General features: G+C 48.2%; 4 protein-coding genes across 7 annotated transcripts; 3 read left to right on the top strand and 1 right to left on the bottom strand.

Annotated features, from left to right (window-relative positions):
• Positions 1–6,270: 6,270 nt before the first annotated feature.
• Positions 6,271–7,546, bottom strand: LOC122376123. Its single transcript, XM_043355819.1, has one exon. It carries the CDS (start codon positions 7,504–7,506, stop codon positions 6,271–6,273), a length of 1,236 nt encoding a protein of 411 aa, XP_043211754.1. The 5' UTR covers positions 7,507–7,546.
• A 24,902-nt stretch (positions 7,547–32,448) lies between these two features.
• On the top strand, positions 32,449–50,459 carry LOC122376122 (zinc finger protein Gfi-1b-like). 2 transcript variants are annotated; one of them, XM_043355817.1, is made up of 9 exons: positions 32,449–32,682; positions 34,913–35,013; positions 37,898–38,117; positions 38,488–38,744; positions 39,352–39,462; positions 40,403–40,451; positions 41,377–41,579; positions 42,119–42,416; positions 46,878–50,459. In XM_043355817.1, exons 2-9 carry the CDS (start codon positions 34,939–34,941, stop codon positions 46,970–46,972), a joined length of 1,308 nt encoding a protein of 435 aa, XP_043211752.1. In that variant the 5' UTR covers positions 32,449–32,682; positions 34,913–34,938; the 3' UTR covers positions 46,973–50,459. The 2 variants fall into 2 exon arrangements, with proteins under 2 accessions (XP_043211752.1, XP_043211753.1); XM_043355818.1 differs by lacking the exon at positions 32,449–32,682 and adding an exon at positions 32,799–32,848.
• Positions 50,460–51,049: 590 nt separating this feature from the next.
• On the top strand, positions 51,050–57,151 carry LOC122376124 (DNA ligase 1-like). 3 transcript variants are annotated; one of them, XM_043355821.1, is made up of 7 exons: positions 51,050–51,185; positions 53,914–54,135; positions 54,166–54,285; positions 54,645–54,781; positions 55,330–55,485; positions 55,920–56,101; positions 56,575–57,151. In XM_043355821.1, the coding sequence occupies exons 1-7, from the start codon at positions 51,177–51,179 to the stop codon at positions 56,919–56,921; spliced, it is 1,173 nt and encodes a 390-aa protein (XP_043211756.1). In that variant the 5' UTR covers positions 51,050–51,176; the 3' UTR covers positions 56,922–57,151. The 3 variants fall into 3 exon arrangements, with proteins under 3 accessions (XP_043211756.1, XP_043211755.1, XP_043211757.1); XM_043355820.1 differs by having other exon boundaries at positions 53,914–54,285; XM_043355822.1 differs by lacking the exon at positions 51,050–51,185 and adding an exon at positions 53,329–53,635 and having other exon boundaries at positions 53,914–54,285.
• Positions 57,152–57,627: 476 nt separating this feature from the next.
• Positions 57,628–67,726, top strand: LOC122376125 (sphingomyelin synthase-related protein 1-like). Its single transcript, XM_043355823.1, has 9 exons — positions 57,628–58,342; positions 58,517–58,685; positions 58,805–58,959; positions 59,306–59,478; positions 61,166–61,265; positions 62,077–62,194; positions 62,768–62,918; positions 63,348–63,517; positions 64,906–67,726. The coding sequence occupies exons 2-9, from the start codon at positions 58,518–58,520 to the stop codon at positions 65,170–65,172; spliced, it is 1,302 nt and encodes a 433-aa protein (XP_043211758.1). The 5' UTR covers positions 57,628–58,342; position 58,517; the 3' UTR covers positions 65,173–67,726.
• Positions 67,727–70,551: the final 2,825 nt, after the last annotated feature.

Here is a 70,551-nt window from a genome sequence, read left to right as displayed (position 1 = left end):
TATGTATCTAGGAAAAGATCTTCCAACTATTTAATAATGTTTTCACGAAAATTTAAACCATTAGCGGTTGCACCTTGGATGTTAGCCTTGTGAAGCAAATGTCAACTTGGCTTGGTTTACCTGCTACAACCAAAATATTTTCGTTTCAGCTGTAGCGTCCAGTTCCGTATTTGCTCAATGAGTCAAATGATCGCAGAGACAGCTCGTTATGCTTCTGAATCGTTTGCTGAGTGACAGTTGAATTAATCTTAGCTGTTGAAATGCGTAAGCATAAGTTTAACATTTACCCCGTTTAAGCGAGTGTGATAAAGTTTACGAACCTGAATAGTGTTATGAGCGGTTAATTTGCGCTTTCGTATACATTTTTCCCCCAGACCGCGGATATCATTTGAGATAGAAATAGGTGTTGCGATGAAAGCTACAGTTAGTGCCGCTGTCATAGCAGGATAGTTCATGAGTGTGATCATATCATTAGACACTAGTTGTTTTGTTGCCAAGTTTGCATGCTGATTAATGCATTCATGACTCTCTAAGCAAACAGCTCCGACATGGTGCCAGGAAAACATTTAATACCTCTGCCGAACTCAAAATGATTAATGCATTGAAAGGGGTCTTTCAATGGTAAATGATGAACTTGGATACGGTCAATGTCAAATAAAAACCGTTCGGTAAGGGTATTTGCCTGAACAAAGCAAGCACACTGAGGGGAACTTTAGTTTTGAATCGCATGCCTACATGATATTATTAACTACCTGTTGCACAAATATCGTTTGTATTTTAGTGACATCTTATTAATACGAGATGTCTTATAAGATGTCTTATTAATGACATCTTATCAACATCCCGTATTGCCTCTAGACCGTTTTTGAACAGCGATTGAGTTTTCAACTTCATCGCTATGTGCATTCCACATTGACGTTATGTTTTAAGAGAAAACTTGAAATGCATTTTTTTCTATTTGGATTTATACATCTGCAGATGATCATGTATATCTCAAGTAGATATTAGGTTGAATCAACAAAGTTTCAGCTATTTATTGTACCGGTAGTGTATATCAAGATATGAGCAAGATGCAGTGAGACAGCCATCCCATCAACATTCCAGTTTTTATCGCCAGTAAAAACACACTTCACCTTCAAATAGTTTCCTCTCTACCGCCTTTCTACACTACACTGGCCACATCGTCTCAATCCTAGCCACTTTCCACACAATGACATTATTTGTCACGAATACCACGACATTTGTCACATTGTCAAACGAGTAGCACTAACCTTGTCTTTTCTTCTGAACCCTTCTCTAAATTCTCAACCAAGTCGCCCTTTCAATGCACTGCAACTGCCCCGATGCGCTCCGAAAGTAGATTTGAGTGGGCGGGCCGGGAGAGGGCCGCCTTTATACCAGGCCCCGCCCCCTGCCGGAGGCTCCGCCCACAGAAGGGTTGGCCACCAGTCACCAACATCCAGGGAGGGCCGTTCGGGGGGGGGGGGGTGATTGGGGGGTTTATTGTTGGCCACCTCATGGCGTGTGGCGCACAATGACGGGGTAAACGATGCAAATATTTTGGCGCTGTTTGAAGGTCAGCCGCGCGGCTGCTGAGTCGATTGGGCAATGCTATTTGTTTATTAGTTTTGTAGTTGCAATGACTATATCTATTGCAAGTCTTTTGCATTAATAGCTTTGCAGCAACTGAAAATGTATACTACCCGATTCAATGAAGAATTTTATGCCGTGGATTCTGGAAAAATGGCACTCTAGTAATATTGACATACATGTATTCCCAAATACGGCACAGCTTTACGGTAACTTTCCGACGAAAGTGATATGGTATAAAAAGTAACAGCATAAACGTTTTTGTAATCCGTATTGCGACTTTTGCATCCGTAGTGGGCCTGCTTGGCACAACTCGGCAATATGATGGTAAGTGGTCGCCATCGCTTAACGCTCGAAAGGACTTTGATGTATGATACCGTGCTGCTGTATCATACTGAATATGTGCACATATTTGTATAGGTATGAAATTATTTTCTTCTTATTTTCTGGTTTAAATTCTACTATAAATATCGCCGTATCCCCAACCCGCGCGTCGCTCGTTCGCGCTGGCTGTAAAATGCCTGTGTAGGTATGCTGTACCGCAATGCTCCGGAGTGCAGCGGCACAGTCTACCTCACAGGCATTATTCGGCCGGCGTCAGCGATCTGGGAGAGCGGCGCGGCGGTGGCATTATTAGAAGGGCAGTAAGGGAGCAAACTATTTGACAACACGGTTTTGTTTAGAAAAAGCAGTGAGGAGATGTCTAGACTACTTTCTTGACTTGGGATCGCAAATATCGTCTTAAATTGAGCCGCTTTTCGGTGCATCGCTATGTTTACGGTGCTCAGATAACCTAATAAATTAAAACCCTCAATATTTATTATATTTATTGAAATTATGTAAGACAGTTACGTAAGACGAAAAGTTACGTAGGACAGCTTAGAACCCCACCACACAAACCTTCACAATAAGTCCGCTTTACTCATGTATTTGATGAGTAAATTTTAGGACGATTGAAAACATTATTGAACAGTGCTTACGATCCAATGTATGCACAAACACTATATTTCCAGCGTAGGTAATTGGGACGCTTCCATAAATCTAATACCCAGCCAGCTTATTTAAAATGGCATAGGCCTGGTACCCACCCATGCACCCAGCACCTGCCCCCCCCCCCTCATATCACCCGCTCTCCCACACCGTGCACGTGTGTAAGTGTCTGGAGCAGACACACCGCACTTCCGAATTCCGTAGGGTCGTAGGTAAACAACAGGAGGGATGAGAGGTGAGGAGCGGGAGACAGAGTGGCAGGAAGAGGGGAGGAGAGAGGGAAGAGGAGCTGTCAGATGCCATGGGAGGAAGAGGCGGCCGGAAGGGCGGGGGAGGAGGGGAGGAGGGTCAGTGTGGCCGGTGAGAACTGGATAGATCCGGAATATTAGTCAGGGATGATGTAGAGAGAGAGAGAGAAGGATAGAGAGAGAGAGAAAAGAGAGAAAGAGAGAGAAAGAAAGAAAGATAGAGAGAGGGGGAGCGAGAGGGAGAGAGAGCGAGAGGGAGAGAGAGAGCTGGAGAGAGAGAGAGAGAGAAAGAGAAAGAGAGAGAGAGAGAAAGAGAAAGAGAGAGGAGAGAGAGGAAGAGGGAGAGAGAAAAAAGAGGGAAAGGAGAGCAAGTTGCGAACAAACAGAAAAGCTTCACCTACACATTTCTTTTATAAAAAAAAACAAATCCTTGCAGAAAAATGCAAAAATGACCATTTCTTCCTCTTCTTTCTTGACTTTCGGTACTGCATTCCATAACTTTCAAATGAAATCTACCCCCTGTCATGATACCCCCAAAACCCCCTCTCCACTTTTAAACGCGGAACCGCCTCCCCCTCCCCCTCCCCCAATGTCAAGGACGAATCTCGTGCAACTCCCGGGGCCGATCTGCGCAGTAGCTCGTCGGCCCTCGGCGGTTCCCGCCCGCTCCGGACCGGTCCCGTATAGCCACCAGCTGGGACGCTGGCCCGCGTTCAAGACGGTGTTGCATCAGCTCTCTTCTGGGCGCTGTCCGGTGCCAAGCCTCCTCTCTAGTGCGAGTCGTCTGGCGCGTCAGCCGCTGCCCGCTAGATGTGCGCAGGAAAGCGATACTACGACGCAGAAGCGGGTGTCGGACTTCTATGCAGAGCGGCGCGGTCCATTCAAGAATATGATTAATGAGGTTGAAATCTTCAAGAAGGCGTACGAGAAAGTCGATTGATGATTGTCAGGTCACTGGAACGATATGACCTCCTAAAACCACTTTTTTGTGCAGAGCAAGATCTTTAATTAGCAGTTGGTTTGCCGATTGCTATCAAGAATAATGTATTTAGTCAGTAGTTTAAAAGATCAATACAACCAGCCAGGAAACCACTGCAAATCAGTCATGGATGGTTCCCAATCGTACGGATAAAACCAACCAGGGTATAGAGATGTCAGTCGGATACCAACTTTTTGGTATACCGATACCAAACCGATACCAACTTGGTATTTGGTATTTCAATCCTAATGTGTTTGGTACTTTGTTGGTATCATGAACCCTCACTAATGTATAAGAGGCTAAAGGTCAAGCTACACGGGACACTTTTTCGGTTTTTGATTTTTCGGTTTTTCGCTTTTTCGGTTCGATTTATCGTTTTTTCGCGTCGATTTTTCGCTTTTTCGATTTATCGCTTCGTGACTTGAGTTTTTCGAGTTTCGCTGATTTTTGTTTAGTTGGAACGCGCTGTGCAACCGCCAGCTCTTTTTATTTTGTTTGCAACCAGCGCAATGCTTTGGTCGCAGTTTTGCCTAGGGGCTTTAGGGGTCTGTTTTGTTGTCTGTTTTAACAGATGGAAATTACTTAAACAAGATCTCGTCTGTTTTGTAGTAGGAAACTGGCTTGACTAAACTTCCAGCAGCTCAGCTACTAACCGGCGCCCCGCTGGGACTCCTGGATTTCCACGCCCTGCTGGAAGGGGGAACACCCCTTCTAACTTGGCTTCTGAGCCACGTAGCGACACACCGTAGGCGACACTTGAAAGAGCTAAAAAATAAGGAACAAACTGCTTCGGCCATTTTTAGGTCAGATGTAGGCCAAAGGGCAGGTCACCAAAGGTCATCGAAGGTAAAATGTCGCCAATATCTATAGGTCAAACTTCGACAACTTTCGACAAATCGGTCCATAGCTCAGGAATGGATAGAGCTATAGCGCCGCGGCATAGGCGCGGGAGCCGGGGGGGCAGTGGGGGCAGCTTGCCCCCCCCCCAACTCTGGGGCCGTGGGGTCGATGCCCCCACAGCTTTGAGACGGAATACCACACTTTTTTGCATTTTTTTTTTGTTGAAAAAGCCAAGGGATGAAAAATAAGTGGCCTAAAACCGGTGAGAAAACTAGATTTGGGGGCAGGGCTGCGGAGTCGGAGTCGGAGTCGGAGTCGGAGTCGGAGTCGGTCGGAGTCGACAGTTGTGACCGGAGTCGGAGTCGGAGTGGGAGTCGATTTTAGAAACCCGAGCCGGAGTCGGAGTCGGAGTCACCGAAAATCTGTCGACTCCGCAGCCCTGCTAGGTCTGCGGAGTCGGAGTCGGGAGTTGGAGTCGGCCGGAGTCGACAATTCTGCCCGGAGTCGGAGTCGGAGTCGGAGCTGGTTTTTGAAAGCCGGAGTCGGAGTCGGAGTCGGAGTCGCCGAAAATCCATCGACTCCGCAGCCCTGTTTGGGGGTACCCTGGGTTGATCTCTATTATGGTGTGCCCCCCCAGTCTGAACGTAGTTCCCGCGCCCCTGCGCCGCGGAGAGGCGCAATCAAACGTTCTTTTAACGTTCTTTCGCTAGCATGACCTCAGATTTGACGTAAGGTCCACCGTTTATCCAGCAGGGGCATAAGCGTCCAAAATATACGATTCTGCAAAAACAGTTTTTTCCGCAATAACTTTTGACTCTAAACTTGCACGAGCTTTCCTTCACCAGAAACGTGTTTCTCTGATCGAGACGCATCGAATGAACCTTAAACTAACTGGACTGGTCTAGGTCATGACCTGGCCGGAAAGTTCGTGATGCATATCAGTCGATTTGTATCGTCCAGTGGAACACATCGAATGTGTTTTCATCGCTCTATAGTAGCATGCATTTATCGAAATTTATTACCGAAAATTGTGCATACCTTTCGCGACCTGATATGACCTCAGGGCATAACAAGGGGTCACGGGTGTCATATTGTTGGCGTTCAACATTTGATTCTCGTTTCGCCGCTGCCAGTCCGAAACTCCACCGAATGTCTTCTTGCTGTATTCCACCACGGACAATGCACACGCACAACCTGCTCTCACCAACTCCACGGTCCAACCACGCGCCTACCCCGCGTCCGGCACAGCCACGGCAACGGCGCCCCAGGCGGCGCGTCCGGCTCGCGCAAAGGCGCGGCCAGCGCCGCGGACCGGGGAGGATGGCCGCCAACGGCCGGCCGCCCGGTCACCGGAGCCGAGCCAGTCCCACGCAGAGGCGGAGCCAGGGACCGCCGGCAACTGACCGGCTCAGCCAGCGGCGCGGCGAGGTGCCGGGACCGGGGCCACGCCCCACAGCACAGACGCGCCGTAACCGTCACAACACAACACAACGCCGCGCAGTGGTGTACGAAGCTTCACCTGCATCATCACCCCCCTCCACACCACTGCACGGCGAAATAGGAATGTGCACACACAAAAGACGACAACAGTACAGTATTTAGAAGGAAATAAATGCCGGCTCGTTAATCCATCACATAGTCCGCAAATCTCACAGGCGGACGACGCGCGCGCTGGGAACGGCGCAACGAGGGAACATCAAACCGCACCTTAAGGGCTCCACGCAGACCGGGTGACGTCTGCTGCGCGGATACTCGAGTCGCCACCGGCGAGGTACCCGTCGCCGCATCAGTCATGAGGCGGGACGAGTGTAGTCCAACCGAAGAGGAAGGCGGCGGAGGCGCTGCAGACGCCACCGGCGAGGTACCCGTCGCCGCATCAGTCATGAGGCGGGACGAGTGTGGTCCAGCCGAAGAGGAAGGCGGCGGAGGTGCCGCAGACGCCACCGGCGAGGTACCCGTCGCCGCGTCAGTCATGAGGCGAGACGAGTGTAGTCCAGCAGAAGAAGAAGGCGGCGGAGGTGCCGCAGACGCCACCGGCGACGCCTCGGCCACCGCGCCAGCACCCGGCCGAGGTGACTCCAGCGGCGGAGGCGGCGACATCCGAGATGCGTCCTGTGACCGCTCAGCCGAATCGACCGCAGACGTCTCCTGCAGCGAAGGGTCAGGAGCCACGGAGATCAGATCCTGCATGCAGCGGCCCGATCGCAGCAGGTAGGCCGGCGGCTTCTTCCACGGACGCAGCTGTGAGTGATGGACTCGCTTCTCTTGTCCGTCTTCCGACTTGACGATGTAAGTAACGCCGTTGTTGTTGACCCGTGTTACAACGAACGGGCCATCGTAGCGGCGCTGGAACTTGTTGACGAGCATGTTCCCTGGGTGGTGGGCTTCTTTCTTGACAAGTTCGCCGACCCTAAATGGGGCGAATTCCGGGTGACCAGGCTTCCAGGAGTTCTGTATTTCCGAGGACACGATGGGGCCACTGACGCCACCGTGCTTGCGCTGGAGCAGGAACTCGGCAGGAGATTCTTTTAGCTCAGAGTGCCGAGTAGTATTGTAGGTGACCAGGGCGCGGGCCAGCTGTCCATCCCAGTCGGCAGCGGAGTCCGACAGGAGACGCAGGGCTTGACTTAGGGAGCGGTTACAGCGCTCAACTGCCCCGTTACCCTCAGGTCGGAGGGGAGTGGAGTAGACGTGATTGATCCCCCAGTTGATCAGCACCTTCTCGAACTCCGGTCCGCAGAACTCTGGACCATTGTCAGTCAGCACTCGCTTCGGCTTGCGTAAGAGAGCCACCAGAGCGTGGTGTTCGAAAGCGGTTGCAACAGCAGCTGACGTCTTTCGGCGGATTGGAATCGCCATTGACCACTTCGAACAGTGGTCTATGACCACCAGGCAGCCGATGAAACCTCTGCGGGTACGTGGGAACAGAAGAACATCGGCAGCAACCAGTTCGAATGGCTCAACACATTCAATCTTGTGCGTAGGAGGTGCCTTCGTTTGGGCAGTTGTTTTGTATAGCTGACAGCTTTTACAGCAGTAAACGATGTCGGCAACGACCTTAGTCATTCCGGGACAAAACACCTGTTTTGAGAGCAGATCACAGAGCTTGTCGCGTCCGATGTGGGCCATCTGGAGATGACTGACGACAGCCAGGTCGATGAGCCAGTCTTTGTTGACTACAGACACGGGCCCGTGTTTGGGATGTTCGTACATCAGGACACCATGGGTGATCTTCATCTTCTTGATAAACTTGCGGTAGCGTGTCAAAGTTGACGGAAGATTCTTGTGCTCGGTGCCTTTCTGGACGTGGTGGATCAATGAACGCAGGATCTGTTGACGCTGCTGGTGTTCTTGAACAGTGTCCAACGTTGGGACTGATGACACTGCTGCGCACCTCACGTCTTGGCATTTCTGACAGTCGCTCGCAATGGACATCGGCTGAACGTGCTCCCCGCAGTTTACTTGGCGCTTTCCGAAGTCGATTACAACGCCAGCGGCTTTCAGGAAGTTGGCACCGAGCAGGATGCAGTGACCGAATGACTCGTCACGATCGACGAGCAGAGGAACCCTGACTTCTCTGCCAGGTGAGATGGCGACATCAACGTCGACGTACTCTGCACAGCTGGTGTTACCACACAGGCCTTGGATGGAAACGCTCGTGCGTCGAACTTCCAGTGCTGGGTCCTCCGCGATGATCTTTTGAAGAGCAGCCGCGCTGATCAAGCCCACCGCCGCACCAGTGTCAAGCAGAGCACAGACTCGAACGGTGTTGCAACGCACAACGACGGTGCACTGCGTCACTCGATGATTCTGACACTGTGGGAGTGCTTCTTTTCCATTGAGTACGTCCTTCTCGATGTCTTCTGGTGGTGGTGGCTCGCTTGTTACCTCATCACGATAGTCCTTTTCAACCTGTGCCAGGAGGACAGTACCATCTCCTGCGAACTCGGGCGTCTCCTGCAGAAGATTGAAGTGTACTCCAGCCAGGCATTGCAGGTGGACTGTATCCGGATCATCTTGTGCGTCTTCCTTTCCACGTCTCCGGAACACCAACGGATTCTGTGAGCCGAAATGGACGATGATCCGCACGTTGTACCGGGACGCAAACACGGACAGCATGTCTATAGCCATCAGTTGCCCCGGCAGCCGCATCAGCCTCAGGTCTTGACGGGAGTGCTTGTCTAACTTGATGTCGTACTTGCTGGGTGTCCGAACCGCTTCATCCAGTAGCTCTTGACGTAGTGAGGCGTTGCTGATGTTACGATGACGATGGGCACGAATCCAGTACTGCAGGCACTCCACCATGGTATCGCCACCTCCCTCCGGTTTGTACCAGTGAGAGAGACCAGAGGGCAGATCAGGGCCATGCGGAGGCGACTCGACCTCAGCGTCTTGGAGCAGCGTTCTGGAGAAAAAGTCCGCTGCTGAGTTCAAGCTTCCAGGAACGTAGCAGATCTCGAAGTCATAGTCTGCCAGCTCTTCCACGGTACGTGCCAGACGACTGTTGACTAGACGCATGTTATGTAGATACAAGAGAGCTTGGTGGTCTGTGTAGATTCGGAACCTCACGGCGCCCACGAAGGCGTGGAAGACCTTCACACCCCATCGTAGAGCGGCGAGCTCTCTTCCAGTTGCAGAGTAGTTGCGCTGGGCTTTTGTGAACGTTGTTGACGCGAATCCGATGTACCTCGTCTTCCCATTTTGCTCTTGGGTGAGACAGGCTCCAGCACCAGCGGATGATGCATCTACCCATAGAGAGAGCGGACGGGCGTCCTTGCTGTAGTCAGGGAAGGAGAGGGTTATTTCCTCTTTCAAAGCTTCCTTCAGCTGCATGAAAGCGTTGTCCATCTCTTTGTTCCATTTCAGCTCCGTCTTCGGGGGCAATCCAGTCAGTTCCGAGAGTGGTTTTGCCATGACAGAGCAGTTCCGCACAAACTTGCGTTGATAGTTGACGATACCCAGGAACTGACGTAATTGATGTACAGTCTTCGGGCGTTCGAGCTGGGAAACCTTTTCCAGGTACTCTGGCGACTTTTTCAACCCGCTGGAGCTGATCACATGACCCAAGAACTTCACTTCAGGCTGGAACCAGGTGCACTTGTTGCCATTCAGCTTGATCCCTTGTGATTCCAGGGCCGATAGGACGTCGTCAACAAGCTGGAGGTGACGTTCAAACGATGTTTCCATGAGCAGCAGATCGTCGAGGTAAATGATCAGGTTCTGCCTGGAGAACCCGTGCAGAATGGCCTGCATCTCCCGCTGGAACTGCGCTGGAGCGTTTTTCAGTCCGAATGCCAGTCGCTTGAACCTCCAGTGTCCTCTGGGGGTGCTGAATGCTGTGTAGTCCCTTGAAGACTCCTCTATCGGCAGGTGGTAATAGGCCTTGGCGATGTCGAGACCGCTGAACCAGACCATGCTGCGGTGTGCTGCGAACACAGAGTCCGATACATCCGGCATGGGGAAACGTGACGTGACGGTCCTCTGATTCAGTCGCCGGTAGTCCACGCACAGACGCAGCGTGCCATCCTTCTTGCGGACTGGAACGACTGGCGCGCTCCATGCCGAGTCGCAGCGCTCGATGATGCCAAGTCGTTCGAGGTCGAGACATTGTCGTTCCACTTCTTCTGCCACTGGTGGGGAGAGCTTCCTGGGTCGGATGAAGATCGGTGTATCTTCTGTTAGCACAATACGATGAGCAGTCATCGATGAGTGCAGTGTGTCCGTTTCGGATCGCATGAAGACCGCCGCATGACGTCTGAACAGGTCTTCCACTGCGCTTTGTTGATCCGCGGTGAGGCCTGGTATCTCGGATGCTGCCGGAACTGCGCTGCCGTCTTCCGCGATCGATGAAGCGAACACGACCTTCGGTTGTTCAAAATCCAGTAAACTGTCTGCCGCTGAGTCTGCATAGCCAACGGCTGAGCCCTTTCGAATGGATACAGTCGCGTGGCCTCTGTTGTTCACCAGGATGCGTGGATGCTCTGGATCAAGTATACCAGCGACAAAATCCAGAGCCGAAGATTCGTTTTCGCCGCCGGTGAAGACCAGCTGTCTTGCACTGTCTTTGCAGATGCCACAGGCAGACTGCTGTCCGAGACTGCACCGGAGTTCCGCAGCTGAACCTGAGCCGATCTGCATGTCTTGGGCAGAGTAGCACGGGATGGCTGTCTCGAAGTGAACGCAGGAGTCTTGCAGACTGGATGGCAGATAAACTTTCCAGCTTGATCCATTGCTTCGACGCCCTGAAACAGATCTGGTCTTGATGTCCAGGCTTAGTCCATATCTCTCCATAGAGTCTCTTCCGATGATCAGGTCGATGGGAGTTTCATGTTGATCAAGAACGAGACAATCGATTATCTTGATCTGGATTCCATGCATGGTCACTTGAACTGTCGCTTTCCCAAGGGGATGCAACACCCGTCTTCCAATCGCATGTACAGCTTGGGTGCAGGGCGTGATGTCACTCTGCGCAACGAGATGACTCCCGATCAGAGACCGATCAGCTCCACTATCTAGGATGGCTGTGGCTTCTTGCGAACCGACTTGAACTCTGGAGCGGAAGATCGGCTCAGCAGACACGGCGGATGTGAAGATCTCATTCGAACGCAGCAGATCAGCGGTTAGAGGAAGCAGTTCTTCGCTAGTTTTGAAGCCTGGTTCTGTTTCTGTTTCAGCTTCTTTGTTTGCATTGAGGTTTGCTCCAGCTTCTTTGTCCGGCATGGGACTTGCTTCAGATGCAGGGCTGTGTGCAGTCACTGGCGGCCCCGAGACGTCCGAGTGACTTCCTAGTTTCCCGATAGGTGACGCTGAGTCTGACGGGATTTGGCTGATGGTTGGGCAGCACAAACGTCCCTGGAACGACTCCTGTGCTGATCTTCGAAGTCCGGGTCTTGGGCCTGCATCTGATCTGTTGAGTTGTCCAGACAAGATTCAAACACCGGTGTGCTGCGCGTTCTTTTCACCGAAGCTCCTGAGTCTACCTCAGGCGGGTAGGACGAGTGTTCGTGGCGTGGATACCTCTCTTGGCTACGTCCAGAGCGACAATCGCGGATGTAGTGTCCGGACTGGCCGCATCGAAAGCAGAGGTCGTTCTTCCGCCAGCAGTTGCTTGCGACGTGGCCACGGCGGTGGCAGAACTTGCATGTCTTCAATGTTCTTTCTTTGCTTCCTTCGTCACGATTCCTCTCCCCTGGGCTTGTGTCTCTTCGTGTTCTTCTTCTTCTTCTTTCGTCTCTCTGAACCCGTCGGTCTACAGCGAGGCGATCGCCATCAGATTCCGAAGAATCGCTCTCATCCTGCAGTCGTGAGTCCTTGTGGCAGGCCTTGCACGTCGCTGTGTAACGAGTTTCACGCTGAACTGCTCCCGGCCTGGCAGATGGCGTGGACTTGGAGTCCCTGCTCCTCGAGCTCCGCGCGCGAGAACCAAGATGTGCAGGGGGCGTCTCCCGGGAGAAGAAAAGTGATGAGTTGACATCCTCGAAGCATTCGCATTGGAGAATCGTGATGAAGTTGTCCCATTTGAGCGTGATGCCGTGGATTTCCTTGTTGTAACGCTCTTGCTTCTTCAGATGATCTGCAGCTTGAGGAGTCAGGTTGTCAAGTAGACGATCCCGAAGTAGCTTCGAAGTCTGCACATCAGCGGCTGGGTATGCGTCTTCAAACAGAGATGACAGTCGCAGAGCAAAGAGGGGTAGAGACTCATTCTGAACTCTTTTGCAGCCGTCGAATCTTTGCTTTGCAGTCTGATGTCCAGAAGCATCTTGTCTTTCAACCCAGCGGAGCATTCGCAGCTTCAGACGGGCGTAGGGTGTCTCCGTCCCACCGCATGCGTTGAAGATGTCGGCCACCTCGCCAGTCAGAAGCGTTTTCAGTAGTGGCAAGGCATGATCGAGACTGCCTGCATAAGCCGTTTGGCAGTGCTCCTCGAACCGTTGTAGGTACTCATGTAAGCTAACCGCACCTCCAAGTGCAAAAGAGGGAAGACTGTGCGTATGTTGAAGAAGATGCAGCACCGGAACTGGTCCCGGTTGATGCGCTTCTGGTGCCGTTCCGGTCGCTACCGGCTGATGTTGGAGCGGTTCACGTTCCGAACCGGTCGTTATTGGCGGCGGCGCCACGTTATCGTCAGGCGGATTGGTTGGGCCTGACGAATTTGTCACAGTGGAGCCACCACGATCTCTGATCACCGCAGTCAGCTCGCCGATCCGCCGAGTTGCATCTTCCAGCTGCATCTCCAGCCGGCGAACATAGTTCCTCCCAAACTCCGGACGTTGCGAGGTCTCAGAATCCGATGAAGACATGGTGTCAGAGAGCAGCCCCGTTAGTAGGCAGCAGTCGATGGACCAGCCGACGGGTTAGCAGTCAGCGACGATGCAGCCAGGCGGGTCACGGTCGACGAAGCAGACGACGATCGTCGACGAGACAGAAGACGGCCGCCGACGAGACAGACGACGGTCGTCGACGAAGACAGACGACAGTCGTCGACGAAGACAGACGACAGTCGCCGACGAAAGCAGACGACGGCCGCCGAGGCAGACGGCGGCCCCCGACGACAGTCGCCGACGAAGACAGGCGGCGGCCGTCGACGAAGACAGACGACGGCCGTCGACGAAGACAGACCACGGTCGCCGACGAAGACAGACGACGGTCGTCGACGAAGACAGACGACGGTCGTCGACGAAGACAGACGACGGTCGTCGACGAAGACAGACGACGGTCGTCGACGAGACAGCAGACGGCCGCCGACGTAACAGGAGACGGTCGTCGACGAAGCGGCCGACGATCGCCGACGAGACAGACGACGGCCGCTGACGAGACAGACGACGGTCGCCGAGGCAGACGACGGTCGCCGAGGCAGACGGCGGTCGCCGACGAAGGCAGACAACAGTCGTCGACGAAGACAGACGACGGTCGTCGACGAAGACAGACGACGGTCGTCGACGAGACAACAGACGGCCGCCGACGTAACAGGAGACGGTCGTCGACGAACGGCCGCCGACGATACAGACGACAGTCGTCGACGAAGACAGACGACAGTCGCCGGCGAAAGCAGACGACGGTCGCCGAGGCAGACGGCGGTCGCCGACGAAGGCAGACGACAGTCGTCGACGAAGACAGAAGACGGTCGTCGACGAAGACAGACGACGGCCGTCGACGAGACAGCAGACGGCCAGCGACGTAACAGGAGACGGTCGTCGACGAAGACAGACGACGGTCGTCGACGAGACAGCAGACGGCCGCCGACGTAACAGGAGACGGTCGTCGACGAAGCGGCCGACGATCGCCGACGAGACAGACGACGGCCGCTGACGAGACAGACGACGGTCGCCGAGGCAGACGGCGGCCGCCGACGAAGGCAGACGACGGTCGTCGACGAAGACAGACGACGGTCGTCGACGAGACAGCGGACGGCCGCCGACGTAACAGGAGACGGTCGCCGACGAACGGCCGCCGACGATACAGATGACGGTCGCTGATGAAGGCAGACGGCCGCCGACGATCGTCGACGCAGGAGACGGTCGCCGATGAAGCGGCGACGATCGTCGACGAAGCGGGCGACGGTAGCCGACGAAGCCGACGACAGTCACCAACCAGCACACGCGACACGCCGACACAGCACACGCCGACGACGGCCGTCACACGGTTGGGCCTCAGCGACGCAGGCGACAGCGTCAATGAATCGGCCGATGGTTCCCGACGGCAGACTGGTGTCAGAGAACGTCACAAACGTTTACACAACGAGCTGACAGGTGACGTCGCTGACCAGTGGTAGATGTCACAGGTGAGCAGCAGATTATTACTGTCCACGGCAGATGACGTCACTCACGGCTCGCATACGGTGTCGATTCACGGCCCTTGAATAGATCACGGCACAGTCGATCCACTGACGGTGTGTCACAGACGCCGATGCCGACGACGAGCACTTGACTTGACGACACTGTCGCGACAGATGAAAGCGTGCTTTCGTAGGTCGACAGAACTGCTTCGAAGCAGCGCTGTGATGAGTCCCGGCTAGCAGCGGATCCCGGACGAGCCCCCAGAAATGTTGGCGTTCAACATTTGATTCTCGTTTCGCCGCTGCCAGTCCGAAACTCCACCGAATGTCTTCTTGCTGTATTCCACCACGGACAATGCACACGCACAACCTGCTCTCACCAACTCCACGGTCCAACCACGCGCCTACCCCGCGTCCGGCACAGCCACGGCAACGGCGCCCCAGGCGGCGCGTCCGGCTCGCGCAAAGGCGCGGCCAGCGCCGCGGACCGGGGAGGATGGCCGCCAACGGCCGGCCGCCCGGTCACCGGAGCCGAGCCAGTCCCACGCAGAGGCGGAGCCAGGGACCGCCGGCAACTGACCGGCTCAGCCAGCGGCGCGGCGAGGTGCCGGGACCGGGGCCACGCCCCACAGCACAGACGCGCCGTAACCGTCACAACACAACACAACGCCGCGCAGTGGTGTACGAAGCTTCACCTGCATCAATATTCCGGCTCATTGTGTCATGTGTATTGTGTACCTACTTGCATAGGCGTAGGAACAGCTGGAACATTCTGGGTGCAGAAATACATCCAACCATCGCCCGTGGAGCGGGGGGTTGGGGGGTTGGGAGCGGCACCGGGTGGGGGCTCATTTCGATCTTCGAGGGGTGTACTGTACGACGTCGAATGGGTATCGGAGCATTGCATTTTGAAGTTTTGATAATGTCAATAATTCACGCAGTACAAGCGGCCTATTCGGGCCTGTTTTCAAGATACGGAGCTAAAACTTTCTAGAGTGGGTCATGTGTATGTGTTCTATCACATGTGTTCCGGTTTTTTTCACCTGAGTCCAAATATATATATAATATATATAATATATATATATATATATATATATATATATATATATATATATATATATATATATATATATATATATATATATATATATATATATATATATGTATATATATATGTATATATATATATATATACATATATATATATATATATACATATATAACATTTAATATACATATATAACATATATATATATATATATATATATATATATATATATATATATATATATATATATATATATATAACATTTAACTCAGACGTTTCACCTTTATTGTCAAGGTTTCATCAGTGTGATATGGCCAACGCTTTCGCCGCAAAAGCCACAAATGCAAGACAAAAATAACAATCATGTCGGACCGCACGTGATTATAATAGGCACTAATTGCCTCTAATTAAATATCAAAACAAAGACATGCGTGACATCACAGACACCATAGCGCCGAATCATAAAGAGGGTGAGAGGATCTCATACTCCATTCATTTATTAATTCATGGATTCATTCACTCTCACCCTCTTTCCGCCCTTTAGGTCGAACGCACGTTTAGTCCCCCGTCTCTGTCGGTACCTAGCAGCCCCATCCAGCGGTTCTCCCTCGACCTCCTGTAATCCACATTCCTCCTCCACACTCGTTCGAGTCCGACCACTTGCAGGTGGTCCAAGGAGTGGCCTGTTGCTCTAAAATGCCTACTCACAGGTAGGTCGATCGCCGGGTTCTCCACACGGATAGACGAGAGGTGGTTCTGCACGCGTGTGTAGATGCTATCCCCGGTCTCACCGACATACACAACCCTTTTGCACGCGTCACACCAGATCCCATAGACGACATTTTGTGATCTGCATCCTATTGTCCTATCCAGCGTTACCGCTGGCGTCTCGCTGGTTTCCCCAGATTCTCACGAAAATTTCCCTATTTTAAAAATCATTTCCCTAGATGCGGTTATTTTCATGGAATTAGACGTACTTTCCTCATTTTGACCATTCGTGTTATAGTCGCTGCGTCCTAAAACAGCAATTAACTACATTCTGTAACGTTAACGTAAGAGATTCTAATGAAATTGCTGGTATATAGCAAATTACTGTATGTGGTATAATATAATTGCGTGGTACCTATATCGCAAATTGTGGTGTGTTGTGGGACGCGGGAAACTACCAACATCGTATGGGTAGCGGTAGTGCTGGCGTAAGAGACGAGTCGATGCATTATTTTGCACCGTCAGTTTGACCGTAAGGAAGTGATATGCGCTAGAAGTAGACATTGTAAAAATTGCGCCAAAATAAAAACTTTGATGTGAAAAATTAGCCGCACCCGAAATGGAACAACGCAGAAGCAGTTTGTTTTGGAATAATAGCAAGAATTATATATACATGCATACATAGGTATTAGGTAGGTATGTAATTCCCTCTATATCTTTAAAACGAGGGTCCTATTAACCTAAATTTTTGAAAAATGTTCTCATATTTATTTTGTATGACATGCGGAAGAATAATTCATGACAACAATGATTTCGATTGTTGAAAAAACAACAATTTTTCGGGTTGGTGGTATTTCCCTAGATTTCGTGTGAAATCCATATATCCCTAGATCTTCGCTGATTTCCATAGAAAAGGGAAATTTCCCTAGCAGCGGTAACGCTGGTCCTATCATAAAAGCACTCTTTGGGGTTGCCCTTTACTCTACCATTGCCAGAATACATCCGTTTACACATGACACAATCTTTCCCACAGCTTTCCTGACCGCGCAGTTTCTCCCCATAAACAGCCCGCTTGGTTTTCCTGTGAACCAGATCGTCTCTGAGATTTCGACCCCGCCGAAAAGCCACTAGAGGGTCCTTGGTGAATATGTTCCTGAGATTTTCAGAGTTCTGTAATATGTGTCTCTTTCTCTGTAGAATTTTGCGCACATCCGGGAGATGACTAGAGTATGTTAGCACCAGAGGGACTCTGTTATCTTTTCCCTTGTCTGAGCTCTCCTTCCCTCTCCCCTTGGCCCCATCCCTATCTTGATTTTCCAGCTTGCCTAGTTCTCTATCTATCAAATGTCCCGGATACCCCCTATCTACCAACCTAGCCCTGAGCTCTTTCTTGTGCCTAGCATAGTCTCCTCCCCTGGAACAAATTCTTTTTAGCCGCATTCCTAGACCAAAAGGGATCGCCGTTTTGGTGTGATGAGGGTGGTCCGAGTCAAAGCGTAGATATGATTTCGAGTCCGTAGGCTTAGTGAAAAGGTCAGTTTCAAGTTTCCCGTCTTTCACGTGCACTGTCACGTCTAAAAAATCAATGGAAACGGGAGACATGCGGAGATCCACCTGGATTTGATGGTGGATAGCGTTTGCTTTTGCGTGAAATTCTCGAAGTGCGTTTTCTCCGTCTACCCATATGCCAAAAATGTCGTCTATGTATCTGAGATACAAATGCGGTTTCTTATCAGATGATTTGAGAAGTTTTTTCTCCCATTCCCCCAGATATGTACAAGCGTAATTGCATCCCAGACGTGACCCGATAGCCGTGCCTTCTAACTGGACGAATTGCCTATCCGCATCTAGGTTGAAGTTGTTGCCTTCTAACACCAGCTCAATCATTTTCAGGACCTCCTCGGTGGGAACTGACCTGCTCGACCGACCGTCAAGAGCTGCCCTGCACTAGAGATGTCAATCGGATACCAACTTTTTGGTATACCGATACCAAACCGATACCAACTTGGTATTTGGTATTTCAATCCTAATGTGTTTGGTATTTTGTTGGTATTATGAACGCTTACCAATGTATAAGAGGCTAAGAAATTGGTAAATAGTTGGTATTTCCCTCATCTTTCAAAGTTGGTTCGGTTTCGGTATTTCCCCACGGTTTTGGTTGGTATTTGGTTTGGTATCGGTATTCCGATTTTCTGTAATTGACATCACTACCCTGCACGCCTCCATTCCTTCCCTTCTCGGTACACTGGGGTACAGTTTCCGTACATCCATGCAAAAAAGCAGGGGTTGTGTCCCTCCCCGTCCTCTCACTGGTTGTGGCAGTTGCTTATGTCGCTCTCAATCAATCACGCGCTCAAGCCGAGTCGGCTGCGCTGGCACCGCTCCGTGTGGCCGCGCAGCCGACCACAAAGCAACTGCCACAACCAGTGAGAGGACGGGGAGGGACACAACCCCTGCTTTTTTGCATGGATGTACGGAAACTGTACCCCAGTGTACCGAGAAGGGAAGGGATGGAGGCGTGCAGGGCAGCTCTTGACGGTCGGTCGAGCAGGTCAGTTCCCACCGATGAGGTCCTGAAAATGATTGAGCTGGTGTTAGAAGGCAACAACTTCAACCTAGATGCGGATAGGCAATTCGTCCAGTTAGAAGGCACGGCTATCGGGTCACGTCTGGGATGCAATTACGCTTGTACATATCTGGGGGAATGGGAGAAAAAACTTCTCAAATCATCTGATAAGAAACCGCATTTGTATCTCAGATACATAGACGACATTTTTGCCATATGGGTAGACGGAGAAAACGCACTTCGAGAATTTCACGCAAAAGCAAACGCTATCCACCATCAAATCCAGGTGGATCTCCGCATGTCTCCCGTTTCCATTGATTTTTTAGACGTGACAGTGCACGTGAAAGACGGGAAACTTGAAACTGACCTTTTCACTAAGCCTACGGACTCGAAGTCATATCTACGCTTTGACTCGGACCACCCTCATCACACCAAAACGGCGATCCCTTTTGGTCTAGGAATGCGGCTAAAAAGAATTTGTTCCAGGGGAGGAGACTATGCTAGGCACAAGAAAGAGCTCAGGGCTAGGTTGGTAGATAGGGGGTATCCGGGACATTTGATAGATAGAGAACTAGGCAAGCTGGAAAATCAAGATAGGGATGGGGCCAAGGGGAGAGGGAAGGAGAGCTCAGACAAGGGAAAAGATAACAGAGTCCCTCTGGTGCTAACATACTCTAGTCATCTCCCGGATGTGCGCAAAATTCTACAGAGAAAGAGACACATATTACAGAACTCTGAAAATCTCAGGAACATATTCACCAAGGACCCTCTAGTGGCTTTTCGGCGGGGTCGAAATCTCAGAGACGATCTGGTTCACAGGAAAACCAAGCGGGCTGTTTATGGGGAGAAACTGCGCGGTCAGGAAAGCTGTGGGAAAGATTGTGTCATGTGTAAACGGATGTATTCTGGCAATGGTAGAGTAAAGGGCAACCCCAAAGAGTGCTTTTATGATAGGACAATAGGATGCAGATCACAAAATGTCGTCTATGGGATCTGGTGTGACGCGTGCAAAAGGGTTGTGTATGTCGGTGAGACCGGGGATAGCATCTACACACGCGTGCAGAACCACCTCTCGTCTATCCGTGTGGAGAACCCGGCGATCGACCTACCTGTGAGTAGGCATTTTAGAGCAACAGGCCACTCCTTGGACCACCTGCAAGTGGTCGGACTCGAACGAGTGTGGAGGAGGAATGTGGATTACAGGAGGTCGAGGGAGAACCGCTGGATGGGGCTGCTAGGTACCGACAGAGACGGGGGACTAAACGTGCGTTCGACCTAAAGGGCGGAAAGAGGGTGAGAGTGAATGAATCCATGAATTAATAAATGAATGGAGTATGAGATCCTCTCACCCTCTTTATGATTCGGCGCTATGGTGTCTGTGATGTCACGCATGTCTTTGTTTTGATATTTAATTAGAGGCAATTAGTGCCTATTATAATCACGTGCGGTCCGACATGATTGTTATTTTTGTCTTGCATTTGTGGCTTTTGCGGCGAAAGCGTTGGCCATATCACACTGATGAAACCTTGACAATAAAGGTGAAACGTCTGAGTTAAATGTTATTTAAATGGCCTAAAGTGATACGTTATATATATATATATATATATATATATATATATATATATATATATATATATATATATATATATATGTTACAGGCAAAGTGAAAACTCGGGCATTTTGCAAAATGCCTAGGCAATTTGCAAAATGCCTGACACGCCAGGCATTTTGCAAAATGCCCAGGCAGTTTGCAAACTGCCTGACCCACCAGGCATTTTGCAAACTGCCTGGGTTTCCATATATTCCACGGTTTTTGTTGACTACAGGCGTTGATCATAAACGTTCCACTGCGCCTGACCCCACAACACATTTCACATGTGTTGTGGACACATGTGACACATTCCACGCTCACGAATACAGGGTGTCACGAAATTGTTTCGGGATGTTGTACTTGTGTCCCGAAATGTATTGCATCGTAGTTGCGTCAGTGTTCTCCAGCACCTCGCTGACAAGTTATCAGCGGCCACATGGTCTGTCCCCGCGGCACCTGGTGAAGCTCAAATAGGCCTCTGTAACCCATCATGCCCCAAATGAGAATCCCCAGTGCCCAGTGGGTGCTTCGCCGTCTCGACGGTGCAGCGCCTCTGAGCTGCTGTTGGCCGGCTTGTCGGGACGGTTAGTGACTAAGAAGAGCTCTAATAGCCGTTTTCACGACGGGCTATCCGGCGATTGCACCTAATTTGACCAACTCTGCACATAATCTCTTTTACAGCAAATATCTTTATTTTATGAATTTATTTCAGTGTTTTAACCGATGATGCTCTCTGATAATATGACAAAGGAGGCATATAAGCAATTAGTACAACCCTAGCCTAGCTGATGGCTACAAAGAGACACACTGAACCAGTTTGACCAAATATGCACCTAATCTGCACCAGATGTGAACCAAATGTGTACCAGATGGCCGTCGTGAAAACGGCTAATATCGCCTCACGGCCTCATCATTGAAAAGTCTGAATCTCTAGTCCTGAATGGTCCAGATTTGGTGGGTTTTGTCGAAATCCAGCTGCATCACTTATGGATGACGGTAAGTCAGGGTTGCAGCCTGAGGTTGAGCGGCTTCAGCTTCAGGGTAAAATCTTCAGATACCGGGGGATGACCGATCTAGATGCCGAGTGCCCTGGTCCAGATGCCCTGGTGCCGGACCCGTTCAAATTACATCCATTCAACACTCAGGAGGGGCATGGAGGGACAAGACCGCGCCAACCGCGTATCAAGTTCGTGACACTCTGTATACCTACGTCTTGCGTCAATTCTGTCGAGATGGAGCCAACGCTGAATGGACTTGAGCCACCGTCTCCGTACCTTTCGTATATACGGAGTTGTAGCCGTGTGTAAAAGCTGCGATGTCCAGTATTCTGCCCCGGTGGGCAACTGTTCCGGCAGAGACGATTGATAATGTACCTAAACGTGTAACAATCAAATTTTCGTAAATTGGAAGAGTATTCTTTTCTGATCAATATCCACCCATAGTATTTTCAAAAAGCCACCAAGAGCTCCTAGAAACAGTACAATCATTGTACCGAGCGCATGTTTACCCACGAAACCACGCCCGGTGTTCGGCACCCGACCGCCGCTGAGGCTCAGTGACCTGAACTCGGCGGCGCTACCCGGAGAACGCAGTATCCCCTCACTTGGTGCGCATTGACAGCGATTAACTTTTGTAAGCGGCAGTTACAAATGATGCTTACCTATACATCGTCGCTAGTGCGAGTTTGATGTCAGGCATTTTGCAAAATGCCTGGAAAAATATTTCAGGCAGTTTGCAAAATGCCTGGTGGGTCAGGCAGTTTGCAAACTGCCTGGGCATTTTGCAAAATGCCTGGCCGGTCAGGCATTTTGCAAATTGCCTAGGCATTTTGCAAAATGCCCGAGTTTTCACTTTGCCTGTAACATATATATATATATATATATATATATATATATATATATATATATATATATATATATATATATATATATATATATATATATATATATGTTACAGGCAAAGTGAAAACTCGGGCATTTTGCAAAATGTGAAAAAAAAGTGAAAACTCGGGCATTTTGCAAAATGCCTAGGCAATTTGCAAAATGCCTGACCGGCTAGGCATTTTGCAAAATGCCCAGGCAATTTGCAAAATGCCTGAAAGCCAGGCATTTTGCGAAATGCCTAGGCAGTTTGCAAACTGCCTGACCAACCAGGCATTTTGCAAACTGCCTAGGCAGTTTACAAAATGCCTGGCGGGTCAGGCATTTTGCAAAATACCTGAGTTGTGATTGATTTATTTTACCGTTTTTGTTTACCACAGGCGTTGACCATGTCGCTCCCATGTGCCTGAGCCCCAAACACATTCAATATTTACGAATATACTCACGTCTTGCGCCTCTTCCGTCGAGATGGAACCACTACTGAATGGTGTAGATTGAGCCAACTTCTCCCTATATAATTTTCGTATACGGAGTTGTAGCCGTTCGTGTGTAGCAATGCTGCGATGGGGCGCGGAGCATGGCAGTGGCACAGAGAAACATGGGCGCGGAAAAACGCGGCGACCGGCCGAATATTGACCCGACATTCTTCGCTTCCCGTGCTTATTTACATCACGGCAAGAGAGGGCCGCAGCGACACGGGGTTGCCAGCGATCGATAGAACAGAGACAAACGTATCCAATAAACATTTTTGTTAATCACGTATCACGTGGAAAGAAATAGTCTATATCTTGAAAAAATCAGCCATTTTTGGTACATTTCAGGAAAAACAGCATCTAAAAACAATGGCAATGCATTGGAATGAGATGAGATACATTCCATAGACAACAAGAACATGTGGCTTTTCCGCTTTCACAGAAAAGCAAGTTTTTGGTCATCCACGACCCACGTGCACACCTTTGTAATAAAAAGACGCTTAGAAATTACCAGTTTTACTTGTAACGGGCATGTTCATCTTTACACAGTCACAATGCATTGATAATGTAGACGTGTGGCTCGCCAACCAAGCTACCATACATCGAAATAACATTCTTTTCTAATCAATATCCACACAAAGTATTTCCAGAGTCATCAAGGCTCTTAGAAACATAACCGTGTTTAACGCGTGTTTACCGATAAAACCGCGCCGGGCGCCCGGTAGCCGGCGCGTCGGCCGGGCCGCTCGCGCCGCCTGGGGCTCAGTGACCTTGGACTCGGCAGCGCTACCTGGAGAATGTCTCACTGTGTGTCCTCCCACTTGGTGCGTAGCGCTTGTGATTAACCCCTGTTGGCGGCACTTACAATGATGCTTACGCATCGTCGCTGGTGTGAGTTCGATGTCAGGCATTTTGCAAACTGCCTGAGAAAATAATTTCAGGCAGTTTGCAAAATGCCTGGTGGGCCAGGCAGTTTGCAAACTGCCTAGGCATTTTGCAAAATGCCTGGCCGGTCAGGCATTTTGCAAATTGCCTGGGCATTTTGCAAAATGCCTAGCCAGTCAGGCATTTTGCAAATTGCCTAGGCATTTTGCAAAATGCCCGAGTTTTCACTTTGCCTGTAACATATATATATATATATATATATATATATATATATATATATATATATATATATATATATATATATATATATATATATATATATATATATATATATATATATATATATATATATACATACACATATATATGTTATGAAGACAAAGAAGCAAATGACTCGAAAGATGGGTAGAAGGGAAAATATCCTGAACTCATACTGCATGTGAAGTAGCGTTGATGCGAAAAGGGGTTTTTGCTTCAGATTATTGTGGGTGCAGAATGCACTGTCGGCACCCATTCGATAATTATTGTGGGTGCAGCTGCAGCTGCATCCACTGCACCCATCGTTCCTATACGCTTCTGTGTACTTGTAACCTGAGAGTGTTAAGAATGACGAATGACGTAAAAAAGGTGCTTGATAAGGTGTGACAAAAACAGTGGCGCGAAACGCCACCTTTTTTTGAGATATTAGCGAAAAGCTGCAGGTGGTGTTCTAACACCGCCCCCCTAGCAGGGCGCGGCTATGAAGCATGATGAACAGGTTTTACAAAAGATCATAAGATGAAATAAATACGTGCATATATCTCGCATAATTAACCGCTATTCAATCCTTTCACGTGGAAAATATGTGCATATCGACACTGAAATACTATTGAGCGATTACATTCCTTCCTTTCCATTAGGAGTACCGAAATATGAATCGTTGGAAACATGCATCAGTATCACCACATCGTCACGTGCTGAAGCCGAAAAACTGATTGTCGATCCAAATTTTTGGGTTGGACGAGTCGCTTCGCTTTTTCGCTTTTTCGATTTTTAGAGTCGCTTTTTCGCTTTTTAGAGTCGTTTTTTTCGTTTTTTCGCGTCGCTTTTTCGAGTTGCTGATTTCGTTTTTTCGGTTTCGCTGCCGTGGAGCTACACCAATGTTATCAAGTGAAGCTGATCGTCTACTGAAGCCGAAAAAGCGAAAAAACGAAACGAAAAACCGAAAAAGTGTGCCGTGGAGCCTGTACTTAAGAAATCGGTAAAAACTTGGTATTTCCCTCATTTTCCCAAGTTGGTTTGCTTTCGGTATTTTCCCGTGTTTTTGGTTGGTATTTGGTTTGGTATCGGTGTTCCGATTTTCCGTAATTGACATCACTACCAGGATATAACAGAAAGATCTCTTGATATTCATTAACCCTCGCCCGCACATGCCATTTTCCCATCCTAGAACGCACATGGGGGGGTGGTTGCCACCCCCCCCGCGCCATTTCGTTCCTGTTGGAGATAGAGCTTAGCAGTAAAGACCAAAAAGATTCTTTGGGAAGAGACGAATCCAATGATACCCAGTTTTACCTTCTCAGGTCAGTCATTGACCTTCCAGGTCAGGTCAAACTAAAAAATGTTGCTGTTTTGGGTCACCGTTGGATATCAAGTGCGCTGCTTATCAAATACCGATGACGATGCTGTTTCCTGGTGCCAAGCCAGCTAGAACCTCTTTGTCACACTATCCGACCAGAATTTTGCTGCTGAGGTCATTTCAGGTCAAGTTAGGTCAAGGTCAATTATATGTGTTTGTATGTCTGTGTGTGTCTGTGTGTATACTGATGTGTGCACCGATTGTTTTTGGGTCCATATAACATGAAATCATGATCTGAGAAGCTTTTACCAAAAATGCAGTCAAAAAACTTCACAAGAAGTAAATTCAGCTTGCCTAAAACGCAATTATCTTAGATGACCTAGGTTGACCTTGACCCTGACCTTGACCCCTGTACATCGTCGAACAACATGTTCCATGATAGGTGGGAGGTAAGACTGGCAAAAAAGGCCGAAATCAGGGTGTCAAAAGCTCACAAGGCCCATGGCAAACGCAAGATGTTGAGAATTGGCCGTTTGGGTCATGACATGACCTGAAAAACAAGGTCATATCTCCGAAACCAAAAATCACAGAAACTTGAAATTTTTAGTGGACATCAAGAAAGGATAGACGAGCAGCTATACGAAAAATCAGCCTTCTAGCTCTAAAAATGTTGAGTGCAGAGCAGAAAGACTGCCTGGGGGGGTGGCAACCCCCCCCCCCATGTGCGGGCGAGGGTTAAGAGGTTAGTCTTTTATATGTTTTTTGATTCGCTTCCTTGAGATGGAAAATATTTGCACAAATGTAATAGCACCCAGCCATTTTGTTCCATGGCACAGGTCGGCCGAAAATTTACACTTACCTGAGCTGAAACCCGGCTACGCATTTCGTTTACATCCATCCATCACATGCAATCTGGGATACACCTGCGCACTCTCTGCTTCTGATAGTCACAGTGATAGAGGTAATGTCAGCAGACGTCGCATCATAATCCAAACACAGGACAGTGTTTAAACACAAACATATGAGAGTGACTGATGGAGACATTGGCAAACGATCACCAGTATTCGACTGAATGCGTCGGATACATATGGGAAGCTGCGGTGTTTGTCAGTCGAGCTCGATTTGAAATACGTGTAACAGCGCTTTCCTAGTCTTTGATCGGTGGCGAATAAACGTTCAGGACAATCCCTGTAACAAGTGTCATTCTTTTACCTACCCATCGTGGTTTTTAAATAAGCAACTCTAATATCATACCTCATACCCAGCAGGCCCACATTATGAAGATTGTTTCGTAATGGTTACGGAGCGAGCGAAGCGAGCGTAGTCTTTCCTTAGATTAACGGAAATTTCTGAGTATGAGCGGGCCGGCCGTGGTCACGCTTTTGCGAGGCTTATATCTCAGCAACCACTTGACCGATTTACATGCGGTAAATTTTGTAGGGTAGCTTCATTCCTTCTACCAAGTATTGGACTATTCCCGATGCATGTGGGTGACCCCTTATGCACGTGCCACGTGCAAAACGAAGAGGTGTCAGTTTTGTAATTGTTGCAATATCTCGGTAACTACTTGGCCGATTGCGCTGAAAGTTGGCATGTAGGTAGGCACCCACTAGGCACTGCATATCCATGTGCCAGAGTTGGGGTGCTGCTGAACGTGCGCACGTGCAGGGGTCGTTTCCAGATCTCGAGAACGGCTCGACCGATTGCGCTCAAATTTGGTACACAGTTAGGGACCGGTTAGTAGGGTGCCGTGCACAAGTCAGTTGGGACCCATTTTGCACGTGCGCACGTGCAGGGTGCCGCTTCCAGATCTCGAGAACGGCTGGGCCGATTGTGCCCAAATTTGGCACATCGCTAGAGACCGGTTAGTAGGGTGCCGTGCACAAGTCAGTTGGAGGTACCCCCTCGCAATTTCGCACGTGCAAGGCCCACCCTCTCGCTCGCTCCGTTAGTCGCCCCAAAAGGCGTTATACTGGTTTAATATCCTAGTCTTGTAGCACTGAAGTATGATTTCAAATTAAACGCCATGAGAGGGATCCTAGGCACATACTTTGCACATCATCTTCCCAACTGCGCGTCTAAGTCGTAAGTTTTGTATGTATGTATGTATGTATTTACGATCATGGGCGATCCACACATGGCGTGGCGATTACTGCCCAGAGTCTGTGTCGGGTATACCTATGCATGCAGGAACAAAGACCAGTCAAACAACAACACACACACACACGCACACACAGGAAGACTATATGCACGATTTCTAACATACCGTGTACTTATATACAAGACGAGTGCCTAATTCAGGTCATCACGATGGTCTATCGTTTTTCCACAGAGACTTGACAGCGCGTGCGAATTAAGAGGGTGGCAGCTGTGAAAGTTCGGGAGGTAGGTCGTTTAGGAGCGCGGCGGCACGGTAACTGAAACGCCGCTTACCGCTTACCGCAATTTTGCACGCAATTAAAATCAGCTCAAGGCTCCATCACGTTGCTTACTTTCGCAACCACTGTCAGGCGCGACTCAAATCCGACGCACCGCCATATTGACTCTGGCTTGGGGCGCCGAGCGGTTTCGCAATTTTCAGCGAAGTGGCGCCTCTCCCCGCCCGCTTGGCCCGCGGCTGGTTCATGAGAAAGGAACCCGACTCTGAGGAGGCATGATGTGCCATAAAAGCGCCCATGGGCGGCGATACATGAGGAAAGGAGGTCTTTTAGGTTTTGTTGCTGCTAAAAGATGTAGCGACAAAGTTTGTTTCAGGAATGTTAAGAAAGACGTTTTTGCTTCTTGTGATATTCCCGCTTAAGTGGTAACACATTGCATCGTAACCGTCAAATTTTCTACCACTCTTAATGAAACTTTATATCACATACCTGTAACTGTCAAGTTTTCCTTAACCCCCCCCCAAAAAAAAATTAGTTCTTCCCCAATTGTTCTCAGCTGTGTGTGTGTGTGTGTGTGTGTGTGTGTGTGTGTGTGTGTGTGTGTGTGTGTGTGTGTGTGTGTGTGGGTGTGTGTGTGTGTGTGTTTTCTTTGTCAAAGGATTCAACTATAAACGGTGAACCTGCCAGAAAGCATAGCGTTGGCAGATTTAAGGGATGGGGGCATTTTAGGTCTTGTCCTCTCCCGCCGCTCGCGAAATTGACAAAAATCCGTCATTTTTCGCATCGAAATACGCAAAAAAAAATGTAGAGTCTCAAGTCATTTTTTTAAATTCAGTACCTAACCTAGCATGCTAAGCATATTTTTAAAATATTGCAATCAGTGACCTTGACTATCTGAGGCCTCTTGCACCAAACTACCTACCTAGGTAATTTCAGCTTTTACCTAGATTCTCTTGCACCAAACTACCTACCAAAAAACGCTACTGTGAAAATTTATCTAGAAATTCTACCGAGTGGCAAATAACTTACCAATTGTTAAAGTCCGACCGGCTGTTTTCCTCTTGCACCGAAAGCCGGAAAGAAGTACTCGCGGAGGAATTTTTGACGATTTGACGGTAGACGCGGGCTTCCAAAATAACTAGCAAAACCTTAGGTAAAATGATTCAATTAGTAACAATAGGCACAATACATATTAATCCACGGGTACTTTTATGTAAATTAGGCATTACAAAATGTTTAGACAATGATAAATCAATGTTTTTTATAAGTGAATAATAATATAATTGACTAAATGCTCCATGGGTTCACAGAGATGCTTCTCCGTACCAAGGCGATAAACCTCCGTAGCAGAACAGCCAGGTTGAAGACTCACTCGTTGCCATGGAAACGAAGCTTATCTGTTCAAGTAATTTAATATCAAAATAACTTCTATCGGTATTTACGTAAATAAAAAATGATTTAATAATACCAAAATGTATACTAATAAAAACAATATCCATTTAATTGTTTTCTTAAGTTACTATTTGTTTGCGCCCACAAATAATTCGTCGCCAAACAGCCAATCAAAACAAATCCTAAAAACGCGAGCTGTCAAATTTAGCTAGGTAGGTAGGTAGGATGGTGCAAGAGAAGCTACCGCCGTAGGTAGTTTTACTAGGTAGGTATTTTGCCGATTCTACCTAGCTAGGTATTTTGGTGCAAGAGGCCTCTGCAGCCATACATCGGAACGCGGCGGGCAGTGGCACCTCGCCTCGAGGTGGCAGCGGTCACTGCCCCGGGCAGGGTGTGATTTTTGGCACCGTGCTAGGCCCCATGGCTGCCGTTTGGGGGGGGGGAGGGGCAGCCAGCCTGCAGCGCATCCCAGACAGGCCAGTGCGTGCTGAAAATAATGCACTGTAGTCGGGCGGATGCCGGCGCAGGGTACTGGGCTGCTGAGAAAATCATTGCAGCGCTTTATGCGAGCTAGGTCTGGAGACCTGTGTTCATGCGCCATATTAAAAAGAGGTAATTAATTGTTTGGATTAGTTATGCATCTTAAGAGTGTAACACAGAGACCCTTCATTGGTTTCAACTTAAATTAATTAATTAGCGAACGTCATTAGTAAGCTCGGACATAAAAAATGGCAAGGTGCATTTGTCCGGTCATTTGTGAACGGACCGCCGTGATTTAAGATTAGGAGGTTCGACTCAATAAACGCACACCCTTATGCAAACAGCTCTGTCACAGGCAGTTACACACCAAATAAGTCCCACAGTGAAATTATTTAGCACTACGAAATCGTTTCCCCTCCCCTCGGGTGGTGGAAGTCCCGCATCCGTGTTATTTGTATCGTTGTAAGGAATACAAATTACGCAATTGAAACAGTGATCTTAATTTTTGGTAAATATCAGCTTCATTTCAGGGCATATAGGCATCAAAGCTCCATTCTGGTGGTCAAATCAGGGCCTCGTTTCATAAAGCGAGTCCGTAACTTACGCCGGTTTTCGGGCTTGTATTGCAAGCGCATGTGAAGCGATAAATTTATTTCCCCTTCCCCTTCTGTTCTTGCTTGCAAGATAAATAAATTCATCGATTCAAACTATCGACATCGCTTCATATGCGCTTGCAATACGAGACCAAAAACCTGCGTAAGTTACGGACTCGCTTTATGAAACGAGGCCCAGATTTCGTGTCTAGTTGCCGTATTGCCTCATAATCCTGCCAGACCTCACATCTCGCGTTTTAGACATGATCACCATTTTCCACCCAACTAGGTCTCCATGCAGGTTTTGCGCGTCACCACACCGGACCGCCAAACCACGCGACCATTCTAGAGCCGCCGCCCACAGACCCGCCCCGTGGCGACTGTTCCCGACCCGTCTGTATGTCTGTCTGTCTGTCTCTGTGTGTGTGTGTCTGTCTGCCTGAGGGACTGAGGGACCCGCACCGCCGCATTGCTGCAGGATGCGCGTCTGTCCGCTGCGTTGGACCGCGGGGCTATTTTTGACCCCGGGGTGGGACCTCCAGAGAGGTGTCAGACGCTGTGAGATGGAGAGGTCTGCAGAATCGCACATGCTTCTGCGTCGCTAGGGGTTTTTCGGTTGCGTAAAACGTGATCGATAATGCATATTTACCGACTTAGTTTTGCATTCGGAACGCGCTTTATTTTTATTTTAGAGTGCATCTCAAGCAAGGACCTCTCAGTCTCATCAAACGATACCTGCTGAATTAATTTCTGCGTCCGTTCTCCCAATCGAAAGAGAATGATATTATGTCGCGGATGGCGTAGCGGAATTCGCACTTACGAATGAGCTTAATGTTCACAAGTTTTTGTTATTTTGCATGGCTCGTTTGCCTTCGAAGCTCGGTTCATGTCTAATTTAATTACCATAGCCATGATTTATTTAGGGTCAATGCAATTGGTATGTTTACCTGAGCCTCGAATTCTTGGCACACAATAATTTTGCGTCAACCATACGATGGATCAATTGCACGAGAAAAGGCCGTTTTTAACACGCAGTATATACCTATAGTTCGTTTATACGCAGCCGGTTTCCCATAGCGCCCTGCAATTCACACATATCATTCGCTTCCCATGTTGACTCATAATGTCAAGATCCTCTTTTGGTTAGAGACTTGCATGCCGCATGCCTAATGCTGGAACGGAGCGTCGGAAGCTGGACTGGATTCACCCATGATCATGGTTGATGGTTGTCGTTTAGTGTGTTTAGTGTTTAGTGTGCTTCGTAGTTCGTAGGACCCCACTCCCAGCGGCCAGCCCTGCCCCTACCAAAAAAATCGGAATTTCATCATGAGTCCTTCGACGCTGCATGGTAAGAATGTCTTTTGTGTCCAAATTGACCACAAGAGCCTCGTACCAATAAATTTCGGAAAGTGATCCCAGTTCCTACGGCTCTGCCGTCCGTTGCCGGGTCCGCTCAGCGACGCGCCTGACCTCTGTCTCGGGTCTTCGGCGACACGCCTGCCATCTGCTCCCGACCTCGCGGCTCGAGCCTGAGCTGGTCTAGGGCGCTTACTGAAATGGTAGGCACAATATTATTTGATTTTGCACTTGTTTGGTGATTGGTCCACGTAACCAAAAACAATTAAGCAAGAACAATTGATTTTGTCATACATATTAGGTACTACGATTTAATTAAAGTTCATGTGCATTGTGCAATGACCGTGAAGTTTAGGTACCTACCCTAGGTATACAGCTGGGTACAGCTCTCGCTCGCGAGGCTCTGAGCAATGAGCATCTGTGTATAACACGCATGCACATATTTGCGTTTGTTGTTATTACAGCGGTGCTAAATTATGATAAAAATGATTATAATGATACGCATAAATATCGCTATGCTTTACATATTCACAATAGTATATGAAAACATTTGACATTAGAGTAGTTTGAAAAACCAATAGGAGCCGTGGCTACCTTAGTTGCATATTTTTTTTTTATAAATTTAGTCCGAACCTTTTGATGGGAAGGATTCACAAGGACAGACCCACCGCTAAGCAAAGCTTGTTGCGATGACCCTGCCCTCTACCCTCCGATCGCGCAATTCCGATTCTATGGCAGAATTTAGAGTCCAAAGTCGTGCGCACAAAGCCGCGCACGGCCGGTCCCCTCGCTGACTTCGCCTGGCTACGGCCTGCCACCAACCGCAACCATACCTGTCAGGAGGCCCATAAATGTCGAGCGCCCGTCGCGCTTCGAACCCGGACTGTCATAACCGGGAACGCGTGCTCTCACCACGCGGAGTCCAACGCTCTAACCAACTGAGCTACGGGACCGGCTATTTATTTTCATGATAAATCAAAATGAAAAGCCTTCATCTTGACCGAAATTGACCAAAATTGCTCAATTGTTTTAGCATAATGAAAAACAAGTACAATTTAGTGTGTGCTTCTCACACTCGACCTTGAACAGCAAAAACAAACATTGCCTGGTAGGAAGAAAATAATTACTTGTCGTGTTTTTAAAACAAAATTATCATGAAGTTTATAGATTTGATGTTTACCATTTCAAATTTATTTTTAATGCCTTTTTCATTCAACAAAATGATAAAAATTGAAAAAAATCAGCAATTTTCGTGTAAGGTTCTCATTCCCGTGGGGTCAGCAACCGCAAAACTCGGAGGGCTCCTCTGGGGCTGGTTGCTAGGTGCAAAAACAAATAAGGGAAAAATTAAGGTAAGACGTTACTTCACCATTATTTCATGCTCTATCTGATGGTATGCATCAATGTGATCATTTTGCTGATATTTTAGGTACCTGACTCGGTCGTGAATAGCCATTTTCAGCGGCTTTGAAAGGGGGCCCCTAGGGGAACACGCCCCTTTGGCTACGCGACGGCGTGGTTAGGTTTTTCATTTGTTCATCTGTAAACCCATTTATCCCCCTAAGATACATCGAGGGTGTTTTATAGGTTTTCTGAAAGTCAATTGTTTGTTTTGGGGAATGTTTGCCTAGGGGAAGCTTATTTATTATGCCGTGATACAAATCTGGCGCGGTTTTCTGACGCACCTGTTGATTCTACATCTCTTCTTGTTGTATTTTATTGATGCCACTTGTGATATTTGCGATGCTGCCAATTTTTCTATGACAAAAGAACTAAGCAATGATGTCTGGTGTTCTGCCATGGCTGGCATAAACAAAAATTGGAAACGTGTATTCGGTAGGTGACTAGGAACTCTGATATCATTGCATAGTATACTACTAGGTAATATTGAAGCTGTCAAAGCTTGATATTATATAAGATACTGTGCTGTGTTAAATTAGAATATTGCTTATCATTATGGTATATTGTAAATTGAAACTGCTAATGGCATGGCTCATTTCACCGACTGAATGATGGTTTCATTCATCTAGCAAAAAAAAATCTGCTGAGCCGTGTCAGCTGCGATATATCTGTATTATTATTTATTATCACTTGTCATGGCTTCCAGATGGTGTTAAATAACACTCAAGAAAAAAACATAGGTAGGTATTGTAGTTATTTGGTTTTGGTAGCTGGTGCAAAAACTATGGCACTTTGCCAAGTGGCTCACAAAAAAGTGAAGGTGGCAAGTTTAAGACTCGTTGTTAATAGCTGAAAGTGTAAGGCAAACAAGCAAGCTTCTGTTTTCCTCTTGTTGCTTCCAACAGCTTTCTTGACATCTACAGTCTTAGGACAGTAGTTCGAAGACACAACATTAATTAAGTCCATTGACCTGAATCAGAGCCTGAATAACCTCCAATCCAGAGCAGAAGGTTGTTGGTTTTCACAACTATATGATTCTGAATGGAGCTCCTGAATTCCTAATTCAGACTGTAGGTAGAGCAATATACTAGATGCCGGCAGCGCTCTTGCGTTGCCTTGGGCCAGAATTGGAGGTACGGTACTGAAGGCACACACCGGGCCAAACTACCGAAACCCAGACTGAGCTTGGACTGAACCTGAAACCAACCGAAACATCCAAAAAATGCTTGGAAGCATGTGAAATTGGTGTGGATATCTACCTGCAGTAAGATATGCACGTGCATAGTTCATGTCCCAGGCACCCCAGTGCAGTCATTTTCATAGCATCCTGTAGCATGTGTCATTGTGTCTAGTTCTATCAGTGTACCGACTTTTGTGTCGCTATCTCGACGTTTCCCGTGATCAGAGGATCCATCGTCAAAACCGTTAACCGCCCCCCGCACGCGCAGCTTGCACCCCTTGGATATTATCTCGCCGAAATGTCAAGATTCAATGCATTTTTTCTTATGACCTGCAAGTTTTGAACCAGTTAGAGCCGCCGTTTACCCTGCAGGCGTGGCAACGTACGAAGGGGTGCAATCGGCTTGCACGTGCATAGCTCATGCACCACAGAGTTTAGCTCAACCAAATGTGCACTATTTTGGAGGCCTTGCCTGGGACTACAATTGAACCGATTTTGAAGTTGATAGCTCAAAATTTCTTTGAGCCAGAGGACCTCACGTCAAAACGGCTTTCCGCCACCAGCACGTGCAGCCTGCACCCCTCGCAGACGGTGACCCCCCTGGAAACTGGTTCAAGGTGTTACCGATGTGTCCCGCCAGTGTGGCTTTGTCCGTGACCTCGGGTTGACCTGTAGCCTTGACAAAAAATTTCGTGTCACCGAAACTTTGAAGTGGAATAGCATGTGCCACGAAGCACTGAGCGAACCGAGGCCAGCACCAAAAGTTTACCTCGCCGGTGACGAGTCGAACGGTACCACGTTGGTCCCGATCGGTCCACACATTTTGACTCCAGGTCCAAAAAAGCTTGGACAAACTCACATACATACTGACAAACAGGCTCAGCCGAACTTTTTTTCAGCGACCCACCAATGGGAATTTCCGGATGCAAAAGCATGCTATCGCATGCTTTTGATCCTCCAATTCTGGATAAATCTTCTGACAGACATGTTTTCTTTATCAGGCCTAGCAGCCAGCCCAGCTGTGGCTATGGACCAGTTCCTACTGAAATGGAACAACCACCAGTCCAACTTTGTTGACGTCTTCGGCCAACTGCTGGATCAGGTAGGTGCTGTTTGTATGTATGTATGTATGTATGTATTGACATTACAAGCCTTGCACATACAGAATGACAATTACAGCTTGTTTGTTGGCTGGTTGGTGGGTTGGCTGGTTTGTTGGTTCGTTTGTTTGTTTGTTTGTTCCAAACACCAAAACTTACACTAGCATGTCATCACTAAAATGTGGCGTCTTACCAAGCAGAGCTGAGGTGAAGCAGCCTTGTGTCTCTCCATGGAAAGGTATATTGTCTGCTTAACCATTGATGATGGGAGTTGGTCGCAGCCTGCATTTTGTATTTTGTAGGCTATTTACAAAACACTGAAGCATTTTCATCATCTTCCAGTACCCCCCCCCCCCCTTCCATCTCACATAAGTGCGAGTGTTTTGCCATTAGGGTTGTGTTGACACTTCACAACATGATCCATGGAAAATAATCCACTCTTCTCAACATTGCGCTGCTAGATAGGTGTCGAAAATGCACGCTAGCATTGCATGTTATGACTTATGATGCCGTGTAATCGGCAACGTGCGCTTACGATATTATTAGTCATTTTGTGCGTTTGTAACCTTTGTTTCATTCCTGCTATTTTTGGCCAAAGATGAGTGCTATTCGTGGTGCTGAAATGGTTGACATGGGAATGAGTTTATGACTTCTACGTTAATGCGCTCCTTCGACGGTTTTCGGCTATCGCAGTCGTACATTTGTTGATCCATTCATATGACGCTGCTCCCATGTTCCGCGACGCGCTCATTCGTAGATAATTAATAATGGTATTATTTCGCTGTCTCAAGGTTATGCGGGACGATGCGGTGCTCGTTCTGTCGCCGGGGATATTGGGGCGGACGGTAGTGGGAACCTTGAGACGGGTCGGAAATTGGATATCTCCGCAGGCCCAGGGGAATAGTGATGGAAAGGTGTGGCCTTGGGTCGGGGAATTGCGACATTCGGCTTCTGTTGGATGGTTAGATATTGGGTGTTTATTTGGCAGACATTAGCTCGTCGTTGAATAGTTCAGTGACCTCTGTAATCGGCTGATGCGTATTTGGTTTGATCACATGACATTGTTCACGCAACGTAACACTAATCAGACGCTCCGAACATCGTTGGAAAGCTCAACGAGCCATCAACGTTACAAGACATCTGAATAGCTCATATAACTTCATTTTCGCAGCACCGTCAACCTGAATTCATCCTCGCACTATCATCGTAAGAATCAACTCTCACTACATTCATCTATGCTCTTTCAACTAAAGTGCTTGCATTCCCAAAACCGTGTTCTGAGGTGACACGCCTAAGGCATATTTCGCCAGACTGTTTCGCCACTCGCCAGGCTGTTCGGTCAGGCCGTTTGGCCAGTATGTGGACCCCAGTTCATCGGGTTCGGTGGAACACTGGGTCTGTGCGCTCTGTGGGGCGTAAACAAATACCGTATCCGGCTCGGCTCCGTGGGGCTGCGGACCTCCGCGGTCGGGGTAGAGTATCGCGGGAGTGGTCTAGTGGAGAGCTGGGGGGGGGGCTCCGTAGATTGGGTAGAGTGGGTTCAGGACAGGGGAGTGACCGAGCAGAGTCGAGGGACTACGGGGTATCTTGTTTGCTTCGGGATTCGTGGACTGTGGGCTGAGCCTTGAGGAGGGGGAAGGGGGCGGCGGAGCGGAGGGGAAGGGGGTGGTACGGCGTGACGCACGGTCGTCCAGTATTGAAAAGAAAGGTGGGGAACAGGAGAAGCGTTGTGCTGCATTAGAGAGGGAAGGGGCGACAGTGGAAAGGATTGAGCCCAATCAGTGGCATTTATGTGTTTTGTGTCAATCGACTTGTGTTTCGTGATGGGGTTTATCAGTAAAATGCAAAAAAAAAAAATGTTCGGGCTCGTTAACCTTGTAGTATGTTGTAATTTTACGTTAATGACCGCTAAACAATTTTACATGGGACAAAGTACGTAGCGCCGTTCGTGGGGGGCCCATCTCTCAAACATGCTTCGCAACGCTCGCAAGGTCAGGTACGAGTATTTACTACGGCGGTGCCAAATATTCCATGGCACCCCACGGGCCTCCGACCACAGCCGTACCTCCCGGCCGGAAACTCCCAGTACAATAGTCCCTGATGGTGGCATTTCGCACGCACCGCTGGACACTTTAATTGGTTTTCAGCCGCCCCGCTACGTGGCCGAACCGATGGGAATACAGGATGAGGGGCCATTGAAATATCCATTGCCAAGCCCCCTGCATACTCATCAGGATAGTTCTGTTTGGTGTGCCATGACATATGCATCTTTTTGTATGCATTCTGTTGCCGAGGACCTGTTGATGAATACGAGGTGGCTGTGAATAAGCTTGGGTTTGAAGTATGTGTCCTTGGAAACAGGTTGGGGTTCAAACGCCGGGGTAGGACAAGTGACGAGGGGCTGTGTGTGGAGATGTTTCGGTTAGATGTTGGACCCGGCCGTTCCTGTGGAATTTCAACGGTCATTGTTTGAACAGACTCTGGACTATTGGAATGTTACAGGTGGTTGTGTGCGGAGAACAGAACGCATCGTGTCTGCTGTCTAGCTCAGCAGAAATGAAGCTATCGCCCAATGGTCAATTAAGCATACAAAGTCAAAGAGTTTCGCGCTTGAATTTAACTTGAATCTTACATTAGTTTTGAACACATCATTACAGGGAAAGGGATGGGAATCTAACCCGTCTTCAAAAAGCGGCGATCAATTAAATATCACAAGATCATTCCGAAACATTTCCAAGTTTAAGAGAAGTCCCCAGTTTCACCTATGTTCTCACAGAGCCTTCACCTTCACAAAACCTTCCGATGTTACCCATTGATATGTCTTTCCTCGTGATGGGAAGCCCTCGCTGATGCAACCCTCTCACTCCCCTTCTCTCTCCCCGACAGGAGGCCTTCACGGATGTAACTCTCGCGGCCGAGGGGCGCACCTTCCTCGCCCACAAGCTGGTGCTCTCGGCGTGTTCGCCCTACCTGCGCGATATCCTCGAGCGGAACCCCTGTAAGCACCCGGTGGTTTTCCTGCGGGGAGTGTCGGCGGCAGAACTGCACCTGCTGCTGCAGTATATCTACAGAGGAGAGGCACATGTGCGACAGGATCAGCTGCCCGGTAAGAGAGAGGGAGGAGAGAGAGAGAGAGAGAGAGAGAGAGAGAGAGAGAGAGAGAGAGAGGGAGGGAGCAGGGGGAGAGGGAGGGATGGTGGGAGATAAGCTGGAAAAGAAATAAGCTGGAAAGAAAAAGACATGTGGATGAGAGAGGGTAAAACTGATCAAGCTAAAAACTGTTACTGTGTGAAATTGTGCCGGAATAAATAAATGAATAGAAAGAAGCAGAGGCAACTAGTACCCATGAACGAGAAAAGATAGAAGATGATGAATGGTAAGTGATCGTCTGTTACGCCAATATTCATGTCTTCATGTTGACATGATGACACGTTGCCCTTTTCTCTTTGGCTCACTAACGCCCCCTCTCCTTACAGACCTGCTCCGCACGGCCACTGACCTCCAGATCAAAGGTCTGGCCAGTGTAGGCGGCGGCAGCGAGCCGCGGCCCGGCGCCGACCCCGACCTCCACCCGTACCCCTCTCCGCCTCTGAGTACACCCAGCAAGGGCCCGCCGGCGGCGCTGCTGACCGATGGCGGCGCGCGGCCGCTGGCGCTGAGCACTGCGCTAAGTATGGGGGTCCCACCGCCGCCGGCAGTACTGGATACACTGAGACTGCCGCTGCTCAATAAGGTACGGGTCGAGGGAGATGTTTGGAAAGGAAGTACTAGAGGAGGACGAGCGAGCAATGTGTTTTGTATAGAGGAATAATGAAGGAGGGGATAAATATGGAGATAGGTGCAAAGAAAACAAGACAGGCAGCAAGGATCATGGAGCTAGGCTAGGTGGAGGTGTTGCAAGAAGTGCAGGGAGGCAGATGAAATTCGGTGCATTGAACGCAACCCTCGGTTTGTGTTGATAATACGTCGAAAAATGTTACATATTTTCTGTTTTGGAGTCATTGCTTCTTTCTTGTTGTCTTTCTTTCATGTATCACCCCTGTCTTTAGTTGCGTCAGTCGACTTTCATATCCTCGCTGTCTTTTGCACCCTATCTTAAGCTCTTCCTTCTCTTCCCTCCTCTCCTCTCCTCTCCTCTCCTCTCCTCTCCTCTCCTCTCCTCTCCTCTCCTCTCCTCTCCTCTCCTCTCCTCTCCTCTCCTCTCCTCTCCTCTCCTCTTCTCTCTCTCTCTCTCTCTCTCTCTCTCTCTCTCTCTCTCTCTCTCTCTCTCTCTCTCTCTCTCTCTCTCTCTCTCTCTCACCCTCCTCACTAACCCGCTCTCTTCCCCGCCTCTCTCACAGCTGGGAGCGACCACCTCGGAACGTGAGTCGGCGCCCCAGGACTCGCCTCGCACCACGCCCGAGGAGGAAGATGATACGTCCGAGGATGGAGCCATGCCGCTCATCACATCGGTATGAATGGGAGAGATACGGACAGTGACATGGGCTTCTGACACAATGAATGAACTGACACTAACACACAGTGACACTGATTTGGCAATCTGATTACATGGGTGTGAGAGAGATACTGATGCTGTACATCGGTACCTATGGGAGAGATACTGATGCTGATATACTGGCACACCGATACTGATGCACTATAATTGCTGCTGATGCGTCGACACTCTTGACACCTTGATACTGACAGACTGACACCTCGATACTGAGACTGACGTGCTGGCATTAGCATACTGACACGCTAACAATGGCATACTGCATTTGTATGGTAAAGTTAACGAAATTGCGAACAAAGTGATGTATGCTTTCTTCCAGGGATGCGGAGCCGGAGCCGGAGCCGGCATATTTTGCCCGGAGCCGGAGCCGGAGCCGTGAAACAATATAGCCCGGAGCCGGAGCCGTCAAAAAAGGGGCGACTCCGGCTCCTTTTCTTAAGAGGAAACAATTATTTACCTAGTTCGGTTTGACAGTACAAGGCGTAAAACAATGTGGTATTCAAAATAGCATTGTTATGCAAATACAGAAGCAACGAATACCAATCCCATCGCCTTTTTTCTTCCACCCGTATTTAATTGATCGCATGGGGGATGTACTGAGTAGAAGCCGGAGCCGGAGCCGCCGGAGCCGGATCATTTTACTCGGAGCCGGAGCCGGAGCCGCCAATACATTTCACCCGGAGCCGGAGCCGGAGCCGATTTTTTTCTCCGGAGCCGGAGCCGGAGCCGGAGCCGTCTGAAATTTCCACGGCTCCGCATCCCTGCAGTTTCTTCTGCATTTTTTCTCTGCGGCCGCCGATGTTTTCCCGTTGGTAGAATTGGCTGCGTAATTCTGTGTGTCTTTCTGGCAGTTAATGTGCTGTATTTTCAGTAGCATCATGTTTGATTTGTGTTTTCAGATTAAGACGGAGGAAGACGAGGTACAAGGAGAAACGTCCATGGCTACCGGTAGGTCGCAATGGTCAAACCGCGTGTTTAAATGGGCTGTTTTAGCCACCTTTGGCTGGTTTTGTTTGTTTGAGAAATAGAGCAATCAGTAATCACTGAGTGCCGAATGGTATTCATTCGTTTCATTTGGCGTCATGTGTACGAAAATTTTCTTTCCGTGTGTCTTCTTTGGCGAATCCTGGTCCCACAATAAGCAATGCGCATTGCATAATGTGTTGTTAGTGGCGTATTTTCCTGGAATGTTGTGCATTACCTGATAGTTGATTATGTTGTTTTTGCTCACTGGGGTGAATGATTGTATCGCGTGCTCATCTTGGACTTGGCCTTGACAGTTGTTGTTTTTCCCTGCTGAATTATCTGTTTAAATCCCATTAAATCAACAACCATGTAATTTCCAGTAAGATGTAGGTAGATGGGTTTTCTCAAAATTTGCCTGTGTCGTGGGTGACATTCAGACTTGTTAGCTGGTGGAAATTCTGACCGCGGTTATGCCTTGTTTTTACGTAACTTTGACTCGAATCATCTTACCGGGAGTTTCCTAAAACTTAGAACTACCCACCCAGAAAAAAAGTTATTTTCTAGTTGAGTACTGAACGTTTGTGTTTAAGTTATCTAACCCACACTCCTTCAAAAAGTATGCAGCAACGAGATTGGACAAGTTTTTGACCATGCCTCATCTTAATGTATCCAGTCTTGGAATTCAGTTCACCAAGGTCAAAATACTCATGCTCTGTACTTACAGCACTACCTGACATACAGCAAGCTGCTTCACTGCTCCAACAAACCGCTTTGCCATCCCAGCAAACCGCTTTACCGCCCCAGCAAACCACTTTACCGCCTTAGGAAATCGCTTTACTACCTCAGCAAACTTCTTTACTGCCGCAGCTCTAAACCATCTCGCCCCTGCCCTTCCCCTTTATTCCAGACTCGTGTCCGGACTCTGGTGACAGCAGCTCGGCAAGCGGCGGCGCCCAGGCGCCCAGTCCGGCGCCCCCGGCGCCCCTGACCACGGGCGCCCGTCTGCTCGGAGGGGCGCCGATGGATTCCGGTGGCATGGATAACGCTCACATACAGAGTCTGATCGCGCAGCTGGCATCGCCCCGGGCGGGCACCGGCGGAGCCAAAAAGGTACGGGGGAGGGGGGTGGAGTTTAAGGAAGGTGGAGCGAAAGGGAGAATGGGGATTATCGGTGGAACTTTGTGCCGAGCTGTGGGTGCTCGAGCTCAGTCCCAATTCCACGCCGGCTTGGCTTTGGAGCCGCACCAGACTGTGGAGGTCAAGGTCACCGCTAGGGCGGCGGCGGATTTGCTGCGCCCGAGCACCGGCCACAGTTCGGCGCAATGTTCCACCTATGGGAGGGAGCCAGAAGGGTACGGGAAGTGGGAGGCGGGAGGAAGGAAGTTAACTCCGACTGGACCTGATTGGCCGAGTTCCCTGTATTCAGTGTGCATTTCAAAGACTGTCATGCGAATCAGATTGCATGCATGCTATTTGTGAGAGATATGTCACTTGAAGACGTGCTGCACGTCTCGACATTAAATGTGGACCTTGTTAAAGTCATTTTCAAAATTGAAGTGTATGCACCCTGAACGAAATACGAACTTGACTTTCGGAACATCTTTGCTAAAACCAGCCCGTCCAGTTTCTGACGCTCTCCCAACCAACAGGGTCCCTACACGTGCCGCTACTGCGGCGAGACCTTCAAAGCCAAGGAGCACCTGAACCGTCACGAGCGTATCCACACGGGCGAGCGTCCGTTCCCCTGCGTTCTCTGCGGCAAACGGTTCAGTCGGAAGGACCACCTCAAGATCCACGTGCTGATCCATACCGGCGAGAAGCCGTACAGCTGCACCATGTGTAACAAGCGCTTCACCCAGAAGCAGACGCTGATTGAGCACGAGAACGTGCATCTGGGGAGGAAGCCGTTCAGATGCGATCTCTGTGACGCTTCGTTCCCTGCCAGAGGTGGGTACTGTGGATAGGGGAATGGGGAGGGAGGAGGGGTGGGAGAGAGGGATGAAGGGAAGGATTGATCATAACTCTGCCGTCCAAAGCCAAAACACCGCATCCCAGGTTTTTCAAATTTTACAGGAGAACGATTTTAAGCTTTCTTACTTTGAGGTGTGATTTCTATGTGAAGGAATCAACATTCCGTGATAGGAAAAAGACCATTAGAATTGTCTGATCTTGCAGAATTGATACATTTATTCAAATTTCATAGTAATCATTATCATTTTACTTAGCATTCGATATGGTGTTTTGGCTTGGTTTGTATTTTAATTTCGTGCCTTTTCGCGAAGCAAAAACACCGTATCGCGTTTTATGCCCCAATACGGTGTTTTGGCTTGGATGACCTCCAAGTTACGGTAAAGTTGAAGCATACAGTTTACATGATGGAATTATCCATCGACAATTGCCAGCATTCGGAATCATCGATGCTGCATCATGTGTAGGAAATAGGCGGGTCTATATGGAGTTGGCGACAAAATTCACGAATAATTAGGGGAATGTTCTAGGGTCAAAGGCATTTCAGCAATACTTGTCAGACTATCACGTGGGCAAAGTAAATAAGATCGAAGCTACTTTGAATGCAGCAAACAGGCGGCCCACCTCACTTTAGCCTTTAGGCAAGGAAGCCAGTGGCGAATATCGAAGAGAGGCCGATCGTGATTGGGCTGACGACGGGGTGACGGTGACGGTGTCAGTATGATGAAAGAGGTGATGATACATACGATTAGGTCTGGCCATGCTCCTTCGTCCCTGGCTTACGTGTCTTCAACTGAACAGCGTGGCAATGCCCGAGAACACCCGCACCGTCAGAAAGGACTGTTATCATGTGGTGTCCGTTTGCATCGTCTGGGAGGTGTAGCCGGACGTTGAACTGGTGGAGATATCTGGACGTGGCTGCATCACTTTTTTGCTTGAAACTTGGGACTTTCACCCAGTCTACAAAGGGGAGAGCGGAATGTGTTTGATGACGGAGAGTCGGAGACTGAAGACAAGCCGAGGGGGCGAACGTTTGATGCGTACATCGGGATTTTCTACAAATTGGCTACATTAAGAAGAACGTGCTAAAAATAGTTAAATGAAGCAACGGAAGTTTTGCCATCTTCTAGTTATAGGAAAGTCTGAGTTCCACGCATATTCAAGCGTTCACTGGCCGCTTTCATAGGTACCGAAACCAACTGATTTCTGATTCGGGGGCATTCCACGTCAAATCGAACAAAAATCGGCTGTTTTGCACCTTACCATCAGCGATTTCATTATAAATTTGTGAGCGAGTTCCTGTGTCGCCCCGAATATTACATTGATGTTTTTTGCACATTCTGACCACAGGTCTTCTAAATATAGGGCATCGAATTTTTACAAAATGTTGCATCTTTATATTTTTGAACGACCATAACTTTGGTTGTACTTGTTTGATTTGAATGAAATAAACCTTACTGTTTAGGTAATTTCTTAAGCATTCGTTTAGAATTGCACCTACTTAAATATGTGACCTTGAAATTTGCTTAACTCTGTTCTTAAGCACAAAAATTGAAATAGCAAAAAACACGTCACCTTCGATTTGGCTAATTTTCATATATTTTATTGCCTACCATATTCTTAACAACCTTTGAAAAAATTAGAGTGGGCCATTCATAAGTTTTGAAGAAAATGGCACATATGCAAACGTATGTTAGCACGCGCAGTGGAGGGGAAAGAGTGAATTTCGCCCCACCCCTCCTGTTTTTCGCCAATATCTCATAGTATTAATGCGAAATTAGTTATAGCTACCTGTCCAAAATTGAATTGCACATCTCATCGTGCAAGCAAGAAGAAAATCGGTTCACAACTGGTCTAGTAATAGCGGTGTAAAGTGAACATCCTGTCGCCGCGGCGACGCGGCGACTCGGCAGCCGGCGCCGACCGCTAGCCGCCGCCTGAATTGTAGACTGTGCCGGGACGGAATGGAACGGTTCCGTCTTTACATCGCGCTCCTTACCGCTGATTACGTTCGATTCGCGTCAAATTTTGTGAGAAGACTAAGAAATGTACAGGCAATCTTATGGTGTAAGAATTTTGAAAATCGGCTGGTAAACAATTGAAATATGAACGTGTAAACACAAAATTGTGATTGCTGCGTTTCCCGCGTCTGCCGATCCCGCCTCAGCCGGCGACATGTTACTCTTAGCAGGTCTTTAACTGCCATATTTATTATTGGATTAACTAGAAATTCCCCATAAATACTCAAAAATGTATATTCTTTCGTATAGTGAAGATAAAAAGACGTGAAGATATCGTTGCGTGATAATGTTTTCGTTGAATTTTTGGCTTCATGATGCATTTCCACACGGCTCAAAATTCACCGCAAAATACCGTTTGCCTGAGACACTTTTACTATGGAACTTGAATGCTTGACTACGATGACTATGTATTTCCATTCTCGCAGAGTTTGGGATATCACTAATTAGCAATAATTCATTTCAGAAAGTGTACACAAGCAAGCATGTCTTGACTCTGTCTTTCAAGGTCACGCGCGGTTGCGTGATGTTGATGCATGAAAACGGCGTTTGCCGCGAGAGTTATGAATGGCCCACTCCAATTTTTTCACATATGGTTAGGAACATTGTGACGGACATAATATGTAAAAATTACCCGAATCGAAGGTGACGTGTTTTTTGCTATTGAAATTTTTCTGTTTTAATTCAAGGTCAAATGCATTTCAAGGTCACTTCAATTTAATTTTATAATTAAAAATCAAAGCCTTATCAATTGCCTACAAGACCCTGTTAATATCATTTTGATACCAGAAAAGGAACCAGAGTTATAGACATTTAAAAAATTGATGTGTGGCATTTTTGGCTATATTCGATGACCTATATCTCAGCGATACTTTATCAAATTTCGAAAATATTATACGTAACTCAGTTTTGAACCATGCCCAGTCTGCCTACAAATTTTCAGAAAAATCGAAGGGGATGACGGATTTCGGTGTTTGATTTGACGTGGAATGCCCCTTCGGTTTTGGGTTAACTTACCTGGCACGGCTACGACATCGGCATTCATGCCGGTGTTTTCAGGTTAGATCGACTTTAGCGTCAGTCTGGATTGTGAGGTGGTTCGATTGCACACTGAACACTGAACAGCATCCATCAGCGTCCACTTTTGGACTGTGTGAAAGACCCAAGTTGCAAGCAAAAAGTAAATACCAGATATCTCCACCAGTTCAACGTCCGGCTACACCTTCCAGACGATGCAAACGGACACCACATGATAACAGTCCTTTCTGACGCTGCGGGTGTTCTCGGGCATTGCCACGCTGTTCAGTTGAAGACACGTAAGCCAGGGACGAAGGAGCATGGCCAGACCTAATCGTATGTATCATCACCTCTTTCATCATACTGACACCGTCACCGTCACCCCGTCGTCAGCCCAATCACGATCGGCCTCTCTTCGATATTCGCCACTGGCATCCTTGCCTGAAGTGAGGTGAACCGCCTGTTTGCTGCATTCAGAGCAGCCTCGATCTGAGCCACTTCGCCCACGTGATAGTGTGGCAGGTTAATTGCTCTAACGGCTTACATCTTTAAATATTATTCCTCTAAAAATTGTGTCGTTATTATTCTCGCCGTCAATTTTGTCATGAATTTCATATTGGGTAGCTTATATCCGAAACACGTTGAATCATTCGTGCCAAAAGAGTGTAACTCAAGGTGATGGGGATTTACCGACACCAACCTATGCCAAAATACCGCATATCAGTCAATACGGTGTTTTTGTCACTGGTTTTGTCGGAAATCTCGTTCGAAATCAAAGCCAGAAGACCGCATCGCACGTGAAACGGTGGCATGAAGTGGATAGGTTCAGCGTCCGCCAAGGCCAAAAGACCACATTGCTGTGATACGGTGTTTTGGCATGAGTTGACGACTTGAAACAACTGATGAATTTCACAATCACACTCCATACGGCATTTTGGTGGCACCAAGTAGCTTAATCATGGTTTATCCACAAAAGCCATAATACCTTATCGAATATAATAAAAAATATATTTTTGATACAAAACTATAAATGGTACAGCTAAACGCAGCGTCAAAAATGGATTGTCCTGGTATCAAAAACCTTATTTCGGAAAAAATGGCCCATACGGTGTTTTGGCTTTGGACGGCAGAACTAGGGACACCCGGGGGAAGGTGAACATAAAGAGAATTTGAAAAGGTCAAATATTTTTTTTTTACATTGCGAAACATGCCATTAGAAACCATTCTTTGTGGAGTGAAGCCGATCAATATTATCTACCCAATAATTCTAAAAGAAAATTTGTCCTTTCCCTTGTTGCATGCAGCGCATGTTTTGGACTAAATTTATCAAAGCCTTTTCAGTTAGGGTTGCACTTTTCCCGTCTTCTCCGGACTATTTTGACACCTGCCGTTCTCCTCCCCTCAGGTAACCTCAAGTACCACAAGCGGAGTGTGCACGGGTGCGCGCTGAACACCCCGGCTTCCCGGAGCACCCCGGCTATCGAGACGGCGTCCGAATAGCGCCCCGGAGAACCCACCGGGTTTTCCGAACCGCCCGGAGATACACGGACTCCGGGAGGACCGCAGGAGACCGGTGGGACGCTCCGGGGCCGCGGAGACGCCCGAGAATCCTGGTCAGAGATGGTTCTCAGATGAGATCCTACTGGGTTCTTAGATGAGACTGTAGAGGGTTCTCAGATGAGACTCGTCAGGGTTTTCAGAAGAGCTGGCTGAGATCTCTCAGATGAAATCTCACTGGGTTCTCAAATGAGACTCTACAGGGTTCTCGGGTATGTCTCAGCCTCTGGTTGACGTCGGGAGTTTGATCCGTGTCAGGTTTGATGGTACCTGGGCATGCCTGGATGTGCCGGGATGCATTGACTTTACTGGATCCCTGTGGGGTCGCGGTGGATCCGCCTCTGGATCCGGTATCGGGATCCAGCAGCTGCCGACTGGGACACTGCTGGCGGTGCGTTTCCAAGTCGAGCGCTGTGACTTCAAACGCAAACTCGCGTACACCCCTACAAACACACATACAAACAGAGACAAACTGGCGGAATTGGAGCGACCCCGCTGAGCGGCGGCTCGCAGGTCCACCGGCCCACGCTGCGCCGTAGATTCGGCCACGTAGCTGAGCGTAGAAATCACCCCGTCGTGATTGCTATGATACAGACCCACGGTTATTTCAAGGGCAGGACAGCAGGCATTATATACTGAGGTACAACATTTTAAGGAGGCTTTTCGTTAGCCTCGTTCGCGGCGAGCGAACACGTCCAGTCGGCTGGCTCCGGCCGGGACGCGATTCGGTAGAGGTAGTTGTAGTATTTGTATCTTTTGCGGGGACGTAGTACAATGTCGCGGAGGTTCGCGCGCCGCGTGAGACGCGAGCTGCGCGCTCTCCTCGCATCCGGCGTAGATCTGGGCGAGATCGGCACAGCATTGGCGATTGGAGCCCTCGCGCGCGTGAATAAGCGCTTCCATACTTAGGTAGAGTTTATGCTTGAGTGGGTAGGACAGGCACAGTTATGTTTAAGATGTTTAAGAGCAGTTAATGTGTGGATGTGGTGGGGGATTTTTGAGAGAGGTGGGGAGGTGGATTGAGAGCATGAAAGTATGTTGGATTGTGGTTATGTTTAAGGTCAAGCTAGCTAGGTTTTATTGAAATGCTTTTGTGGCGTTTCAGTTAGAATGCCTCGTGTCACGCGTTGTGTTAAGCGTGAGACCTGGCAGGGCACAGATTGCGTTTAGGAAGATCCGGGCAGGTTAACGCACGTGAGAACGTTTATCGCGAGAGTTTGAGTCATTGCTTCCACGCGCGGTTTCGTTTTATGACCCTTCGCGTCGATGGATTCCCGCGGGCATACGATTATTGTAGTCGCTAGGCATTGGGCGGAGGCTGGTACACGTTCCGGCTCACCCCGCGCTCCCCGAAGGTGCTCGATCGAACAGTGCGTGCGCGCGCGCTGCTCTGCAATTTCGTAAAGCTTTATTCCGGTCGGTTTGCGTGTGTGCAATGAGAGAGTGGGTAGACATTCCACAGTTTGTTTGGCTGCGATGGTGACGGCCAAACGTGAAGCCTTCCTTCTTGTTCGCGTGGTATTCTGGTTATCTGCAAATTGTTGTCGGCTCGCGGACTTCTGGTGGCGCTCTTTTCTCTATTTACCTCCCCGGTGGCTGAATGCGTATCCCAGCAACCATACACATTTCCTTTGAAGAACGAATGTACAATTGCCACCAACAAATCGACAACATTACCGCTACGCTTCGTGAAATTCCCCTCCATATCAGTCGCATTTTCTTACTGTCGGTTCTTGCGTGTTTTTTTTTTCACCTCACGGAGGGTCCCGAAAACTGGTCTATTGACAGCCACTGTTCACGTTTACACTAAGCGTGCCTTGTCGCTGTGTGCTTGTTTGTCTGCCGTTTCCTGCTCGTCCGCCGTTCCCAGCTCGCTGCGCCGTTTTCTGGTTTTTCGTTTCCAGCTCGCTCGCCCGTTTTTTCGTTGCTCGTTTCCTGCTTGATCGACGAAGTGCCGTGCTTTGTCCAAGTGCCTTGCGTATGATGTTCTCGCAACGTATACTGCTAAGGTCGCCGATGTATGGGCAAGTTGAAATGATTGTGAAGAGTGATGTACATCTTCCGTGGACAAGATGTGTGTTGATCCCTTTCTTGTGTGTAGTTGCTTGTGTTTGCTATGGGGTGTCTGATGTGATGTTGCGATGTCTGCAGATTTTGTGGATGTCTGGATGTCTCATGCAGACATATCAGTATGTCTGATGTTTGCCTGGAACTGTGGTTCAGACATGTGTGTATGATGGTTGTCTAGAAGTCTGGTTCAGACATGTTTGTCGGTTTTGAGTGTAACTGGTGGTACCTACCTTCGGTCGTCTTCTGCCGGATATCGGAAACCGAGGGCGTGTCTGCTCTCCTTGTCCCGTTACCTCACTCGCCACCGTTGCCCCATACCGCTCAATGAGACCTCTCCTTGCGCCGGCCCAGGTCACACTTCACCTCACGACTGCGTGCGGTGTGTGGTGGCAGGTCGGGTGTTCCGAGTTTTATCCCTCAGTCGTCAGACCACCACACGTCGGTTTTGGCGGCGTTCGAGTGCCTTACCATGTCTTCCCGGGACCTATTCCCCTGTTCATGGGTGACCTCAAGTCTTTTTTGTCCGTGTGTCGAGTGTTGATTGTTGAGCGAGTTTGTTGTAATTTTGTCCGACCCAAAAGGATTCGCTGTGCGTTCCTTCAACCCCAGAGTCAATCATTTTTACCGAAACCTTTACGACGTTGAGTGACTGTGTGATGACGGAGTGATGTTGGATCTTCGTTTTCGAAGCGGGGTGTGAATGTTTGCTTTGCGTGGAAGTCTGATTGGAGACCATATGTATAAGTATAATTTACTTTGATATCCATCGTGCGAGTTAGGGGACGGGCATCCCAGTCTGATTTTTATGCGTGTTTGTAATGAGTGTGATGCTTTGACGCGCCTCCGATGTGCCTCTGGGGTCAACTTGACCCTGCGAGGTCAACCGGGACTTCGAGGGGTCATCGGCGATGCCTCCGAGCGTCGGTAGTTGTATTTTTACGTTAGTCACGTGCTGAGTTGAACCGCGGACCTCTTTTCAAAGATACACACATCGCCAGTGTGAGAAACCAATCTTGCCTGCTCAACGGACGAGCGCAGGTCGCTCGACCGCTCCGGTACTCATCAGCGTCCCCTGTGTCGGCCAATTCACCCCTCCACCCCACCCCACCCTCACAATCTGGTGCCTGGCGCACGAGCTCACACAAACACACACCGGTGCCGGCGCTGCGCGCGGGCGCCCCCGGCGATGCAACAGTCTGAACACCGCTGATGTTTTACGGATGACTTGTTATCTGTCTGAGGTGATTTGCACGATTTGTGTATCATTGATTCGGCGAGTGTGTATCTTGACGAGCATATATCACGGTAATGACTGTACGAAACTATGGTAGTCAATATACCTACATGCATATATTACTCAGATTGGAGTTTGAAAGGCCAGCGGCCAACGGTGGGGTATGTTCGATTTGACGATGCGACTAGCCATCTTCTTCTCCAAGACTTGGCTCATCCTTCAGTCGGATTGGTGTGTCTTTGGCTGGGAATTCAGCATATTCAAACACGCAGCTTCTTTGGGTGGAGTCGAGAATCTTGCTTCTTGGCCAAGGAGGCACGGGGCCGAAAGTTCTAGGTGCTGAAATATGGGAAGCAAAAAGTTGTGCGGGTATTCAGTCGTGACTCTGAAGTCTGAATGCCCTCGAATTTGCTACACGCCTGACGCCACGCCTAACCAGCGCCTAACGACAGGTTCATCAGCGTTTTAGCATATGTGATGCTGGGCTGACGCCTGACAAGGGGTATTTTATATTTGAGGGAATGTACAAGTCAGCGACCGTTTAACAGGAAATAAACTAACGCAGGGATAAGAAATATGTATAGAAAATAGTACTCGTGGGTGGTGTATCCGTTAGAATCACAGGTAGCCATAGAAAAATCGGCGAAATAGTATGCTACAAAAATTAGCAGCAAATTAGTGGCAAGCCTGCGCCATGTTTAGTTGTCACGTGGAGACATTTGCGCCGCAGGAACCGACCGCGTGGGGGCATTCCGTCTCTTTCAATATACCGTGGTCTCTTTCCTGGCGGACTCCGAGGCGTTTGGACCGTATTTAAAATATTCGACGTTTTTATCATATACAATGGCTAAGGTAAGTTCCTTTGTTTCTAGGAATGATTCAGTTGATGGCGAAACTGAGAACGAGCACTATGGTCATTGAGTTGTGATGTTATTGGGGTCCATGCTTTTGAGGGGGCACTTCAACTTTCTGTGGACTGCTAGAGCGTTCTACATTTTTCCTGTTTTTATATGCTCATTATATATTATTCAGCTAATTAAGTAATTTTTAATCTGTCATCTATTCAATTCAGCCTGGTGAATAAATGATTATCTTGTATGTCGGCAATGGGCTTACCGCACATATAAGCTCCACCTTCACAAGTTTTTCATGGTTCAGCTAGTGTCAATTGGTGAAGGAAGTCACCATTCAGCTTTAATTTTTCAACTTTTGACTCCTACCCTACTAAATATGGCAGCAGGGGCGATATCTGCTAAGAGAATACCCCACACTCCACAGTAGCATTGGTATTGGTAGTTGTAAAGCAGGTGTCACTCTTGTTTTTTGCAACCAAGGAGAGGCGTCATACCCAGAGATGCTTCCTTATCAAAACAAACCAAACTTAACCAAACCTGACTTAACCTTACCTACAACCTATAACCTTAAACCTACAACCTTGAACCTACTACAGAAAACCTACAACCTAACCTACAGCACCTCCTTGGCTGCAACAAACAAGTGTGACACCTGCCTTGCTATTGCCGTATTATTCACAAGAAGCACATAACACTGGTGTCATACATTCAGTGTCTCAAAATTGGTCAGTTTGTGTGGGAAATGACATCTAAATGAAAATCATTTTTTGCTTGCCTCCAACTTTTCAGACCATTTTGAATTTTCCTCCCCCAATTTTACATAGAAAAAGTATTTTGATTTGCATGGATGGTCACATTACATCCTTCATGCAAAGACATTGTACAGAAATTTATACATTTGATCCTTCCCCTTGGTGTTGTTTTTATCCGCTGGGACTGAGAGCGTGAGATGATGTTTTTTTGTACTCCAGCGTACCTAGATGGGTAGCCATACGGCTGCCACGGTTGACAGTGATGACATCAGTCATCTTTTGCAAGCTCGTTCAAGATTTGGGCTATACGGGGATACGAACCCCGGACCTTTGGATTAGCGCTCCAATGCTCTACCTCTGAGCTATACAGACCAAGTACTTAAACGAGCTTTCTGCCAAGTTTTATGCGGATCATTCTTAGGTGTTGTTTTTATCCGCTGGGACTGAGAGCATGAGATGATGTTTTTCGTACTCCAGCGTAGATGGGTAGCCATACGGCTGCCACGGTTGACAGCAGGGCTGCGGAGTCGGAGTCGGAGTCGGTCGGAGTCGACAGTTGTGACCGGAGTCGGAGTCGGAGTCGATTTTAGAAACCCGAGTCGGAGTGGGAGTCACCGAAAATCCGTCGACTCCGCAGCCCTGTCAGGTCTGCGGAGTCGGAGTCGGGAGTTGGAGTCGGTTGGAGTCGACAATTCTGGCCGGAGTCGGAGTTGGAGTCGGAGCTGGTTTTTGAAAGCCGGAGTCGGAGTCGGAGTCGCTGAAAATCTATCGACTCCGCGGCCCTGGTTGACGGTGATGACATCAGTCATCTTTTGCAAGCTCAAAGATGCTAAATGCTCATGTAACTATTACCTAAGTAATTAAAATCTCAAAATGTCAGTACTAGAACCCTGAACCCCATTCCAGTAGTACCCACGAGATAAGTTGGCGAACTGAGCACAGGCAATGTAAATATTTCATAAAAAATATATGTAAAAAAATATATGTAAAAAAATATATAAAAAAATATGTAACTATTACCTAAGTAATTAAAATCTCAAAATGTCAGTACTAGAACCCTGAACCCCATTCCAGTAGTACCCACGAGATAAGTTGGCGAACTGAGCACAGGCAATGTAAATATTTCGCTTGGCACATAACTATTTGTTAACTTTGCAAGAGTCCTATGATAAAGTGCACTTGAGAGAATGGAGTGTTTATTGACAAAGTTTACAACATTTACAATGCAAAACCATTCTTTTATATTCATCTCAGTTCACACTTCGGCAGCTGGCCGGGAGTCTCATTCACCAAGTACCCTGCACCTGCTGTTTCAGTCGCCACCACTGCAGTCTGCCGCTGTGTGTCTCTTCAACCCCCTTCCCCAGTCGCTCGCTCGTGCGGCGGACTCTCGGCGCTCGGGGGGCCGGCCCGCATCTGTGTGTCCCGTGTGGCGGGCCGGCCCCCGCCACGGCCTCTGCTGCCTCCCATGTGGCCGCCGGGGTCCGCCGGGCGCCGCAGCCGCCACCCTGTGTTCTGAGTGAAATGTGGCGGTAGGCGCGCGCCGTCCCCCGCCGGCCGGCCGCGCTGACCTGACGTGACCTGGCGGCCGGCCGGCGGGACGGTCCACGATCGGTAGAGATTGGTGTGGGGTGGGCTCGCCGGAGGGAGAGGAGGGACGAACGGACAGCTGGTGCTCGTGCGCCGGTGAACGGATGTAAGCCATGTGGTTTGGGAAAACTGATCAGCATTCTAAAATGACAATTTAAACTGGTTTAAAACAATATTTTCCCGTGATCTTTGAATCTGTGTTTTCGTTTAGCAACTGCACATTCTCATTCCTGTTTTCTCTATCACCGGGGGAAATAAAAGTCATTCAAAAAGATGTCCAAACACTTAGCTAAGTATTGTTATGCATATTTTTGTGGAAATTTATGAAGTGTAAAAAACACGGGCAGTATGTGGTCTAATTTTTGACGCACTTTCTTTTACCAGGCTGCCAAGACCCCCGTGAAGACGCCGGCCGGCACCCCGGGCCCCAAGACGCCGAAGATGAAGCCCCAGCAGACGCCCAAGGGCGGCGCCAAGCCCCAGACTCCGGGTATGAAGAACGGCACCACCCCCGGTAAGACGCCCAAGAAGACTCCCAAGCCACAGCCAGACACCCCGATGCCGCCCCGTCAGACGCCCAAGAGCCAGCCCCAGACGCCCAAACCGCAGACGCCCAAGCCGCAGACACCGAAGCCACAGCAGCAGAAGACGCCCAAGCCTCAGCAGCCGGCGCCCAAGCAGAAGACTCCGCAGCAGCAGAAACAGATCAACCCGCAGAAGGGCAAGTGGCAAAAGTCGCCCAAGGAGCAGGCCAAGGTTAGTTGTCTTTTTTAGAAGTGTTTTTTTTTTCTTTCTGAGAATCTAGTTCCAGGGTATTACCAGATTGTTTTCACTTCCTATAACTGAGTCGCGATGGTTTCATATAAGTCTGATTTCCGAATCTTGAACTCACACTTAAAAGATTAATCATGAAGACCATGTAGATTTGATCAGTGTCGGAAGACTTTGTCCGTTCCAGAATAACCTAGTTCGCGGCTGATTGTCGAGTTGTGAGCAAAGCGTTTGCAGACTGCCTGGCAATGCTGTGGGCGTAGTTATTTTTACGTCCCGAACACTGAAGTTTACAGTTGCAGTACCGTTCCCTCAAGTCACCCCTGCCCGTTCTGTTCTGACAGATGGTGGGTCCGAACGCGAAGGCGGCGCGTGACACGCAGGCGCGCACGGTGCGTCTGACGTTCCCGGCCGGCACCCTGCAGTCGGTGGAGCAGGTCAAGAAGCTGGTCCCCACCGCCACCTCGGTCAAGTTCCCCAAGTGAGTGACACGATCATGACCGCGGTCTGCCGTATAAAGGCAAAACCCATTATGTTCGGGTGACCTCTGACCTGAGGTAATGGCCTCTGACCCGACATAATGGTTTTTGCCTTTGCACGGCAGCGGTCTCCGGAGAGCCGAAATTTAGGGCGTAACTTGAGCATTTGGGTGATTGGCTGGTTGGCTGATATATTTAATGTTTGATCCTAATTATTCATATTTTTATTTTTCATGTTTGCAACTTAGTGCTGTTTATATCGTAATACTTTACAGGGCTTGTTTAGAGCGCATCGGATGAACACGAAAGGGGCATTTCATGAATCGGGAATGTAATTAACCCTTGCTGATGGCTATTTGTTTTTGGCTAGTCTTGCCTCTTACCAGTTCAGGTTTTCACCAGACCTGAGCCAGTTCTGTCTCCCCTTACACTGCACAGTGCACACTGTGTTTGTGGAGTTTGCCCCTCACAGTTATGATAATCCCCCTTTCCCAGCGTGGTGTTTGTGGAGTTTGGCTCACATTCATTATATATTTTCCGTCTCCTTCAGTGTTGTGTTTGTGGAGTTCGGCTCCGAGGCCGAGGCGGACAAGCAGCACTCGAAGCTGCAGCCGCTGATCGCCGACGGACAGCTGAACCAGGTCAACTTTGTCGGAGAGAAGGAGCGCGAGTTCCAGTCCAACAACCGAGGCATGGATAACACCAGGTGAGTAAGAGACAGACAGACAGACAGACAGAGACAGAGAGAGAGGGGGGAAGGAGCGAGAGTTTCAGAACAACTGGGGCATGGATAACACCAGGTGAGGAGGGCTCTCGACGTGAGGCTAGAGGAAGAAAAGAGACTTGGAGTTGCACATCAAAGTTTCGACTATCTTTCAAATAAATGGACCAGTGGCCTTGTCACTGGCTGGGCATTGCCATATGTTGTAGTAGCCCCATATCTTCATTGGTATAATCAATGGTGAACGATCATTTTAGATTTAACTCTGTACTTCACAGCTCAATCTCTTTTTGCCGCAGCTCCCGTCTTGTCCGTAGATCCGCAATTAGTGAGCTTGCATCGTATATCAATTCATGTGTCCGTCTGCCTAGCTTCGTTCGACCGCCACATCTGACCCTCCCCCCCCCCCCTCCTTTCAGGCTATTTGTGCGCGGCATCGGGAGCGCCGTGGAGGCAGACATCAAGAAGCTGTTCCCCACCGCCATCTCTGTGGTCATTCGCGGAACCAACAACGCGCGCGGCAAGTCGCACCAGCACAAGTACTGCTTCGTGGTGTTCGCCACGGCTGCTGCGTGCACGGAGGCGCTCGAAAAGTCCAAGGGTGAGTCACGCGGGGGAGTGAAGGGGTGTGTGGGAGATAAATGGCGATTTGGTTGTTTTGCTGAGAGCTTGTAGAATTGTTAGAGCTTTGTCTTGCAGTTTCTAGTTGCTTCTAGCGCGAGAAGTTGAAGCCTGTGTGTGAGCTGTAATTGTTTATTAGTTGCGTACCGTATTCGTTCAACATTTATTGTTTCCTAGTTGGCTAAACTATTTTTGGCATGGCTTTATGGCTTTATACGTGATATTTCCCGTAGCTATCCGCGGGCATAAAATAAAATTCACTCGCGATTCTATTTTAGCACGTGCATTTTTTCGTCGTTTCACTCCGTCTCTTTTTCGTCTAGATCATCCCGTTCTCTACGATCTTTGGCTGCACTGCGAAATATGTAACCATTTTGTATCCCTCCACGCCACGTCTGACCATCTTTCGTCTCTGCCGCGCCATTTCTGACATTTTGTCTTCTCCCTCGCCAGGCCTGACTCTGTTCGGAAACCCGCTGACGGTCAGCTACGCCTTCCTGAGGAAGGCCCCGGGAGCCGACGCAAAGGCCGAGAAGAGGCCCGCAGAGGCCGCCACGACGGCCGTGGAGGCCCCCGCCAAGAAGGTCAAGGTAGAACCCAAGGTGGAGGAAGAGGAAGACGATGATGAGGATGATGACGAAGAAGATGAGGAGGAGGAGGGTGAAGATGATGAAGATGACGATGAGGAGGGCGATGATGACGAAGATGATGAAGAAGGAGATGACGATGACGACGAAGACGATGATGATGAGGATGATGACGAAGATGACGATGACGACGACGATGACGATGAAGAGTAACGTACACAGGACGTTGGGAAGGGTAACTGCGTCTCACACGGGGTATAAGGCGCGGCGATTTCTAGCGTTGCGCCTCATCCGCATCTCACCATATACAAGGGACATTCAGGTGTCATTGCATTGTTTTCATATGGGTCTTGTGTGTCGCCTCGTTTAATGTGGTTGACGTGAGAATTGAGCTAAGTGGGCTCGAGAGGTTGTTTGTCGAAAAATATATGATAGCGTCTTTATTAAGTTGTTTTCAGCTTTCGTGTGGGCGTTTGGTGGCAACATTGTATTTTCATTACGCGAGACGGCGCTGACTGGGAGCTTTGGATCGCCCAAATTGCGAAGGCAGGCAGCAGCCAGCAGATGAAGGCCGGATATAGAGATAAATAAAATAAAATATATTATGGGCCTGTTCCAGCGCCTCCAGAAACCTCCAGAAAGCTCTAGAATCCTCCAGAGAGCGTTCCAGCGCCTCCAGAAAGCTCCAGAAAGCTCTCGCCAAAGCTCCAGAAACCTCCAGTAGCCTCCAGAGAGTTGGGAGGTCCAATTTTCTCTGGAGGCTCTGGTCTACAATTATGGCGCACATGTGACAATCACGAATGTAAACAATGGACTTTTGACTGATTATTTTACAACTTCAATGTAAAGAAATTTAATTTCAATTTAAAACTTCAATGTAAAGAAAATTACATTGCTATAATTTTGTTCATCTTTCTTAATAAAATTGAAAACAAATTTTGCATTTCAAGAGAGAACAATCCTCATTCTTCTGGTATATGTGATGCCAATCTCCAGAAATCTCCAGATTGCGTTCCAGCGCCTCCAGTGAAACCTCTGGTAGAGCCTCCAGTCAAGAATTTCTACTGGAGGCGCTGGAACAGGCCCTATGTCTACAGAAGTCTGCAGCTGCATAGTGTCTGCGGCGTTGAGTCGCGGATTTAGAGGGCATCATATGACTCAGCCAAGGGCTACCATATGAGCTCGGAGTACTAAACTGCCAAGAACGAATATGGGAAGGTATTGGCCAAGAAACCGGTTACGTGAAAAAGAAACGCGATTTTGCAAGCACCGTTCATGACTTCAGTTACAAAAGCCTGAAACAAAAACAATTTTCAAAACAAAAACTACAGGAGCTGTTCTTCCGTCGTAGTCAAATGCTTTGTTTCCAAATTTAGTCTAAATCTACCGAGAATCCGCCTAGAATTTCGGGTTTCGCCTAGGACTGTGCGCCACGGAGCTTTGCTTTCGGTTGGTGAAACACGTGAACCACCACGTATTTTGTGCATAGTGTGAACACAGTGTGGGGGTGATTTATTTAGGGTTGTGTGAATTGTCAGCAATTAACCATTGTTAGTGTGTCGAATTAAGAATTGGATTGGTGTTCAAGCAAGGCTTTTGAATAAGGATTCCTAATCGATATCTTTTCATGCAAGGTGAGCGGTAGGAATGAGTGTTATGATAATTGTTTCCAAGTCTTTTTTATTTTCTCCATGTCACATCAGTTTAAATAGGTAGTTAGCTGAATGCATTGCAGGCGTGTGATTTTAATAGAATTTGTATCATTTTAAAATGGCTCATAATCAAATGACTGCCTTCCATTTCCACAGAATGTCTGACTCCGTGGAGGAGTGGGATGTCGAGCGGGTGCGGCAATGGCTACACGAGCACGGCTTCTCCAGCTACACAAACCTGCTCTGCGATCGGCACCGGCTGGATGGCAGCTGTCTGCTGATGCTGACGGAACAGGACCTCAAACAGCCACCACTAGAAATCAAGGTCGGATGTCAATGGAGCAGGTTTTCTTAGAGAACGGCCCCTGAGAGCCTTGAAACAGAGCCTTGAGCCTTTGATGTTTGACAAGTATGATCCTCCTCCTCCCCTCGGACCTCCACCAGGTTCTGGGGGACGTGAAGCGCCTCTGGCTGCGGCTCTGTGAGCTGCAGGGCGCCGGCGCCCGTCCCTCGGCAGCGCTGGGCTCGCCCCGGAAACAGTGCCGGATCGCGGCGGTCGAGTCGAGCGACACAGATGCCGTGGAGGAGGTCCCCGAGAGGTGAGCCCGGTTTAGAGAGAGCATTTATCATTAGAAAGTTGACTGCAAAACGTTAAAGGCAGCATAGAGTTCCTTGTGAGGTGATTTTGTTTGCCATATCTCCTCTTGCAGAATGCTCTTTTTTTTCTTTAGCTACCATTGTTTCAGCGCTATTAATACTTATGCTTCCGATTTTATGAAAACTTGTTAGAACAGGCTATACAGGACAATATTATTTTTCTACAGAGAATTTCTTTTAATTCTAGATTGAACTTTTTGCTCTTTTCCTCTAAAAAAGACGAATGCCGTCATCAAATCGAAGAACGTTTCAAAAACCGCCCGTGTTTTTTTTCTCTCTCGCTGTCAGGGAGCGCGCGCTGCTGGGCTACGCCACCTCCCTCCGGCCGGAGCGGTTCAAGGCCGTGCTGTCCATGCTGTACCTCCTTCTGGTCACCTGGATCACCTCCTTCGTCATGGTCATCGTGCACGATCGGGTGCCCGACATGAAGCGCTACCCCCCGCTGCCGGACATCTTCCTAGGTGAGGTGCCCCACGGGATTTTGCTTTTCTCGCATAAAGGCATTGCCGCTTAATTTACGGATACGATAGGAGTGGTTGGTAAGATGCTTTGGTCTAGCTGTTCATTGCGGTTGGTGTTACCGGGAAACACAGCAATGGTTAGTACCGTGGACCGTGGTAGTTGAATAAAACTACAACATATTAGCTAAAATTATTCCTGGCGTGATGCATGATACCTGAAGCTTTCATCAGTGCTTTATAAGATTGTTAGACCCTGCGATCAAAAATTGTTCTCCTGCTTGCTAGCCGAATCCGCGCAGGTATTGTTTTGGCCACATGTGTGTCAGATGTCTTGTTTGTGGTAGCAGCTGTGGGCCGCGCAAACAGTCGCTGCTGTGGCGGACAGGTGGTGGTAGATGCACATGACCCGGATACGGAGTGTCAGCTGATGCCTTGGGTGGATTCGCTTCACTTTTCACATCAGGTCTTGTTATGATTAGCTCAAAGGACATCGTTTTTTATCTTTTTTTTTCTTTTACTTATTTTCCCCTTTATCTCAGACGCGTCTTTTTAAGTCTTTTCGAAAGCAGTATTTTCTTTCAGTTTTCTCGATCCCTTTCCAATCTTTTGCACATCCATGGATGCCTAGCCCCTTTTTGTTCGTGCGTTGTTCGATACTATCCACACTCGAAGCAGTTACTTATTGCTGCTAGTTTTTCAAATTTCCTTTTTCATTTTCAATGCATCGCTCGGCTCTGCGACGAGCACGGACATTGCTCTTTAAACTGCGTTATTTTCTTATCGTTTTCCTGTAAGTAGTTGTTTCTGTTTGTTGTTTGTCAGTGTTGGTTTCGGTTTATTTCTCATATTATGTGTTACTTTGCTGTTTTTTCTCGACAGACAACATTCCGCACATTCCGTAGGCGTTCATACCGTGTTCGTTTCTATTTGTCCCTCATACTAATTATTTATTTGTTTGTTGTTGCAGACAACATTCCACACATTCCGTAGGCGTTCATACCGTGTTTGGTTGTGTTCGTGTCTCAGACCGTGTTTGTTTGTGCGTTTGTTTCGGCAGACAACATTCCGCATATTCCGTGGGCGTTCATACCGTGTTTGGTTGTGTCTGTCTCTCAGACCGTGTTTGTTTGTGCGTTTGTTTCGGCAGACAACATTCCGCACATTCCGTGGGCGTTCATACCGTGTTTGGTTGCGTCTGTCTCTCAGACCGTGTTTGTTTATTTGTTTGTTTCGGCAGACAACATTCCGCATATTCCGTGGGCGTCCATACCGTGTTTGGTTGTGTCTGTCTCTCAGACCATGTTTGTTTGTGCGTTTGTTTCGGCAGACAACATTCCGCACATTCCGTGGGCGTTCATACCGTGTTTGGTTGCGTCTGTCTCTCAGACCGTGTTTGTTTATTTGTTTGTTTCGGCAGACAACATTCCGCATATTCCGTGGGCGTTCATACCGTGTTTGGTTGTGTCTGTCTCTCAGACCGTGTTTGTTTATTTGTTTGTTTCGGCAGACAACATTCCGCATATTCCGTGGGCGTTCATACCGTGTTTGGTTGCGTCTGTCTCTCAGACCGTGTTTGTTTATTTGTTTGTTTCGGCAGACAACATTCCGCATATTCCGTGGGCGTTCATACCGTGTTTGGTTGTGTCTGTCTCTCAGACCGTGTTTGTTTGTGCGTTTGTTTCGGCAGACAACATTCCGCATATTCCGTGGGCGTTCGGAATCTGTGAACTGATCGGTACAACTCTGCTGGTCATCTGGATATCCGTCCTGCTCGTGCACAAACATAGGTAAGAATATAGGTGAGAACGTAGGTAAGAATATAGGTGAGAACATGGGTGAGATAACATAGGCATTTGCATAAATATAGGCGAGGGAGATCCGTCGTTCAGATACATCCGTCACATACATATGTTGTACATCCGTTACAAATATGTCCGCTGTATGCGTATTCAATGCTGGAAATAAGCCCCTTTTCTGGTCCCGTTAGGTCCAAAAGATTTTGTTCTCCACTGCAAATGCATGCTTCGGTGCCTGGAAAGTCTTCCAGTCTGTGCGATGAAAACTGCAATTCTGCTTACGCCTAAAATATGCAATAATAGCATAGAGTCCCACATTTTATCAGTTATCATATGTACTAGTTATCGTATGTCTAGTAGTAGGCCAAACATATGGTTTTGTGGCTGGTTATTCTAAAAGCTTGCCGGTTCTCCTAACATATTTTATTCTCCGGGACCGAGGACCAAAGGCAAGAATTTCTTCACTGTGCGTATTGCAAACATATCCGGCGTCTGTCCTGAATGTTTATACATAATGATCCTTTTTATCCCCCACGTGTAAATATCGATCGATCGTTTTTCCGAATGTTTATATTATAGTTCCTTCATCACTGTGCCGCAGGGTTATGTTGATATGCCGCTTCCCAGTTGTCTCTATGCTATAGATTTATATATTCTTCGGCTTCTGCTACAGGCTCATATTGATTCGTCGTTTCAACTCCTTATGCGGCACCGTCTACCTGCTGCGCTTTATTACAGGTTTATATTGATTCCTTGGCTCTATTTCACAGGTTTATATTAATCCGTTGTCTCTATTCCACAGGTTTATATTGATCCGCCGTTTCAACTCGCTCTGCGGCACCGTGTACCTGCTGCGCTGCGTGACGATGCTGATCACTTCGCTGTCCGTGCCGGGAGCCCACCTCTCCTGCGCGCCAAGGGTGAGAAAACGGGGATAAAGATAGAGAGAGGGAGAGAGAGAGAGAGGGTGGAGAGGCCGGGCTGCCGGTGCCACATTCGCTCATTTCTTACGCGATCCTAGGTAAGTTAAATCGATGCCCTCTACTCAGTGCCAACTACATCGATATAGAATGAGGGTCAGGCGTAGTGTTTTTATTCGATTTCGAACCCTCGACTGTCGCCTAACTATATAGGAGACGGACGACTTAGCCGCTAAGCAATATAGAGTACGACTGTTAGTTTATTTTTCCGGCGTTAAAGCTCTATCTGTCACTTTCTACCTCATGACTGGAAGTGTGTTTCTTATATCTAATATCAGTACACCCTCTGACATGCCTCTGTCCTTGTCAAGAGTATGGCGACATATACGCTAAACTGTAACCAGTACACTGTCTGACATACCTCTGTCCTCGGACAGGAGTACGGCGACATATACGCCAAGCTGTACCAGTACACTGTCTGACATACCTACATATGTCCTGTGACAGGAATATGGCGACATATACGCCAAACTGTACCAGTACACTCTCTGACATACCTCTGTCCTCGGACAGGAGTACGGCGACATATACGCCAAGCTGTACCAGGCGTACAGCATCTGGCATAATGCCGGTCTCAGCATCCAGGGCGTCCGCTCCTGTGGTGACTACATGTTCTCGGGACATACTGTGGCGTTGACCATGCTCAACTTCTTCATCACTGAGTGTGAGTTACCATGATGAGTTATCACAGAGTGTGAGTTGTGCGAGATCAGGGTCATTGGGAGGGAGCGAGAGAGAGATTTGGAGGGTTGGGGGTGGAATTCGTTGCTCATGGATGCATGTTTGTGGACTTTATAAATTTTGGGGAATTGATATCGGTGTTTTAGAGTGTAAGTCAATTCTGTCTTTGAATTAGCTGTCAATCTAGTGGATCAGTTAACTGAGGTTTTGGAATACGGTTTAGTCGAGTGGTTTTGCTGCCCTTATTTTTTGCATTCGTACTTTCATCTTAATTTTCGTGTTATGTCGTCCTCAGCTGAAGTATCTAGCCCTTCCTAATTTTTTTTAATTGCATGTTCTTATATCAATCGAGTTACTTTTCGGTCGCACTCGTGTCCTAACCCGCTGCCCCCATTGTCTCCCCATTTTTCAGACACGCCGCGCCGAATCTACTTCCTGCACACGTTCACTTGGCTGCTGAACGTGTTCGGCGTGTTCTTCATCCTCTCTGCTCACGAGCACTACTCGATCGATGTGTTCATCGCCTTCTACATCACGTCCCGGCTCTTCATGTACTACCACACCCTGGCCAACAATCAGGTGGTGAGTGCGCGGTACAGAGGTGACTTATCGAGAGGTTAGGGGTTCGATTCTTGGTGGTGTATTTTTGGAGGTAGTCATGGTGTGCTCACTGGTTAGGTCTTTCGGGGACAGATATGTCTTTGGGAACTGTTTGATTAAGTATGTTATGGATTTCGTGACTCGTGTAAATAGTCCGTCTTTGTAGTTTCTTCGTTAAAAAATTATTTCACATACTAGTAGCACCGTGTGGTTTTATATTAGATTTCCTTTCTGCAGTTTGGACTTGCACCGCGTTTTAGGAGTTTTAATCTCTTACATGCTCGGTGTTCATTTCACCGAGGCCGTTCTCCCGCTGCGAGTTATCGTTGCGCCGCCCCACCGCCCTACTTTTCGCGTTTTTTTTTTTTTACTTTTGTCTGTGAACGCTGCTAAGTCGCCTGTTTCTCTGTGGTACACTGTGTTGGCTGTTGGTCAGTGTCCCGCCGCGTTAGCTCTCTGTCTCGGTGTCTCTCTGTCTCTCTCTCTGTCTCTGTCTCGGCGTTTGTGTGTCTGTGTGCGGCGGCGCGTGCGACGCATGTCGGCTCCTTTCAGGAGTGCTGCCGGTGGCGCCGCTCTCTGAGTAGGGACTCCTCCCCGGGAGAGTCCGGGCCGCGGCTCCTCTGGGTGAGACTGTGTGAGCTGCCCCCCCCCCCCCCCATACTACTGCAGCAGCGGTCCTCGACAGACGACACCATAATACCACCCCAAGTCTGAGCTTAACAACAGTTGTGAGATTTGGCGCCCGGTTCACGCCTGAGTTTGCCTTGCTCACAGAATTACTGATTGCAAGTTGTTTTGATCCCCGTGCCGTTTCGTGCAGATGTGATAGCCTTTTTCCTTATTTGCGGCTCTGAGGTGTTTCAGACTGTTTGGTTTGCCTGAGAGTACCATTGCAGTGTGGCGAATGGTGATGTCCTCACATGGGCCCGTCACCGCCCGTGCCTTTTCCCACGACTGCAGGTTTGCACCCTTGATCACGTTCTGCTTATTTGGGTGATAAAGACTTAGTAGGTACTGCGCATTTATTTAGAAATGATTCCCGAAATTGTCCCGAAGCTCAAAATGGAGTTTTTGTAAGCATCCCCTTCGTTCGCATCGTCTCTTTCTGTCACACGTTTCTCAATCTACCTTTCGTACACACAGTTTCTGTAGATTCTTCGAATTAAAGTAGGTTTTTATCCGTTATTCCCGGTTACGAGACGCCCTTTATCTTCACGCATGAGTCTTTTTGTACCAAGCCTATCGCTTATTCTACCCCTTTCTTCACTCCAGCCCCCACCCCACCCCAGCCCCAAAAATCTACTAAATTCTCTGATAATATGTATATATTTGGTATATATGACCTCTCGTCGTATTTCCTTTTTTCACAGAAACGCAAGCGTGCGGACGAGAAGCGCACGCGGATCTGGTTTCCGATGTTCAGCTATTTCGAGGCCAACGTCCACGGCACGGTGCCCAACGAATTCGAGTGGCCCGTGACTCGAGAGTGGCTCGCTTCGATGGCGTCAGCTGCCGTGGAAAAGGCCAGACATCTGGGGGTGTTGGGAGGGGGAGGGAAGTTGGGTGTGGGGGGAGGGAGGGAGATGAACGGGGGAGGGGTGAGGAATGGTGTGAGGAAACACAGGCATAGGCGCTGATAAGGGAAGGAGAAAGGATGAGGGTGTGACTTGTGAGGATTGGAAGTTGATGAGATAATATGTGTGATGAGGTGACGTGATGAGTGATCATGTGAGGCACGAAGTGTGATGTGATATGGTATGTGTTATGTGATATGTCATGTGACGTTATGTGTGATGTGATGTGACGTGATGTGTGATGTGATGTGATGACGGTGATGAAATCGCTTGGCGAATGTGTGATGTGTTGTGTCGTGTGCGAGGCATTACTCTGTGGGTTGTATGTGTCACTTGACTCACTATAATAATTTATATGAGTGAGTTAAGTGACTCCCATTAACTCCCCTCAGCTGATTCATTGAGTCAGCCGTGTGAATGAACACCTCTAAGGTGACGTAAGACGAACGATGACGTATATTGACTGATGGCGTAATCAATGACGCCATAGTTTGGTGTTACGGTGTAATTATTGAAGCGGAGGATTGTGATCCCAATGCTTACAATCAATATCCGGATTGTGCTGATTATCCTATAAATTTACACTGAATATAGGGGTTGTAGCGTGTATCGAAGATGATATTGAACGCACATGAGCTGTAGATTGCTTATGAAGGAGGATTGCTTGAGAAAATGAGGTAACGCGCAAAGTAAAGCAGGTGTTGAGCAACTTGGAAATTTACATATGAAATGCTTCTGATAAAGTTTGGTTGGTTTGGAAAATTACTTGCATGTTTTTTTTTCTGTAAAATAACGTCGAAAGCATCATTAAACTGCATATCTTGTGACGTAAGAGATGAAACAGCTGTAGTTACGTACCATTTTTCTTTGTCGCGTTCGTGGTCAAAATTTTCTTCATCATACTATAAAATTCGTTGCTACTGTCTTTCTGCAATCATGAGTTGAGTTCGTCCCAGTCCGTTCCTATCGTCAATCTGTACAAGGCATCGTGAATAATTTAACAGCATGGACGCCTATTTCTGCTAAGTTCTGATACGGATTTGTATGTATTTATCGCATATTTGCACTCAATCTTATGCTTTGATGTTGCACTATTGCACACACGATGCTACACATATATACTTCTGCTCTGTGATTTCTTTTGTTGCAATCCTGTCGCATTATGTGGAAGTGAAGGCAATTTGTAGTCGATGAAAATGCCAATCAGATGATCTTACGATTGGCCTTTGTAGCAATCATGGACACAACGCACATGTATGGATTGATATGAAACTACCCATGATTGTCTCGATCTCGCATCAAGATTGAAACGAATGTGCTCGCAAAGCTGGCGCCTGGAGCGTGCGCGTCTATGTATGTGTTAGTTGGGTTAGAATTGGGTGTCTTTGTGTGAATATCCATCCACAACTCAGCCTTTGGTGATATATGTAAACGCGTCTATCAAATGCATCCGCTCAACAATTCTTCCTACTGCGTATTGCCGATACTGTGAGACAGTGAAAATCACGCACGTGCTTTAGTTAGCGGGAGATTATCGGAGTAGTGAGATTCTAGTCGATAGCTCTGTACGGTGATTAGCTTGGTCTCCTGATTGTTACGTTAGGGGCATTTGTTTAGTTTGGGTTAGAAGTGGCTTTATGACAATATGTTTAAGTGCATAAATCACTGAGACAAGTTGGCGAGAGAGTGATTTGTTCATCTAAGACAGAAGGCTGATTCAGCTTCTAATGATCGTTGTACTCGATTCAACCAACTGTATGGCATTATATTAGGGTAGCTAGAAGTGGGGGGTATGTGTTAGCCGGTATTTGTTAAAGCTTGTCACGTCATAATATGTTCCTGTTATCACACACCCTGTGTTTGTCTTGGTATGTTCCTTCGGTTGCTATACCGCAAACATCCTGTGCTTCGTGTCATTTCAGTATTTTCAAATCATTTGATGACCCAGATATATTGCATTGACTAGCGACCGCTCAGCTTAATGTAGGCATTGTCAGTAAGTCACTTTATCAGGTATCCTTAATACGGTTAAAATCGCATGCAACCTTCGTATGAATCAAGTCGACACCTTATTTCTACTCCACCGTTGTCCGTCACTGGCCTCGTGCTCGTTTTCCAATGCACTCAGCTTTTCATTTCACATACCCCGCTTGCCACCCGCCGAATTCAGTGTGTCTCAGTACCCTGTATGTACCTGTCCAAACCAATGATATTGTCCAGTAGCTTCAGCGCACGACCCAACCGAGCTTTGTGTTCTGTTTGTCCGTTTGTAGGTTATTCTTGTCGTGAAAACGCGGACAGTTGTGTTCATACTCTCATACAGCAGCGGGCTTTGACAGCAGCTGTATACAAGAAAGCGGCCTCCGTTCGAATTATTCACCACCGCTTTCGTCATTTTAGCACCCGTTACCAAAATATCACGCTGCTTGTATGTATCAATCACATGGGAATGCTCGTCTGGCTACCGCCCTGTTCCGATACGCGGAAACCGCGAGTCTATATCGACGCGAACTGTATTTACTGTTCATGTGGTGCTACCAACGCTCAATGCTTCACAATCGGCTCAGCTCAGGTGATGGTCGAACGGGGTGCGTTTAATACAGGCATTTCCTATGAATTGGTATTTGTTAAAGGGCCAGATATATTGGTCTTTGTAAATGGGTTAGGTATGGAGTGTGCGGTGTTAGCGATTTATGCTCGAAAAGGGAAGCACGAAACATGCAAGATGCTCGGGGACCGCATGCCGTTCTACATCCCAACGTTCTGTCGTTTCCATCCTCAGGACAGTCAAATCCTTCTCCACGTCTCCTACCCCCTGATCCGGTCTAAACGCCAAACGGTCACCTTCATTCGAAGCGAGTAGACCTCAGGAGCGGGCTCACGTGTAATGGGCAGGTTCACCCGAATACTGTGCGCATGCTGTGCGCCGTGTAGTGTGTGGTTGCTGAGATAAAGCCCCTAATAAGCGTCACAGGCCGGGCCGAACAGCTCACACTAATATTTTTTCTCCGATGTATTGAAAAGACGCGCTTCATACTTGCTCAGCTCAGCAGAGCTTTCAAAAATCGCAACTGAGAGACAAAACACATTCCTTCGAAACTTTAAATAAATTTGGTCTATGAAGAGAAACATTCAAGCAAGCGGGTTGTACCTGTACAGTGGTATTTACATTCAATTTGTCACCATCACAGTCACAAACAAGACAAACCAACTATCAAAATCACGTCATACAGCATACAACCACTTTGGACTATCATGGGTATGTGTCAGGTGCGCAACTGCTTGACATCTAGTAAGAAACTTCACGCATTTAACAGATATTTTACTTGCGAACGCGTAACTGGTAAATAGCTGAGGTAGTTCGTATTATAAGGCCTCAAGCAGTTGACGAGAAACATTGCAGCCGACAATTGGTTTCAATTCCAATATTGCTTTCAAAAATTGTGACAACTGAGACACAAGCAGTAGACGGGCAAACGCGGCTTCATTCAAAGGATAATTTGTCGAAAATTGAGAATTGCTAAAAGTTGGGATGAGCAAGCTATGGGTAACACGCATCTAAAAACGAAATGTCACAAATATGTGAATTCATTGGTTCTGCGTGACTAGTCTAAGAACACTGTTTGCATTGATAATAACCATTTACCGTAACAATTGCACTATCACCTTAAACTAACGAAAAAAAAATGTATAAGACGCGCTCTACAAAATCGCTAAAAAGGAGTGCATGCAATTCACCGCGTTCCACAAAATCGCTAAAAAGGAGTGCATGCAATTCACCAACAGACATACAACGCCTTCCGTGTGACGACTTTGGGCACAAGAAGCATTCCATTAAATGATCAGTAACCTACCAATCGGGCTCACAGAAGCATCTCTCAGACAGCACACATAAAACAGTTGTTCTGGCATCAGAGCCGATGGAGACTCCACAATCCTGATGTGCAGCAAGGGAGATACCGTAAAGTGGGGCTATTTGAGACAGTATTTAAAATCGCTATAAAATGAAGATGGTTTGATTTTTGTGTGATATTTCTGCACAGGGAGGTGTGGAATCGAGCAGTAAATCGCCTGAGCAAAAAATTAAGCATGAATCTTAAGTGGTTTTTATTTTACAGCAATTTTAAATACTGTCTCAAATAGCCCCACTGTCTCAAATAGCCCCACCTTACGGTAGGTTCTAAACGAAACAAATAGCGACGCTGGCTTTTGGCGTATAAATTAGCTGTACACCGCTAGCGCTGGTAAAGACGCACCACTTCTAAAAGGTGTATCACTTCGTACTTGGGCAGTAAACTTGATTATTGCAGCGTCAAACTGACTTCTATCCCGACAATGTGCAGAAAACGGCAGTCGCTAACGAATGGCGCCGCCGGCGGCCAGTCCCTGAAGTTGTAGTTGACATTTTCGCCCACAGATGGCAGTGCTACCGCGCCAGGAGGCCGCAGTCTGTCAGCCAGGTTTTGATCATCCTGTTTGCGATTGTTCCGCGCGGTGGAACCCAGAGTTCATCCTTCTGGGTCTCGTTACGGATCCTGAAAATGGAGAGAGGCAATCAGAAATGCTGTCAAAATAAATCTAACGTCTCGAACAGAACAGAAAAACGAAGGATACCCGCGGTAGTGAGCAAAATCAAACACTTCATCCTTCACTAGGAACCAGGTGTAGTCAGTGGACAAGTTAGATTCATCTACATCTTTCCTACGTTCTGTTGTATTGCTTTCCACGAGTGGGTGCACCGGTGGGATCGTCTCGCAGACTATTTACCGGAACATGCCCCCCTGGCCGGTGTGCCTGAGTGCGCCCATGCGGCGCCCCGCGGCCGTTGTATGACCCGAGTGAGGTCAGTCGGGCGGCGCGGCCCCGTCCGCTCGCGGGGAGGGGTAGGAACTAGGAGTGGGGCGGTATGTGAGGTGGTGGCTCTGACTCAGGTTGTGACTCGTAAAGAGTGAATGAAAGTGCGTAGTCATCATTGCGCAAAGCGCATCGACACTGCGTATCGTGACTATACATACTGCGCATAAATGCGCATCAGTGTAGTGGCAGGAGTGACGATGGCGCGTCAGTGTTGTGAATACTACGTGCGGCCCAGTGCGTGACGCGATTTGCCATCACGCCTCTTCTCCGTGATATACGACTACAGCAGCTTTGCGCTCATCTCCCGGCCTCCTGACTGACTGCCTGTCCAGGTAAGCTTCCTAAGCGGCCATCATCGCTCGTTTCGCACCACCACAACAGACGCCTTCTCACGGGCCCCTTCCCAGGGTCCCCAGACTCTCTGTTATTCCCCGGACTCGCGGACACCCACCTGGCCATAGGGTTGTGCTGTATCCGTTTGTACGCCTCCAGAATTTCCTCTGCAGAGAACCAGCGCGCGTCCTCCAGTTCTTCAGTGTCAATTTCCAACTGGCGGTGAAGAGGGGGAAGAGGCTGAAGGTCGAC

The sequence above is a fragment of the Amphibalanus amphitrite genome, unplaced genomic scaffold (assembly GCF_019059575.1).
Source record: "Amphibalanus amphitrite isolate SeventyFive unplaced genomic scaffold, NRLGWU_Aamphi_draft 002025F_arrow, whole genome shotgun sequence".
Classification (NCBI taxonomy): Eukaryota; Metazoa; Arthropoda; class Thecostraca; order Balanomorpha; family Balanidae; genus Amphibalanus; species Amphibalanus amphitrite.
The sequence above is the reverse complement of the archived record's forward strand: the minus strand, read 5'-3'. Positions and strand labels throughout refer to the sequence as shown.

Excerpts from the sequence above, each read along its gene's own strand:
- LOC122376123 (XM_043355819.1), bottom strand. The coding sequence starts at position 7,506 with ATGGCGATTCCAATCCGCCGAAAGACGTCAGCTGCTGTTGCAACCGCT.
- LOC122376122 (XM_043355817.1), top strand. The coding sequence starts at position 34,939 with ATGGACCAGTTCCTACTGAAATGGAACAACCACCAGTCCAACTTTGTT. Across the intron at positions 40,452-41,376 it reads AGAAACGTCCATGGCTACCG|ACTCGTGTCCGGACTCTGGT; the intron begins GTAGGTCGCAAT and ends CCTTTATTCCAG. Across the intron at positions 41,580-42,118 it reads GCACCGGCGGAGCCAAAAAG|GGTCCCTACACGTGCCGCTA; the intron begins GTACGGGGGAGG and ends CCCAACCAACAG.
- LOC122376124 (XM_043355820.1), top strand. Across the intron at positions 55,486-55,919 it reads CGAGGCATGGATAACACCAG|GCTATTTGTGCGCGGCATCG; the intron begins GTGAGTAAGAGA and ends CCCTCCTTTCAG. Across the intron at positions 56,102-56,574 it reads GGCGCTCGAAAAGTCCAAGG|GCCTGACTCTGTTCGGAAAC; the intron begins GTGAGTCACGCG and ends CTCCCTCGCCAG.
- LOC122376125 (XM_043355823.1), top strand. The coding sequence starts at position 58,518 with ATGTCTGACTCCGTGGAGGAGTGGGATGTCGAGCGGGTGCGGCAATGG. Across the intron at positions 58,960-59,305 it reads GTGGAGGAGGTCCCCGAGAG|GGAGCGCGCGCTGCTGGGCT; the intron begins GTGAGCCCGGTT and ends TCTCGCTGTCAG. Across the intron at positions 63,518-64,905 it reads CCCTGGCCAACAATCAGGTG|AAACGCAAGCGTGCGGACGA; the intron begins GTGAGTGCGCGG and ends CTTTTTTCACAG.